This window comes from Cygnus atratus, chromosome 3 (genome assembly GCF_013377495.2).
Source record: "Cygnus atratus isolate AKBS03 ecotype Queensland, Australia chromosome 3, CAtr_DNAZoo_HiC_assembly, whole genome shotgun sequence".
Taxonomy (NCBI): Eukaryota; Metazoa; Chordata; class Aves; order Anseriformes; family Anatidae; genus Cygnus; species Cygnus atratus.
This window is the reverse complement of record NC_066364.1, coordinates 6,418,457-6,488,489: the sequence shown is the minus strand read 5'-3', so window position 1 is coordinate 6,488,489 and position 70,033 is coordinate 6,418,457. Positions and strand designations below refer to the sequence as shown.

At 51.0% G+C, this 70,033-nt stretch overlaps 1 protein-coding gene across 5 annotated transcripts; it reads left to right on the top strand.

Annotated features, from left to right (window-relative positions):
• The first annotated feature begins 20,448 nt into the window (after nt 1-20,448).
• On the top strand, nt 20,449-52,047 carry TNFRSF21 (TNF receptor superfamily member 21). Of its 5 annotated transcripts, none has more exons than XM_050709926.1 (7): nt 20,681-20,774; nt 24,887-25,541; nt 27,464-27,961; nt 40,827-41,092; nt 47,253-47,306; nt 49,490-49,709; nt 50,588-52,047. In XM_050709926.1, the coding sequence occupies exons 1-7, from the start codon at nt 20,715-20,717 to the stop codon at nt 50,815-50,817; spliced, it is 1,983 nt and encodes a 660-aa protein (XP_050565883.1). In that variant the 5' UTR covers nt 20,681-20,714; the 3' UTR covers nt 50,818-52,047. The 5 variants fall into 5 exon arrangements, with proteins under 5 accessions (XP_050565884.1, XP_050565883.1, XP_050565885.1 ...); XM_035560133.2 differs by lacking the exon at nt 20,681-20,774 and adding an exon at nt 20,778-21,355 and having other exon boundaries at nt 50,588-52,037; XM_050709927.1 differs by lacking the exon at nt 47,253-47,306 and having other exon boundaries at nt 20,449-20,774.
• Nucleotides 52,048-70,033: the final 17,986 nt, after the last annotated feature.

The following is a 70,033-nucleotide window of genomic DNA, read 5'->3' as shown; positions in this document are numbered from 1 at the left end:
GTACCAGCAGTGGCAGAGCAGTTGCGCTGTGGCTTGTAATCCTTCCAACAGCGTAGGATGAATGTCACTCGGAGCAGTGGGATACACAGGGGAATAAGGACCAGAGGCAGTGCCTATAGGATAGGAAGCGTGTCTAGAAAAGGATTTAGGGGATTTAAGGGGATCATCTGTACCAGATCACAGTGCAATGTTGCAGAAAAAAGGACTGAGAATGAAGAACAGATGGGAAATCTGTGCCGTAGTCAAACACAAGCTGCTGAACTCAACAGGAGGAGCTGGTTACACGTTATAACTCAGTGTCACGCAAGAAATCAAATGAGATGATCCAGCAGGATGTAGGTTTATGATTTGCCAAGGGTCACACAAGATGTTTATGGTAAAGAAGCAGCATGAAGACATGTATTTTGAGTCCCATGGCCAATATTTGATGGTTGGACTTGATGATCTTGAAGGTCCTTTGAACGACCTTGATGATTCTGTGATACTGTGATTCCGTGATTCCGTGATTCCGTGATTCCTCTGAATCTCCCTCCCCTGTATGAGAAATATAAGTTTTCATTCCCTTTCCCTTCCTTTCCCTACCCTCTGATAAAGAGTGGGCTGATTGGGAAAGCCCTCACTGCAGAAGGCTACACTGAGAGCTGTTAGTGGAAAGCTGCATATGAGGAGAAATTAAGGGCAGCTCTATCCTGACAAATTAAAATGTGGCAGAGAATGTGCCCATAGCTGTCCCTACTATCAAATTGGTTGAATAGTCACTGGCATGACTATCCCCAAAGAGTTCCTGGGCACAATTTGGGAATATCCCAGTCCAGTTTGGGGATGCAGCTGCCCTGTTTGGGTGCTCATATCGATGTGGTCAGACTGTCACACTTGGCTGCAGAGCCAGAGAACAGGACCCCGTACTGAACAGGTCCAAAGTTCAGTATTTTCCACCCAGTTGGAAGTGTCTCTCCAGACCAGAGCTTGAAGAATCATTAAAGAGCAATTCAGGCAATTTTTTTCCTATGTGTTTCAAACACAGTGATTTATGTGTTCCCTCTAGACTCCTGGATCATAGATGGGTCCTTACTATAAAGATCATCTGTAAGTGATGGGAACTTATCTGGATAGAGAACAGCTGAAATCCAACTGGTTTCTGTCCTTGTCTGTGACTATCTCCATCCCCAGAGATATTCAGGACTTGTCTGGTCAAAACCTTGAGCATCTTGACCTACATTGGCTCTGCTTTGAGCAGGGGTGGACCAGACAACCTCCAAAGTCCCTTCCAACACAGGCTACCATTCTCTGAAGACATCTCTTATTTGAAAAAGGCTGAATGTATCAGAGGACAACAAATACTTCTGACTGCAACCTTGTTGCCCTGCTGCACCTCATGCTCAGTCCTACATGGATCCAACAGAACCGACCTTCTGCAGACCCCACTGCTGTGGGCAGCCCTTGGGGTGTCAAATGTGAGTCCAAAGACTGGTTCCAGAAGTTTCCCTGTTCCCTGGTATGGTTGTCCTGTCTCTCAGACAGTTTGCTCCACCTCACTGCTCTACATTAATGGTGGGCCACCAATTCAAAGGGGCTCGGAGCTAGGATTCAGTCTGGAAAAACACCCAAAAGAGCGACTGCTCGTGGTGTGCTGGCAGCACTTTGTAATCTGATGTCAGAGCTGCTGCTCCAGAGACGTGGGAAGTGACATGCGGTTCATCTGGAGAGCCTGGCTGTGCTTTAACTGGGAGCTGCTCAGCTGTGCTCCTCGGGGACGGGGTGAGGAAGCGTCCTCATTTCCCTGGGAGTGTGATGCGCGGGGCACTTTCAGCACTTTTCAGTACATGAGAGCCACACTTTCACCTGGGTCCTGAGGGCAAAGGACAGCTTCCTTCCCTCTCATGAACCACACCACAAGGGAGATCCAGTCGGAACACACCAGAGATCAAAGACATTTTTTGCTAGAGGCCTGGGAGGACAAGGGTTAAAAGGTCCTTTCCCATCCAAGCCTTTGGGAATGCTGCTGGAGGTGCAGAGAGAGGCTCCGTGTCCCAGCTGGCCAAGAGCTGCGGGACAGGAGGAGCTCCACGGAGGGGTGCTCTGGACAGGGTTCACCTCCTGGGGCATGGCTGTGTGCAGGCTCTCAGCTGTAGGAAAGAGCCTCTTTCTACATATTTTCACATTTTTCACCAACATTTTTCCCGGGTTTACATCACCATGAGTGCAACGAAAGCCCAGAGTTCTGTGGCTCCCGGTGAGATCTCCTCAGTGGCCTGCCCTGGTAGCCAAGGAAGGTGCACCCCTCTGGTTTGGACCTTAGGAGAAATGGAAGGAGGAGCGTGGCAGGCTTCCTGGGGCTGTTCCTTGTACAGTACGTGCCAACTGCTCAGTGATTTTGGTACAGCCCTTGTATCTGCTTGATGAACCCATCAGAGGCTTGTAGACCTACCTCAAGCTAGCTGCTGTTGCTGTATGGTGGTTGCGCCTCAGTGTGGCCTCAGTCCCCCCCATCTTTGCTCCCAGACTGGAAGGACATCCTAACTGTTGCATTACTAAGCCCCAGCTGGGAAGACCCTCATTTTCCAAGACCTCCTCCACAGTGATTTTCCCAGACATTCAGATGCCTCAAACCTGCTGATTTCCTTGGGCTTCGCTGGCTATTGCTGTTCTGATGAGCCAGACAGTGGACACGTGTGGATGGTTGTATGGCTTCAACAGGCAGCCACTGAGAGGTCCAGGCTCATCCCATCCCCCTCTTTCCCCCAGCCCCATATCCATCCTCTTGCTTGTGTCTGCCCGTGGTCATCAGGCAGCTGGTCCATCAGTGAGATGAGGTCTCCTCTGCACTTGGAGAGCTGCTCCAGCCCAAGCGTGATGGCTTGAATAGCTCAAGTCTCGTGGAGTACTGGGATGGAAAACTCAGAGTGGAGGTTTAGCATGGTTTGAGGTTTCCCCTGGGCAGTGGAGGTGTTCCTCAGGCTGCATATATGGCTTATTTTAAGGCTTCAAGTGGTGTATTTTAAGAAAAATGATAAAGAAATGTCGTGTAGAGTGACAAAGCTGACTTTAGCCAGAGAGGAACCCAACACGGAGCCTGTGGGCAAGGAAAAGCAATGCTGTGGACAGGAGAAAAATACACATGCTCTTCAAGCCCACATAGAAACTGCTGTGGCCGTCTACCAACATGGACATCTTTGGGATCCTTCCCTTCTGATGCCAATGTAGAAAGAGCAAGTGATGGCTGCAGCTGAAACCATGCCCCCACATTGCCAAGTCAGGTTGACCACAAGTGAAAACCTGGCAGACCCTAAATAAACAAAAAAAATCTCAGCAATGACATATGGTGAGCAGTGTTTGACCAAACTGACAAACCAGCAAGACATGGCATGGGGTCAGAAAAGCTGCCTCAGGACAACCAGGAGGACAGGAGAGAGAGAAGAGGAGACCATGCAGGGCAGACTGTAAAGTTCCTGAGCATGAAACAGAAGAAAATGTCAGGAGAAGCTACTGATGGGCAGTGTTTGAGGGACAGCAGGTGGGGTTAGGTAGCCAGGGGTGATAAGGCACATCTCATGCTCTGCAAGTTCCCATCAGATGTTTCTAGGTACAAGGACAGTCGTCATCAAACAGGCGATGAGGTGCAGATCACCTCTTCCTGAGGGAAATCCAGTGCCATGGGGTGGGGGTGAGTCCTGGGGGGACCAGGTAATCTGGCAAAGGCTCCCTCACACTCATTCAGCCCCTTGAGGCTGTTATGGAGCCAAGGCCAAGCTCAGGTCCATGACAGTGGAGACACAAACGTCACCCAACTCTTTCTTCTACTTCGGCACCTCCCGTGCTTTGGCAGAGGCTCAGCCTCAGGACAGGAGCTCTGCAAGCCCAGAGGTACAAGGCTGGGCAGTGGTGAGGCTGGAAACATGAGATGCTTCCTGGATCCCTCATTTCTTGGGGTCTTCAGCCCAGTGAGTCGCAGGACTGGGACGAGTGGATGATGGAAGGACAGTGCTACTGGCAGAGCTCCTGCTTGCCCGTTCCCAGGAGGATGCTGAGAGATTGCCACTGCTCCATGTGCCAGGGCAAGGAGGAACAAGCTGGTCAGGCCACCGGTCCCCAGAAAACACTGGATGAGTGCCAAGACCATGGCCATGCTCTCCATCAAAGCTTTTGCTCTGTCTGGGCCAGCTCTTTGCTCCTGGGGCGTTTTGTCCTCCAGCATCGTCTTTCTCTTCTCTCCCTCTCCATCACACGCATTTTTGGCATTGCTGATGCTCATTCATTTTTCATGCTGAGTACCCTTTCCCTGCTCAAAGCCTTTCCTAAACACCTGCTAATGAAGCCTCGATGCTCCCCTCAGAGACTGGCATCAGGCACGGTTATCCCCGTGGCAGGGATTTGCCCAAGAGCACGAACCTGGGCAGCTCCAGGGCTGGACCTGAGCCCAGAGCCAGGGAGTCCCAGGGCTGTGCCCAGGCCAGATGTGGACCTCTGGAGCATCTCACCCCCATCCTCCTGGGAAGGACACGGGCACGCACATGTGCTGGGTAAGATCTCCAGCCAGGGTTAAGTAAAATGTGCTGCATATGGTTCTGGGCTGATTGCCTCTATGGTTTCACACCCAAGCCCACAGCCATGTACAACATTGTGGATGAGAAGTGTCGTTCTCTCTGTCTACAGACTTGTCAGCTACAATTGCAGGGATGTTTTGTTCCCTTCAGTCTCCCAGTTTAAGGGTACAAGCAGCAGTTGCTTGGTGAAGGATGTGTGATCTTAAATCCCCAGTGTCCGCAGGGTGGACGCATTCACCAGCCTGCAGACAATCCTGTCGATTTGGGTGCCTGGCCCAGAGGGCTTCCCAGAGCTGGGAGGTATCCACACCCCAGAACTATCCACCTCCAGCAATACTGCTAGCATTACGGCTTCCTTTATGTCTGCCTGCAATTTCCTAAAAAAGGCAAGTCATTAAAGCGTTGGAGCAGCAGTACACCGTGAGAGCAGAAGAGATGGTGGGGGAGCATCCCTGTGCAACAATGCTTGCTGCCTTCCAGGCATCGTCTTTGCTTGCAAGTTGCACGATGCAAACCCTAGGGGTGGGAGCTGCATCTCCCACTGGAGGACGCCTTTATGCCCAGCTATTTCTTAACGTGATTTCTTCCACGAGTGGCATTTCAGGGAATACGCAAATGTCACCGGTGTGTTAAAGGAAAGATAAATGAAATGCAGTGAAAGGCCCATAAAAATGAAATGTGCATATGCTTCACAATCTTTTTTATTTTTTTTTTTAGTAGCATTTTGCTTTCTTTGCATCCAAGAAGAAGAGCTATGGTAGGAGCAAAATGAGCAAAGAAGGAGCTGGGCAGAGAGCAGGCTGGGAGCAGGGCATGCCAACTCTTTTACACCAATCTAACCTAAGCCCAAAGATGCTGAGAGCGGCCAAAAGCTTATTTCAGTGCCAGCCTCCTCCAGGAGCAGGAAGGCTGCAGCTATCGTTCCCAGCGCTGCTCTTTTGCTTTCCAGGTCATCCAAGGCCATGGAGATGGATACCAGGGCTTGGACTACTGAAAAAAAACCTGAGTTACCCTGATGCTGGAGGGTAAAAGAAGCTTTGATGTGGATGCTCTTGATAAACAAGTGCCACCAGTACCTCGAGTCACACAATTTATTTGGTGTGTCAAGGAGGAGAAATAACACTCACAGGGCTTTCTTTAGTAAGGCTGTTTTGGGGATTAAAGCACATACAGGCACTGCGGTCCCAGGAGATGCTGGAATGGTGAAAAATACAGAAGTGAGAAGGTGCAGCAGGTATGTCGTGTTTGGGTGATGTGCAATGATGGAGAGGGAATGTATGCCTGGGAAAAATAGAGGGGGGTCTGCAGCATTGCTTCCCCAGACCATATGTTATCCATGATTTGCTAGAGAAATGTAGGAATGGACTGGTCTGGGCAAAAGCATCTATGCCCTGAGACCTCGTGTCACCCCACAGGATCAGGCCCAATAACCCCAGGGTGATAATGGCTGTGATTTTTTGCTTCCTCGTCTTTGCTTCAGCCCTGCTCGGGCAGGGAGGGGGTGGTTGTGTTACATCCTGGCCACGGCAAAGCAGCAATTCTTCTGCTCTCAGTCACAGCCATGGAAACATTTCTGCGGATTTTCATTTCATTTTCATCTCTTTGGCCTGAGATCATTCTTACTGCGATGAGTCACCGGGAGCACACGTGATTAGAGGTAGTGCATGGCTAAATACACAGGGAGCACAAAGGAACAGTGAAGTGTGCCAGAAAGCAGGAGATTTACACCAACATTCAGCCCTGCTGATATCAGCCTGTTCACCAAGCCCGAGTTGAGTTTTTCCTCTTTGTACACGAGCAACTACAAACCCAACACGTACAGCCTACATGCAAGTGTATGTGACATATCCCCGTGCCTCCACAATTTACCACCTTCCTCGAATTGCCCCTCTGTGAGCACAGAACGGATGTCTACATTACACTTCCAATAAATCCATATAGCATACCATTTTGCATGCAGACACGCTCGTAATATCTAAAAAATGGGGTAGAATACAAACCGAGGAAAAAATTAGCTATTAACAACATCCTTCAGGACGGGGGAAGGCATGAAGAGCCAGAATGCAAACTGGAGATGGGAATTTGTTGCCTTGGAAGGTCTGCAAGGGGTTTGATGTGCAAGTCATATTTTACAGTGTAGCCACTGTGACATGAATCTCTCCCAAATCTGCATGCAAAAAACGCTGCTACTGAATTATTAGCTATTAATTTATATGCTGGATTCAAATGGAAATTACCATAATGTGCCACAGCATCCATAAATAAGAGCTCCAACAGGGGCAGAATGGCCTTTTGTTTCCCTCTGCAGAATTATATGCATGACCCAGTTTTCCCTAATACTGCAGCGGCAGGAAAGACATAGTATTGTTTGTTCAACACAAAATGGGGAGGGAGGAAGGGCTCTGTTTTGCTACATACAGAAAATAAACTCTTGGATTGAAGAGTAAGACCCGAGAAAGGATGCTCAAATCTCTTGCTACAGATAGCATTATTTGCACCAGCACCTCACAACTGATTATAACATTTTCCTGAATTGTTCATGGCCAACATTTTACTCCAAGTCCATTTTAAATACTCTTCTCCTACATCCTGGATGTCTTGCTGGTGATGATGCAAGTTGGTTTGACCTGCAAGCTTGGGTGGCAAATGAAATCTCTGAGTCCCAGCCCCTCGTGCTCATGGGATTTGGAAGGGTCCAGACCCTCCCTGTGACAAAGGAAACCAAGAGGGCTCAATTCTTGGGCTTGGCTGCTCGTGAGACACCCTTTGGGTGATTTGCTCTTGTTATATCATCTATATCCTGGATTTATTGTGTCTCTGAAGCCCAGAGACTGGTGCTGGGATAGACTGAGGTGGATATGGGAGGAGAGAGGGAAAGCACTGGGTTCTCATAGGGTTGGTTCTCATTCTCTCATAGGGTTTCTGTGTTACAACAAATAACCTGGGTGGGGGAGAGAAGGGAAAAAGAGCATCTGCAAAGCTGGGAGGTGCGTGGTCCCCACCCTGAACAAAGCAAATACAGAACTCAGCCTGCACAGTCACAGGACGAGGTCCCAGAAAGATGACACATTGCCTAGCTCTGGCTGGCAAAGGAGAAAGGGCAGCACGGGGATTATCTGCTACGCCCATGCAACCCCCAGGAATCTAGGAAACAAATAAAAGTATAACATGATTTCTTAAGACACCACCACCACAGGGACACCGTGCATCACAACCTCAGCACACGAGCCCACTTCTGTCCTTGCAGAGGTAAGGAGGCAGCGCTGCGAGGGCATGCAGCCACGAGAGGAGACATGAGCATCCTTCAAAGGAGGAGGGAGAGGTTTTTGTGTCCAGTTATCAAGAAGAGCCACAGCACAGAGTGTTTTAACGAAGAGCTGTAATTACACACTGCTGGGCAGGTGACAGGCAGGGTCACAGTCCACCAGTTCCTCATGCTGCTGGTGACAAGGTTTCAGCTCAGGTGGAGATCTTCCAGATCCCAGATCGGACTGTGACCGTGATGAGCTGGCTGAGGACCAGGGGGGAGGCTGATTTCCAGCAGATGGTTCACAAAATGACAAAATTCCTTTTTCTTTTACTTTATTTTAAACGGGGAGATGTGGGATGCTGGGCTCAAGACGGCCGAGTTTGACACACACAGAAACGCTGTTGGTAGCTCCTGGGGCTGCACCAGTGGGTTTGTGCTGGCTGGAGGAAGGTGGGAAGCAGGGACCCCCACCCCAGCGGTCCTGGTGCAACCCTTGGGGCTGAAGGAGGTGGGGACCGTGGGAGCTGGTCACACATTTCCAGCCAAAACCACCCCGTTGCGAAACCACGAGGGAAGGATGAATGAGTTTCAGCTAAAGAGGGTGGGAAGGCAACAGGAGGATCTATAAATATGTCAGAGGGAAAAGAAAGAGGAAAGGGGTGAGTCAGTGCTGTGTTCACAAAAAAAAAGGTTCCTTGTGACCAGCTAATTCATTTTAATTACACATTCATCAAACCGCAGGGCAGAAAGAGCTCCGCTGAGGGTGGGTTAGGTGGGACAGAGGATGGTGCCACGGGGTGCAATCGCTGCCCTGCTCCAGTCACCCCACGAGTTCCTGGGGGTGAGGAGATGTCCCATGGGGCAGGAGGAATCTCTCTTTGAAAAGAAGGGTTTACACACTGGGAGACTGATGGCGAGCTTTGGAAAGGTCCTGGAGGAAATTATATTAAAAAAAAAAAAAAAGTTGATAAAAAGCCAGAGGGAAACGTGCTAATAAGGAAAGAAAATGAATTTGTTGAAAATAAATTGCCAAAACTAGAGTAATGTTCAGCTTGGGTTCCCTCTTTGTAGCGTGCCTTGGTGTAGGTGAGGCTGTTAAAGTGGTCCCATATGGCTGCCTCTCAAATTCTTGTTAGTTTAGGAAAAAAATATGGGTTAGGTGAAACCACCACAAAGGGAATTTATGAGCAATTGAATAAAAGACACTGCTGATGGTTTTCAGCCGGACGAGAGGGACACTTTGAGCAGCGTCCTCCCAGTTTGGGCTATTCAACATTTCCCTTTACTGACTCGAACAACGGCCCAGGGAGCTCACTTATAAAATACACGGGTAGTACCGGAGAATGAGCACCCCAGAGGCCAGGATGGGAATTCGAAATGACCTCGAAAAAAATGGAAAAAAAGTCTCAAATGAGCAAGACGAGATCCAAGGAGGAACAGGAGGAGAGAAATCAAACCCAGCGGGGAGCTCTCACCAGGGGATGGCAGGGCAGGAAAGGGGGAGGTAGGGCAAGTCGCAAAAGGATGGGAATGAGAAACTCGCTGTTGGGAAAACATCAACAAAAAGAGCAAATCTCTTTGCAGGCTGTAATAACGAGACTTTGTGTGTAAGCCAGAGGAGGCAATTATTCAGCTTTGCTCCGTGCTGATGAGGTCTCAGCCGGAGCAGGTCTCCTGTTTAGGGTACACTTTCAAAAGGATGTTACTTAATTAAAAAGATTAAGATACAGAAAAGTAGAAAGGTGGAAGGACTTATCTTTGTTTTGCCAGGAAAGAAAAGCCACGATAAAAGCCCTGTGATACAGCCAACTCTTCTGAAGAGCAGATATTCAACTGAGACAAGAGCAAATGGCATTAAATCGCAGCAGAGCAGCTGCCCCATCCCCACAACCATCAAAACAAACCCCAACAAAAAGTTGCCTTTCTCTGTCCCTTCTCCACCCCAGCACACCCATTTTGGGGTGCACAGATCACAGCAGTGCACTTGGCCCCACCGGAGCGGGGAACAAGGCAACGTCCCTGCAGCAAACCAGGGCAGGGGAGCTGGATGGTCCAGCTTAAGCAAAATCTCCTGGGACAGGAGATTGTGGCCACACATGGAGAGGGTCTCCTAGCCCTCTGTCCAGCCCTTTGGACTCTAGTCCGAGTGCAAGATGTTGGATATGCATCAGCTGAAAAGAAAACCAGCAGTAATTAAAACACTGTGCAATGCCTTTCCCTTTGGGGGGAAAAAAAATCTGTTTGTATTTTTGGCCTGGTTTTCCACATTTTTATTTTTTTTTGCCACAGAAAACAATTCCTAATGATGACTGTTCCGTGTTCCTGCTGATGTTGCTCTCGGTTGTTAATGTGAAGATTTAAATGCACCACTTACTGCTGGCATGGGCCGATGGCTGCGCTCACGCCCCAAGCCCGAGCGGAGAACACACGACTCTAGGACAGGCAATTAAAAACCCCATTACAGGAGTAGATGATACATTAAAACAAGGTGTGTGTTCGATTTACAAATCTGAGTTATTGCACGCTGTGAAGTGCTGTGGAGAGGAATGAATAAAGAAAGGTCTGTGCAGCGCTGCTCACCATTAAGCATTGCAAAAGCAATATATAGGTCTGGCTGTCAGAGCCTCCTGGTGGCTCTGCATCCCAGGCATGAAGAAAGCAGCCCTGGAAACTGCCTCCCCCCAGGGCATCTTGGTTCCTGGATTTCCAAACGCAATCAGAATTTCTGCTGTGCTAGACAAAAATAAATAAATAAATAAATAAATAAATAAATAAATAAATAAAAATAATAAAAACCTTCACCTCATCATTAGGGACTCTTTGATGCTTGCAACCTGGCCTTGGGGCCAGGATGTGAAGTGCAATTATACGGTTTCTCTATTACAATTCAACCCTGGTGATTAAAATTTAATGTTAAAGTCCAGCTCAGCAGGCAGATGCTGAAGGGATGAATCTCCCAAGCGTGCTCCCATCCCGTGTGTGCCCAGTGCAATGGCACAAGGCTGGGACAGGGTGGGCAGCATTTGGGTCTTTATTCCCCGTTTAATTTTTGGAGGGAAAGGGAGAGCTGCATCATGCCAAATACACAAATAACCGCATTTCTAGGCTTTGAGGCGGCTCTCCTGCTCCCCTGGGATGTGCATGAAGAGCCAGACAAAGGCAGAGAGCCTGGGAGAGGAGCCACACTCCAGACTTTCCAAGAAAATCTGCTGGCTCCCCAGCTCCATCACGGCCCCGATGGGTACAATTCGGATGCACCCCTGGGGTCAGCGCTTCCTGTTGGTTTTGGGGTGGCTCCACTCAACATAAGGGTATTTTTTGCATCCCTCTTTTGCGGTACATCACCCTTTCCACTGCAGCCCAGAGGCAACTAAAGCCTCCTGTGGGTCTGGTCCCTGGTGGGTGCAGCAGCACCTGCGCCATGTGTGAGTAGTGGTTATTGCTTTGGATAACAGCCTCCTTCCAAGAAGGATTTATTCGCTGTGGCACGGCCCCAGTGTAATGCCAGAAGGAGCAGACCTCCTTGAAGGAGAGCTGTTGGGCCAGGCTTGAACTTCCCTGAGGCCCAGAAGAGCCTGACCCCAGCTCTCAGTCTGGATGGGAACCACAGGACTGGGACCTCAGGGTCCATCGGGTCCAACCCCGCTGCCCCAGCAGGACCACCCCGAGCAGGGCGCCCAGCACCACGTCCAGGTGGCTTTGGGGGAGGTCTCCAAGGAGAAGACCCCACAACCTCTTTGGGCAACCCGAAAGGCCGAGGCTGTCCCAAGGGGCTGTGCTTTGTAGGGCTGTGTTGCAGCTGCCCCAATACATCGTCCTCCAAGGGCAGCTCTAGTGACAGAGGGACGCTGGAGGACCAGGGACAGAGCAGTAAGATCAGCAGGTCGTAGGAAATCCCAGAGAGGAGTCGGGGTGAGAGGGAACACGAGGGCAAAAGAGATGTCAGGGACAACTGGGAGGGGTGGGAGAGGAAATGGTCCATTAGCAGCTCCCTGTCTGGGGGAATCAAAGAGCCATTGTGCCTTGGCATTTGGGCCTCTGCCTCCGGCTTTCTCAGCGTGTTTCCACATCCCTGGGGACAATGCCTCAGCCTCTCACCTACTTCTTACGTCAATGCATTTCCCAGCAGATTTCCCCATCTGTTTATCATCTCTGGTGGTGAAGGATCTCATGGGGAGCTCTGCCTGCTCTGCATCTGCTCTTGTGACAGGCTCCATTCTGTCTGCCAGAGATGAATGAGCAGCCCTGGAGCGGGGAAGTCCTGGGAATGCTTCCTCCGTGTCAGCATCACAATAAATACTCTGGTCAGGGGAAGGGACCTTTCTGTCACAAGGGTGAGACCCTGAACCGCTGCTGTGGTGTGCTGGGGAAGAATGGGAGCTCCTTGTCAAAGGAGCCAAGGGGGTCTTTGTCTTCAGCCTCGTAAATGGGCTGGTGTCTTCTTACACGTCTGGCTTAATGTGACCTTAAAGATACGGAGACCGGAGCATGGCAGCTTGCCTCTGTGCACTGTCACTTCTCAGAGAAGAGTGTTATTCTGCCTTCCATCACCAAAGGTAATGACCGTCTTCAAACACCCTTGTTGGCCAAGGGATTGCACACACCAAAGAAAGATGACTTACAGCTCCTGGGCCAAACGTCCCCTGCTCCAAGCTGGCTCTGAGGGCTGGCTCAGCCCTGGGTGACCTGTGAAATGAGGGGAATTAACCAGCAAGAAAGGACACAGACGTCCAGGCCACCCAAAGCCTAGCTCCTTGCCACACACATGTTGCACGACTGCCCAAACTTCCAGCCCTCACAACATCCTAAATAAGCAGAGAAGCGTAACAAGACATTTTTCACTCCTAAGATGCAGGTAGGTCCTTGGAGGGAATTTCCAAACCATTCCAAAGCAAAAATCCATGTGAATAGGACAAGCCCAGAAGGCGCCTGTAGGCTGATCACATAGAACCATTCAGGTTGGGAAGACCTCTGGGATCATCTTGTCCAACCTTTAACCTAGCTTAACCCAACTGCCAAGTCCACCACTAAGCCCTGTCCCTAAGCTCTACACCTACACATTCCTTGAATACCTCCAGGGATGGTGACTCAGCCACCTCCCTGGGCAGCTTGCTCAATGTGTCACAACCCTTTCAGTGAAGAAATTTTTCCTAATATCCAACCTACACCTCCCCTGGTGCAACTTGAGGCCATTTCCTCTTGTCTTCTCACTTGGTGCTTGGGAGAAGAGATCTTTCTCTTTGACTAGACAGATCAGGGACACTTAATGAACTTCATTGAGGACAAATGCCAAGTCTTTGGGAAAGAACAACCCCCTGCTACAACACAGGCTGGTGCTGACCAGCCGGGGAGCAGCTCTGCAGAAAAGGAGCTGAGGGTCTCAGTGGACACCAGGTTGACCATGAGCCAGCGATGTGTTGTAACAGCAAACAAGGCCAACAGCATGCTGGGCTGCACCAAGCAGAGCCTTGCCGGCAGGTTGAGAGAGGGGGTCCCTTCCCTCTGCTCAGACCCAGTGAGACCCCCTCTAGAGACTATATCATCCTGTTTTGAGCCCCCAGTACAAGAGGATGAGTCCAGTGAAGGGCCTCCAAGGAGCTCAGGAGGGGAGGCTGAGGGTGCAGGGCTGGTTCAGTCTGGAAAAGGCTTAGGGGATGTTTGGTAGTATCCTGCAATACCTGCAAGGAGGGTGTTGAGATGATGAAGGCAGGCTCTACACAGTGGTGCATATGGCAGGAGGACAAGAGACACCGGTCCTAAGTAGAAGCAAGGGAGGTTTGAAATGGATATGAGGAAAAACTTGGAAAAGCCAAGGCAGGCTCAGCACTGATACGGAACACCCCGAGAGGTTGTGCCACCTCCATCCTTGGAGGATTTTAAGACCTAATTGGGTAAAGCCCTGAGCAACCTGGTTTGACCAGAGCTGGCCCTACTTGAGCAGGAGGTTGGGCTGGAGACCTCCCACAGTCCTTTCCCATATCAGTTACCCTCTGATCCTCACAGAATTATTTAGGTTCAAAATGCCCCCAGTGCCAGGTACAGAGGCACAATAACTTCCCTCCTGCACCTAAGGGCATCCTGTGCCTAAGTATCTGTGGCAGAGTCGGTGCCAAATGCCAGCCTTCCTGGCTGGGAACAGGGCTCTGGGGGCTGCTTATTCCCCCCTTGCTGCAGGACCACCATGAACCCCACAGCCACCAGGTGGCCCAAAGCTGCCTGCCCCCCCAGCACCAACAGAGAGGGGGAGCAGGAGCCTCTTAGCGCTCTCCCAGGCATCCCAGGCTTGTGACTCCGACCACAACACATTGTTCCGGGCATCACACAACAACCCCAGATGGAGCTTTTGGGCGTCATGGGGGGGCGGTGGGATGTCCGGGATGCTGCACACCAGCCCTACAACAAAGCCTTGCGGGAGAGGGGCTCACCACTAAGCACGGGGCGCAGGGGGACGGGAGTACAGACCTCCTTCCTCTGTCGCAATCAGCATGAGATGATCCAAAACAGTGATCGTAAAAGTCCCCTGCTCATCTGGTAGCAATAACAAGCAAGGAACAGCTCATCCCTTTCTTGGGATTCATCATTCATCAGACGATCTGGACAGAAATGCACGTCCCGTGCTCCTGTTCTGAGGCTCTCCCCTTCCTCTCCTGCTCAAACACAAGTCGAACCCATCGATGAAAAGCAGAGCTCCACGCGCACTGCTGTCCCAGAGTCAAATCCCTCTCGCTCTGTAACCTTGAGACCTCAACTCCACATGATCACTGTCAGAAATCATGCATAAAAAACAGGCTGCCTTTGGGATTTGTCATTATTCAGTAGGTCTTCTTCTGATAGAGGTCAATATAGGGTTCCTGCAATGGAAAAGAAATCAACAAACAGCTAATGATGAGCAGTGGATAAGGGGATGGATGGATGGATGGATGGATGGATGGATGGATGGATGGATGGGTGGGTGGATGGATGGATGGACGGATGGACGGACAGATGGATGGACAGATGGGTAGACAAATGGATGGGTGGACATCTGCCTGGGAGAAATGCATAGCCTGAGGCATGACTCCAGTGAACTGAGCACAGCGGGAGGCTGCGGGATGGAGGAAGTAGCCAGCTTTCCTAGGGGGCCCCGGAAAAGCAAAGAGAAAAGGAGAGCTGAACATTTCTCTGTGTACTTTGGATGGGGTGCTTGTTTATTGTTACATTATCTGCTTTCCTGTTTCCCTTGCCTCTCCTCCTTTCCGTGAAGGACCCTTGTGTTAAGTTTCTTTGTTCACAAATGGAGAAGGCCAGCTGGGATGGGAAGCAGGGCAAGGACAGCTGCGGGGTGGCAGTGGGGAAAGGCTCACAGGGCAGCACAGTCCCTGAGTACCCAGGCTGATTTAATTTTCCCCTGTGTCTGGCTGAAGATTAGTGATGTGGTTGTAAGGACCCTTGGAAATTAAGGGTTCCTTAATTGCCCTGTTGTTGCCAGGAAGGTTGCCTTTATTACAGCCTTACCCGCAGACAGCACAGCATCTTGGCTCTCTAGGACTGTGTCCTGGCTCGTTTTCACGGACAGCCTGTTCCATAGACACCTCACGGCCAGAACTGCACAACAGCCAAACCTGGGCGAGGTTTCTCAATACTCTGCACGTGTGCTGGAGTGCAGGAGCTCACTAAAGGCAAAGAGCACGATGCCCCCAGCTGCTTTGTCTGGTTCCCTGCGGTGACAAGGACAGCCAACACCAGGGTTTGACCCCTCCGTGCTGCTGCCACCTTGCAGCGCCCAACCCATGTGTCGGGGAGCACCTGGGACCAAGGGTGCACAACCCCTGGTGATTCAGGGAGCCGGCATGATCCCAGGCTCCCTCCCCACTGTTCGGTATGAATTACACATTACCAATTGCCTGCTCACTTTCTCTGTGTCACCCATGACTTTATGGCCTGCCCAGCCTCATTTCTCCCCACAGATGAGTCCTCCCCATCCAGGGGGTTCTCCCTGCCCAGCATTGTCTTCACTGAAGCAGCAGAGCCTTCATGAGTTACTCACACTGCAAAACTGCTGCCCGATTCCTCCCCTGTGCTGTCACAGACCAGTCACCCCTACCCGGTGACAGACCCATTCCCCTAATAGTCTTTTTAGAGTTATCACGTCAAAAAGTGATAGATATCACATCAAAAAGTGATCAAAAAGGAGATCTATCCCACTTATGTTGATCCCATTGCTGTAAGAACAAGGAGAATGACACTTTTCTTGAAGGTTGGTGACAAACCCTTGGGTGCATGATGGTTGTCGGTGGTGCCAAGACCCCAAATCTCTAACTAGTGATGCTTTTCCTGTGTTTGTGATAAAGCCTCTGTGGATATCTGATCCCCCACACTGGTAATAGAGCCATACCACAGACCTTCATCTGCAACTGAGATCATTTGTGATCCCTCTGCAATGAGGTCTGCCCCTCTGGGTGCAGCCAAGCAAGGTCACTCGGGAAGTGACATCCTCCTGGGGCTCCAAAAATAACCCCAGGGCTGTACATCTGGCTTTGAGCTCTCGCTCTAGACAAAATAAATAAATAAATAAATAAATAAGTGCTGAGCTGAGCTAAACGAACCCTGCTGGGTTCAAGGTGGTGAGGGTCATTTGCTGCTTCATCTCTGTACCAGGAGGGCTCATCTTTTTCTGATGCTGAACCAAGAAGCGCACGCAGCCCTCCCAGAAAAGCACTCGATTTCTCTAGTGTAAGCTCAGGGGTATAGCAAGATGTTTGTCTAAACATGTAATTTTTCATTTCTAACATCACAGCTGCCAGGATGCCCCAGCGAAGAGCATGGCTGGGCAGCCTCAGGCCCCTGAGCACCCAGGGCGCAGCAGGAGGGTGACCGAGGGCACTGGGTGATGCTCCCGGAGTCACAGCAGTTTGGGCGAGGGCGAGATGAGCCTCGCTCCTGGCCAGCAGGGACAAAGCAGGCACTGCAGGACCACCAGCAAAACAATATTCCGTACATATCAAAGGGCTGCAACACCCTGAATGAAGCATTAATTTTCACACCTTTGCTGTTCTCTCTCTGAAAGGCGCAGAGGCGGCTGCCGGGCTTGTTCCACCCGTGCCGATTTGGGCGTGCAGGCAGCCCGGTGAAAGAGAGACAAACCTCTCCGCTTCACAGCACTCGCATCGCCGTGCTGCTCTGGGGGCAGGAGGGAAGCTTCTTTACGGCTGCCCGCTGACCTGGGAAAGAGTGGATTTCCCTGCACCCTTCTCCCCAGGGGGGGAGCAGCAGCCCCAGCTGCGCTTCGTTTGCGGCAGCATCTCCCCACGGCGCCCGCTGGGTGTCTCACGGATGTTACCCCGGGTTAAATTCCCATTTATGCACTTGGTGCTGCTGCCCGCTGCCCAGCTTCTCCTTTCTTCGGGTCCCACGGGAAAACACGCTGCTTGGCCTACTGCAGAGGAAGAAGAGCTCGGAGGTGATGGCCTTGGTGGCCCACGTCGAAAAGCCTCGACCACCCCAAAGACTTTTCCTGCAGGTCATCCTATGTTTGCCACGGATCCTGCTAAAAATCCCTCCGTATACATATACACACACACGTGTGTTTTGTATATAAATGGTCCTGCTGGGAACAGCTGCTCTTGGTAGATGTTTCCCTTCCCCGTTCCCTGGAGATCCCAGGGAGGACCACAAGGGTGAGAACCCCCACCCAGAGGCTTCTTCCTCTCACCCAGGGTAAGTCCTCAGGCTGTGTCAGTTTAACTTCCTGATTTATGCTTGTGCAAGCAGTAGATGTGGTTTCCATATGAATTGGAGCCGATTTTTTTTCCCATGCAGGGGCTGTTTTCCTATAACAGCAACCAGAAATACAGAAATACATTTTGTACGGGAGATGTGAAAGCGATGGTCCATGAGAAGGTCTCTAAGTAAATAGTATCTGCCTCGTTAGCCTGGCTTCTTCTATTGCAAAATCACTGCCCACAAGCTTCTGGCTTCCTCAGGACGAAGCAAGTGGTGGCTGTGCAGTGCATCCTCTAACATTTCCCAAGAAAAAATTCCTCCCATTTCATGAAAGTTCGGGAAGGGCTTCAAACAGCATCCAATGACCAAGTATTGCTGGCTTTTCCTAGCATGAGGAGGCAGACTGCAGCTTCAGAAGATGGCTTTTGGTGGCAAAGCAGGTGGGTGGGCATCGCCCCGTCGCTCCTGCCACCACCTTAGTGAAGGCTCACGGGTCCGCGATGAATGTGAGCAGCGAGGTTCCCCAACTGCGACTCAAAATCCCCCCCTTTTTGTATTTTTTAAGAGTTACCAGGTCACTGCCCTGCTTGATCCCGCTGCCCGTGACCGGGAGCGTTTGCATGACTCACGGGGTGGCACAAGGGGGGAAAAGGAACCGAATGTAAGAGACGAGGAGGAATCCCCCGAGCTGCTGCCGCCGCCAGAAACCCTTCACACGAGGCTCCGACCTCGGCCGCCCGCTTCCCCATTTTCCTTCCAAAGACCCAGAAAAGCAGGGAGGCAGCAAGAAGAGCACCAGTAAGCAATTCCCGCAGCACTTCGTGACCCCGTGTAGGCAGCGTGACCGGCGTTTGTCACAAATCAGGCTGCGAGGGGCGTTGGGGGGAGATTTCCAGAGCGTTCTATGCGTTTTTGGATAATCTCTGGACTGCCTTTAGGTTCTCTATAAATACCAATAATTAAAAGCGGATATAACTAATTAGAATCCAGTCCACAGCAGTAACACGATCCGTCTTATTGCCAGTCCCCTAAGTCTCCCCATCCTCCTGATGATTATTTTTCTGCTTTTTCCTAACCCAATTTGAGGTCTTCCGTGCTGCCAGCGGACCCGGCGTGGTTTCAGAGCCACCACCAGCCCAGACGCACCCCAAATTTCACCAGAAAGCCGAACATTTTTAAACTTAAAACCCCCTTCCACGAGTCCAGCTGGGTTATGGCCAATTATTCGCCCTAAATATTTGGATTTACAAGCAGCCATGGGCATCCCAGGTTTCCTGCTGGGCAGCCCCAGTGGGCTTTGCATGGGGGCTCCTGGGCGGGGGGGCAGAGCTGGTTTCCCCTCCTGGGATGAGCACGTTGCTCCTGGCCCTGGTGGTCCCAGGGGATGGAGAAGCTCGAAGCGGGGCTCTGCAGCACGGCCAGCTGTGGAGGAAGGTCCTCTCCCTGCAGACGTGACTCGGTCTTCTCCTGGGAACGGCTGTCCTGCCGCTGCCACCCCGGCTGGGGAGAGAAGCTCTGCTCCGGGCTCGTTCCCAGGCTCCCTGAGGTCGTTGCTCCTTTCCAGAGTTGGGAATGGGGAAAGTGCAGGGAGAAAAGGTCTGCTTCGGCTGGGAGAGGAGCCTTTAGCTGCATTCAAACCTCCCTGAAGTTAGAAGGAGGCTTTGTGCAGACTTCAGAAGGGTTTTGGATGAAGCCCATGCTCCTGCAGAGCGAGAACATCTCTTTTTATCTCTTTTTTTGAGATTTTCTGTCATTCATGAGGGACATGTGCTGTTGGTTTTGGTGCGGCACCAAAACCCTGCCTTGTTTCATTTGCCTTCAGGATGCCCCCAGAAGGTGATGGCTGGCAGGATTTCTGCAGGCTCTGGAAATCAGGTGCGTGACGTTTTCCTCCATGGGCAACCAGCAACGTCGATAATCATGGAAGGCCTGGATCTGATGCACCCACGGGTGCCGAGTGCCCCGAGGGCACAAATAAACCCTACTGGCCCTGCCCAGCCCTGCCTGGGCCACCCCACCCCTGCTCTGGTGTGACCTTGGACCCATGGAGCCTCATCTCTGGCCCCATCTCCTGCTGCTCCTGACTCCTTGGGTAGATCCAGGCCTTTTCCCACCGCTTGCTGGGTCTGGAAGCTGTGCCCAGCACCCTGCCTGTCCTGTCCTGCTGCAGGATCGGGCCCCGGTCTGCGAGGGCACTGCCCGTGCTGCGGTCACCCCCCGCTTCCAGCTCACCCTCTTTCGGTGGGCAGCTCCGCTCTCGGGGTAGATTTAGATTAGATATTAGGAAGAATATTTTTTATTCAGAGAGCAGTGAGGCCCTGGCGCAGGCTGCCCCGAGGAGCTGTGGGTGCCCCATCCCCGGCAGTGCCCAAGGCCAGGCTGGGTGGGGCTGGGCTGGAACTGGGTGAGATTTGAGGCCCCTTCCAACCCAAACCATTCTGTGTCTCTGTATGATTCTCGCTGCTCCCTCTTACTCCTCTTACTCCTTACATGCTCCACCTCGGAGAACACGAGAAAAAAAAATAAATAAAATAAGATAAAATAAAATAAGATTAAAAAAAATAATAAAATAAAATATAAAATAAAATAAAATAAAATAATAAAAAATAAAATAAATAAAATAAAATAAAATAAAATAAAATAATAAAATAAAATAAAATAATAAAATAATAAAATAATAAAATAATAAAATAAAATAATAAAATAAAATAAAATAAAATAAAATAAAATAAAAACCCTACTGGACGCCCCCTGCTCCCCAAATTCCCACTCGTCCACCCGCCCCCCGCCCCGGCGCCGCGCTCCATTTCCCGCGCCGCGCGGGGAGGGGGCGCCCTTGGCGCGCCCTCTCCCCGCGCGCCCGGTGACGCCACAAAGGGCGGTGCCGCCCACCCTCCCCGGGCGCGCGCGCGCGCGCCTCTTTCTCCCGCCGGCGCGCCGCCCCCACGTGCGCGCCGCCCCGCGGCAGCGGCAGCCCCCGCAGGCAGGTGGGAGCGCGGCGGGCGGCAGCGCCCCCGCCCCGGCTCCCCCCCGGCCCCGGCCCCGGCTCCGGCCTCGGCCCCGGCCCCGCCACCATGGGCGCCCCCCGCCGCGGGCAGCAGCCGCCGCTGCCGGCCCCGCGCCGCCCCATGAAGCAGCGCCGTTAGCCGGGCAGCGCCCGTGCCCCCCCCCCCCCCCCCGCTCGCTGCGGCCACCCCCCTCCCCTTACCCCGGCCACTATGGGGGCGGCCGCCCCCCGCCCCGCCGCGGCGTGCTCAGTGCTCGCCGGTTTGCTCTCGGTGAGTTTTGGGGGGATACGGAGATCGGAAGGGGGTGGGGGGGTGGTAAGGTGAGGGGATGCCTGCGCCTCCCGGGGGTCGTGAGAGGTGCGGGGGGTGTTTATTGGGGTGTTTATCGTCCACCCCTCCTCCGTCAGCCCTTCATTTATTTTTTTTTTTTTATTGCCCCCTTGCTTTGGCAGAGAGGCCGAGCTCACCCGGCTGCCCCGTTTTGCCATCCCACGTAGGACCCTGGCAAAGCGGCGCTTTGGGGCGAAACGCTGTCATTTTGGGGAGAGAGAGAGAGACAGGGGGATTTTGGGGGCGGCGGGTCCGTGCTGCGGCTCGGTTGTGTAAGCAGCGCCGCGGCCGCTCCTGCTGGGCTCCAGGTGGGTCCTAGCGAGCTGCTGCGGGGACTGGGGAAACGCCAGGCAGCCGCAGCGGGGCGAGACTTGCCCAGGGAGCGGCATCGCCCCTTGGAACGCGAAGCTAAACTTTGGCGGTGTCGGGGCCCCCCCCAGGACTTGCTTTTTCCCTGGGGAAAAATCAAATTGGCCCAAGTACATGGGTAAATACAAGCAGAGTGTGCTCCCGGAATGAAGGTAAGGATCCAAGTATGCAGGCAAGTGTTGCTCGTGCACGCGCATCCTCAACCTGGACGTGTGTGGGTGTGCGACCAGATGAGCCGTGGGACGAAATTCCCGTTTGCTGGCAAGGTCGTGGGTGGGATGCTCCCGTGGCCGCCGCCCGGATCGGCGTTTGCTCGTGCATCGCGGGTGGTCAGGGGGCTGTGGGGGCTTCCTTTGACCATAGTGGGCTTGTGGCAGCTGGCGATGCTCGGCCGGTGTGTGCTGCGGGAGGAGCCACCGAGTTCCCCTTCGCAGGGACCGGGCGCCTGTGCTGCTGTTTTGGCATTTTCCCCTGTCACTGTTGCCCTCCTCAGCCGTGGCAATGGGACTGCTGAGTTGACCAAGTCCCGGGCTCTCGGTTTCGTTAAACCCCAAACCGGCTGAAAATAACTCAGCGCCCTTAAAGAAACGAAACTCGCTTCCTTCTTCCCCAAGACCCTGGTCCCAGGTGGCTTTTTTGGAGTCAGTAACTTGATCCTGCTCGCAGAGCGCAGGGCAGGAGACGGGTTGCTCATCTCTGTAAAGTTGCCATCAAACTTCTGGATCTGTTTACTGGCGTTTTGTGGGGTTGTTTGTTTGTTTTTCTTCCTTCAGTGTCACAAATGCCTTCCCGGAGGTGCTCCGCAGAGAGCGTAGCTGACCTTCGGGAAGGGGAGCTGTGCAGCCCGACCTGGGCTGAGGCATTGCCATGGAGAGTGTGGGCCAGCTGTGATTTCGACCAATTCAGGAAATTCTGTTATTTTCACTCGGAAACAGTTCCCAGGTTATCAGCTCGGTGCAGTCAGTCCCTGCTCACTTACAGCTCTGTGCCTCTGCTCTGGCTCCTCTCTACCAGTGTCACATACACTGCGTTTAGCTGCCTTTAGTTGATTTTTCTTTATTCTTTTTTAATTATTTTTTTTTCCAATTTTTTAAGTCACTTTTATTCTTTTCATTTTTTACTGAATGCATTGTATGTCTGTGAAGCTTACCGTTGCCCTGCTCCCCCCCCCCCACGGGGCTAGCGGCAGCGGGGGGTGGCACCATGTTCAACCCAAACTCACCCCGTTTCGGACCCAAACGCTCTTTTTCTCGCCAACTTTCTGTCTTTCTGCTGGCAGCTTCGCAGGGCTGAGGAGCAGATATTGCCCCTGCGCGAGCTGGCCTGTTCCCTGCCACGTCCCACGTACGTGCGCTTGGGAGGCGTGTAGCCCCCTACAAACTATTGTCCGTGCAAATTGCTCATCGAGTCCATCCAACGCGTGGCTGCAACTGAAGAGGGTGGTGATGGCGATGCTGCGTAGGTGCCGCCTGCATCACCGGGCTGCTGGCAGTAAGATGGGTCATGCCTGCGTCAGCTGCCAGCTCCAGGGCTTGGAGCTTGTAGCCAGGCTCTGGGGCTCCCTCATCTAAACCCGTTCCCCAGCTGAAGTCCTCCACGTGCTGGAAGGGGTTTGGGTAGCAGGGAAGGGATGTGGGCGCTGGGCTGGGGATGCTCTGTGGGCACAAGGAGCAGCACCAAACCCAGGTGCGCTGGTATCTGGTTGTACCAGGGTTGTCTTGCACCGACTCCTTTTTTCTGTGTGTTTTTTTTGTTGCCCTGTAAGCTCTGGTGCTGGAGGAAAGAACTAGAATCCAGTGGCTAAGGAGACCCTGCTCCATTCTTCTGTTGCTTGTGGTGGGTCCAAGCGGCAGCCATCCTTCCAGGCGGAGACATCCTCCCGCTCCCGGCTGGCGCTCGCGGTGCTGCGAGCGCTGCCAGCCGCACACTCCCAGCAGCGGGTTATTTTTAGGGACCAGAAGCACCAATCCTCACGATACCTGCATGGATGCTCGAGGCTGCTCAGCCTTCCCCCGCCGCAACTCGCTGCTGTCCGTAAGCGCCGAGCTGCGCATGCACCAGAGCCCCCTTGGTCCCGCACCTCCCGATGCCCCCCCCTGGGGTCCGGCACGGGCTCGTGTGCCCCGCGTAGGGCACCGGTGAGCCCCGGGGAGGCCGGATCCTGTTGCATCTGGTTTGCTAATTCGCGGTTGCGTCAGGGAGATTACGGGTGGCAGGTTTCTGTAGCGCGAGCCGAGCGCTTCGTGAAATCGTGTCTTGCGGGAGGGGGGTGGAACATGCATCGGGTGAGGCGTTAGAGCCTGCCAGAGCAGCCTCTCGCTTTTTTTTTGTTGTTGTTGTTGTTTTAATTTGACGTGCTGTAATTGGCCTGGCCACCACAGGATCCTTGTCAACTCCTGCAGGCTTGTCTGCTGCCGCCGCCTCTGTAATTGCCGCTTCAGGAGAGAGGGGAAAAAAAAAAAAAGGCTTGAAGTGTTTTGTACAAATCCTCGGCCATAAATTATTTAGCAGGTGGAACAGAAATGCGCTGCCAGAGCATGTGTTTTCCAGGAAGCAAGAGACTGCACCAAAAATGACGCGGCGCAGCTTGCAGCTCTGCTGCGATGTGTGTTCTGCGGAGTCATGTTGTTGGAGGCTTTTTTTTTTTTTTATATATATAATATATTCTTGCTGGCTGATAGCCCAGGATATGTAGCAGAGCAAGAGCAAGGTCCCGTATAGCCTAGCAAGGTGATTTATGTCCCCGGCCGCTCGGTTGAAAAGCGTTAGGGTTGGTGGTCTGCCCACCTTAGTGTAAGAAATCACCTTTGGAAACCCGCTGTAATTTTAGCTCGGTCCTCTTCCCTCTGAACTCAGCCTGCTGCTGTTTGGAGATGCGTTTCCAGCTGCTTTGCATGCTGGATGAGGTTGTGGCAGCTCTTCTTGAGCTGCCTTTTGTTCTCCGTGCATTATTCCTGCTGGCCTAACCGATGCTTCTCCGTGGTCCAGAGGTCTCCCAGGTGGAAGCAGAGGCCCTGCTGGAGAGAGGGCTTCTGCTAGGGAAGGAGCAGCCCCATGGGACTGACTCAAAGGACCGAAGGGAATAAAATCATGGGGCTAGAAATAGGTGGAGGTGAACAGATCCGTAGTCATCATCTAGCCAAACCCAGCTGGGTGCGTTCAGTGTGTGAAAACGTGAGACCTTTTACCTGTATCTGATGCAATGAGGAACTAAGTTACAGCAGAGCCCCTAAAAGAGCTGAGGAATAGTGTCTTTTTTCCCCTCTCCTGTTGCAAATAAATCTGGTTTCAAGTGGATTTGGATGTGGGAGGCTCGAAGCAGAACCCCTGAAGCAAACCTTACCCTTGCACAGGGGTGTGGGAGGGCGGAGGGGCTGAGAACACGCCCGGCACCGTGCACCAGCCCAGATTTCATCCTGTTTTGCCTTATTTTAAAAGGCAAATAACTGAGCAACCGCAGGTTAACGCAGAGGAAGGATGTCCCACAGGTCAGAGCCACCACCTGTGTGGTTTTTGTCTTCTTGGCGAGTGCCTGGGTGCTGCTGGGACCTCTCAGCCTCGAGAGGGCAAAACCTCCCTCATGCTCCTGGGATGTCCCTTGTGGTCCTGTCCCAGGCTGGCTCTCCAGAAGGAATTCGGCACCGGGGCCCCGGATGCACTAACGCTTTGCCTCTGTCTTTCAGTTGCTCGTGTTCCTCGGCAGCGCCGGCGCTCAGCCCCAGCTGACCTCCGAACAGAATGCCATCAGCCTCTCCGCCGGCAAGTACCGCCACCTCGACCGTGCCACCAACCAGGAGCTGATCTGCGACAAGTGTCCCGCGGGAACCTACGTGTCCAAGCACTGCACGAAGAGCACCTTAAGGGAGTGCAGCCCGTGTCCGGACGGGACTTTTACGAAGCACGAGAACGGCATAGAGCGATGCCACCCTTGCAGAAAACCCTGCGAACTGCCAATGATTGAGAGAACCCATTGTACTGCCTTGACCGACCGCGAGTGCACTTGCCTGTCGGGTACGTTTCAGACGAACGATACCTGCGTCCCTTACACGGTGTGCCCGGTCGGCTGGGGCGTCCGCAAGAAAGGAACCGAGACGGAAGACGTGAGGTGCAAGCCGTGCCCTCGTGGTACTTTTTCTGATGTGCCTTCTAGCGTGATGAAGTGCAAAACCTACACGGACTGCTTCGGGAAGAACATGGTGGTGGTCAAGCCAGGGACGAAGGAAAGTGACAACGTCTGCGGTTCTCCGGCGTCTCTGCCGAGCACGTCTTTGGCTTCGTCGGACGCAGAAGCAGGTGGAGAGACCTACGAGGCTCCACCGACCGCTCATCTTCCCAAAGGTAATGCACACCACTGAAGCACGGCTGTGTTTTCGGCCATGTGATCGCATTCCTGCCTCGGTCACGGTTGTTTTTAGGCTGTTGGAGGGCAACCTGGTCTCAAGTGCAGATGGTGCTTTTGCTTTTTTGGCCAGGATGCGGCTCTGGAGTACATCAGGTTGCCATTACTTGTGGTTTATTAAGCATGGTTTAACACACTTAATAATGTTTTCCCTGAGACTTTACTCCTGATTGGACTTCTGGCTGTCCTGCTGTTTGGATTAAGAGGACATCGTGTTCCCCAGCCGTTTCTCTAATCCACGTGTTGTGCTGGCACAAGTCTTGGTGTGTTTGTGGCAAACCTGAGCAGGGAGTGGGTGCAGCAGCAAAGCCCCGAGGGGAGAGGGGAGCTTCTCTCCACCACACTGATGGGTTTGTTGGGTCTCCTGATGGGTTTGCTTGGTCTCCTGATGGGTTTGCTGCTTCTCTGCCTGTGCTTTCCCTGCTACGTTTTGCCCTGAATTGTATCACTCTACTGGCTTGAATGGGGACCATTGCTAACACTGCACCTAGGCTGTGCTATTATTTTTTTTCTTTAACCTCGAAGGCTTCCATTAATTATCACTGGTGGGGAAAGCTAGCTTGAATTCCCCATTCTCTCACTTAATTGTAAATGACATATCATGCTCTTTGTTGGGAGACTGTACTGGGGTAGGAGACCAGGCAGAGAACCCATGGGCAGGGTGCCGCTGTGTTTAGCAAAGATGCTTCAGCCATGGCTGGGTGCTATGGGGCTCTGTGTGAGCTGCTGCTCAGCACTCCTTGGTAGTGTCTAAAATGGGGCATTTTAACAACAAAAGGCAACTTTTGATGCCCTTTACACCTGAGCCAGTAAATGCAGTTGCAGGGAGGTGCTGACAGTTGTAGGCTGCAGGGCTCTGGGACCTAAGAAATGAGAAGTTCAGCGTGACGTTGGTGGGAGAGGAAAGGAGGGTGTTCCCTAAACTTTGATATCGACCATAGACAAGCGGATAAAAGTTAGTGTTTTCCCTGTTTGTATCCTCGTCGGAGCGGTTTGGCTTCTCGCATCGCAGATGGTTACACCCGTGCTCTGGCTCGGCTGGGATGAGGCACGATCTTCACATCCAAGTTTCCAGAGCAGGCTCTAATTCGTGCTACAGCGCCCTTCCTCTTCTCACCAGGCGCTGCTTGTTGATAAGAAAACTCAATAAAAGTGGAAAGTGGCTCTTAGGAGGAAGTTGGGTCATCTCAGTCACTTCAGGAACCTGGTTTGGAGTTGATGCATTCACGCCTGATTGCAGTGCAGATAAAATGTTTGTGCTCCTTTGACAAGACTTGGTTGAGAGATACTAAGCCTCTGAATTTGTGTGTTTCTAGCCCAAATACCAAGTTTTCCATGATGGATGTAAAGCTAGTACTATTTGGGCTAGAAACACATATGAAAAAGTTTTACATTGTCGGTGTAAAGCTAATGTTCGTGTGTGTTCCTAGCCCATATACCAAGTTTTCCATTATCAGTTTGAAGCTAATAATATAATGAAAATATAATATAATAAAAATATAATAAAAAATAATATCAGTGTGAAGATAGGAGAAGAAAGCCAACTGCCTCAAAGTTGTGGGTTTTCTAAGAAATGCTGAATTTGGATCAAACGCAGACTGCCAATGTGCTTTTAATCGCTCCTTTCTGTTGAGGAGCTGCCACTAGGTATTAAGCAGGTCAGTTTTATCTCGAACCTAACTCAGTAGCAGGAGCTATCTGATACAGAGGTGAAATTAAGGTCTGGCTTTCCCTCTCTCACTGCCTGGTGCTGGGCTTAGGCCTGCAGGCTGTGCGGACACTCAGAGGGGTTTCAGGCCGTGCTGTGACACCATGTCACCTCCCCAGCACCGTGACACTGAGCTCTCCTCTCCTCCTGCAGGTCTGAACTCTTCAGTTCCTGACCTGGCTCCCTCTCCTTCCCCACCCGTGGCTGACGGCGCGACGGGGCTGACGAGCGACTACAACCAGACCTCGGCCAACGAGACCGGGGGTGCCCGAGGGAGCCTGGTGGGCACCGGCACCGCTGGCCAGGCGCAGAGCTACCGGCACAAGCACACCAGCCAAGCTCTGGAGAAGCAGCCGGCCTTGGAGATGGCAGGGGGCGAGAAGTCCAGCATGCCCTACAGGCCGCCCCGGAGAGGGCCGCAGAACGTCCACCAGCACTTCGATATCAACGAACACTTGCCCTGGATGATCGTCCTCTTCCTGCTGCTGGTCCTGGTGGTTATCGTGGTCTGCAGCGTCAGGAAGAGCTCACGGACTCTGAAGAAGGGGCCGAGGCAAGATCCCAGTGCCATTGTGGAGAAAGCTATTATGAAGAAGTCCACGACCCCCACACAGAACAGGGAGAAGTGGATCTATTACTGCAATGGGCACGGTGAGCAGTACGGGCCGGGGGCTGGAGCAGCTGGTTCGGGGAGTGGTGTCTTCTCCCCTTTCCGATCTTGTGGTGCTTTGGATGGGCCACCCCGTGCCTGGGTCGCTTTCCTGGCACGTTGGGCCCAGTGGTAAAAGGGCAAGCACACGTCCCAGCTCTCAGCTGATCCTTGGCTTCTCCCCATCCCCATTCCCTTGGCACGTTCTCCATTCCTGACTCAGTGATTGATGGAGGGAGCATCACCTGCTCTCCTCAACTCCTCTCCTTCTGCTTCCCACCTACCCCTTGCTAGGAAAATCTCAAAAGAAGACTTTTTTAATCTCTGCCCTTCCACCTCTTTTCTGTTTCTCTCCCTCCTTATCTTCCCAGTGACTCAGGCGTGTGTCTGATTATCTTTCGTTCTGTCCTTTTTTCCCTCACCCCTTCTGTTTCTGCAAGGCTGAGTCATCCCCCGCCCGTTGGCAGCACCTCAATTTCAGGTTCTTGGCCTGAAATCCTGACCACTGGCTTCCTTCCCCAGCCCTTTTCCTTTGCTGGAGCGAGGAAGGTTATCCTTAGCGGCTGTGTCACAGATGGGCGCAGCTCCCTGTGCTGGGGGATACTGGGGAATCTTTTGCTTCTTGGTGTTTTCTGTTCTTTTGGTGGAAAACTTGCTATCTGCTTTTCAATGAGAGTTAAAGATGAACTGTTAGGGCCTTAAATGGGGACTCATAAAAGTCAATGATAAATGAATGGTGGCATGAACGTGAGCATCGAGTGGCTGTGGTCTCCCCAGCAGGTTCTACCTCCGCACAGCCACCATGGCAGAACCGACCCCCTTATGCTGAAGACAGGACTAAGGAGTAACTAAACATCCCTTCACGGGTTAACCTTTAGAAAAGCACTTTTAACAAGGGGACCCAAGCGAAGAGCAGATTGGAAAGAAAAGATTTGAGGGTTTTAAGAGAGATCAGTCCTTGATGACAGTCATCCTTGGGAGCTTAAGTACAAAGCAGGGAAGGCTTTGAGCAGGGCGTCCTGTTATGTACTCTGCTCTCCTTCCTGCTGATTAACAGGCCTACATTTTGTTTGCTTTCATTAATGCATTTACAGAACCAATAAGGCCGTGATGGAATTAGCTTTGTGCCTTCTCTTCTGTTTGTGCTTTTTATCAGTTTCCTTTTAACTCTTTTGAATTCCCAGGGTGCCATTTCTTGCGATTTTTTTCCCCTTTGCAATAAGTTCCAACATCTTTTTTCCAGTAAGGCCCGCACTTCTTTGTCCGTAAAATCGATGGTACCAAAAGCGTGGACCCTGGGCTATGGTTAATGATCTGCAGCAGGGTTGCAGAACCTATTAAATATCTTAATTTGTGCATGCTTCAGGGAATACCAAGGTTCAGCGTTTCAGCTGTGGTTCATTGGCCAAAAGGGGCTGGTTGCTACTAACCCATAGTCTGTTTTTTTTTTCCTTTTTTTTTTTTTTTCCCCTCTCAAGATCTTAATTACCAGTTCCCTTGGGTTGGTTGAATTTCTCATTGTTTCTTTCCTTTTCTTGGAGTGATGAATGCTGTCATCCCAGAGCAGGGGTTGAGTTTGTACAGCTCGGGAAGAGATCCAATGCAGGAGCAAACCAGCTGCTTTGGGCAGAACCAGCTGTGGCTCCTGACCTGGTGGTTCAGAAGCTTCCTGCAATGCCTGCACTACATCTGCTCCCTTTGGGCAGGGCTCTGTGTTTGTTCACCCAGGATGAGTCAGGTTAAAGAAGCCATGCAGATAAGATAAGGTGATACGTGGTGAGCAATGAGGCTGTGTGAGACCATTCAGGTGTAACCCCACCTTTGCAGATCCTGTCATCCTTTTGGGGGACGGTGTAATTCCTGGGTCACCCTTTGCTTCCCAGGACACGTCTCCTCTGTCATCCTTGAACAGCTGAATTCAGCTAGTGCATCAAATTTGTAACGTGTTTGCTAAGTTCGCTCCCCGTCTTGGGAAACGAGGTGATGTAACTGCAGAAACAGCACTTGGTTAATGATCTGGCCTGGTATCTGATCGGCCCCTCCAATCTGGAGGTGAATTCCCCATTTCTCAGGGCTCCTGGTGGGGTTTTGCACAACCCTCCCAGCGGTCACGCTGGTGCCTGCTTGTCCAGGTGGCCTCGTGGCTTGCTCCTGCCATCACATGTCCTCAGCTGAACTTTTTGTTGCAAAGGCAGAACGAGCACAAACCAATTAATGCTTTGTCTTGCTTTAAGGGCAGCTTGGACGTTGCCTAAATCGCGTTGTGTTTAGCTGGATCTGCCCTGCTCGTTAGTTCCTCTTTGGTGGTGCTCCACTGTGCCAGATATGTAACTCTTTTTTCTCCACGGCGGTGTAGAAATCCCTTTTTTTTTTTGGTGTTGAAAGATCTAGCTCTTAAGACTTCATTTACTTGAAATGAGAGGAATCATAGTAAAACAGAATTGACCTTTTATTTTATTTTTTTTAAACAGCTGGCCGTGCAGCCAAGGTACACTGCAGAGCTGAAGCACCATGGCTTAGCTTTCTGCTGCTCAAGCAGTCCTTGTACCCAAACCATGCTTTGCAGGCTGCCTCCTTAAGCAAAATTTCAGACAAGGGTCAACATAGCCTAAAATGAGCTTAAGACCATAGCAGAGAGGAAATCCCTGTGACCTCCGCACCTGTACAGGAGCGGGGTTGCTCCAGCAGGGTGTCGGGGCATTTATTGCCTACGTAAGAGTTGCGCACGGACTCCCCCCTGCTTCCTCCTAGTTTTCCAGCTCCTCCCTCGTAATCCCTTCAGTAAACAGCTTTAACCTTTGAAAGGGAAGACGTGCTCGGATGTTGGTGCCCCAGCCCTGGCACGGAGGAGCCGTGCCTGGGCAGGTGCAGCCCGGTGGTGCTGGAGGGATCAGGATGACCAACCTCGAGGGTTTTGCCCTTTTTTTTTTTTTTTTTTTTTTTTTTGGAAGATTTTAGTGTTGATCCCTTTCAGCTTGGTGTAGCATGGTCAGGGCAGCACTAGCAGTGCTCAGTGGTGGAACAGAGGCATCTCGCTTGGGCTGGGCTTCTTCCCGAGCGAAGAGGATTTGGGGGTGGGAGTGTGATTTTTATCTTTATTAATATTTTTTTGCAAGAGTCTTTTTGTAATAATATTGTAACTAACTCATCCGCACGCAGGATCTGCAGTGTTAAATTATTTCTGCCCATGTCGTTGCTGCTTTGACAGACCTCAGTGGAGCAGTGGCTTAAATCCCATTCCTGATGGCACTCAGTACCGACTTGCTGAAATATTTGCGATGCGCTTGCGATCCTCGACAGCGGTTGTTATTGGGGGCATTTCGCTTGTCTTTATCCTCCCATGAGCAGGTGTCTACTGCCCAAGCTCCCCCTGGTCATAATATGTGCCTTAAATAACAGCATACACCTAAAATTAGAGGTGGCTTGGGAGGCTGGTGTTAAAACAAGAGCCGTGCCCTCAGCATGGACACGTTCCAGCTAAGGCGGCAAATGCCAGCGATTCTCACCGGGTGAAATGGCTCAGAGGTCTGGGAAGAGCTTGCAGTGCCTACTGGCCTGAGCTAGCACCGCCAGCATGTCCCCACGTCTGTCTCCACCGTGGGGGCTTTTTTGGCTCTCCCCAGAGCCCCCAGGTCTCACTTCATGGGATCTAAATGAGGACCAGTACCGATGGTGCAGTTGGATCTCCGGCTGCTTCACCTGGCTCATTTCTTCTGCCCCGCAGGTGGGAAGGGGAAGGGCATTTTGCCCACCAATTCCAAAGAAAGTGGTGGTTAATTGTTAGCGTGGGTACAGGGAAGTGGTTTTAACCTGGTGTGACTTTCTTTTGGAAGACCGAGAGCAGCCCTGCCCTGCCTACTGGAAACCTTTTCTTCCAGACAGTCCCTTTGTTTTAGCACATCCCCGTTCCCTTTCTTCGGCTGCTTCCGAAGGTGAGGAACTGAATGAGCAGAGCCCTTCTAGTAAAAACAGAGAATTGAATTTTTGTAAAAAATAGAGAATTGAAGCCTGGCTCTTGCAATCTCTGGGGTTTCCAAGAATTACATCAGTCTGCACTGAACATGAGGATGGGTTTGAAATAATCTTTCAGAAATTCATGGTAGTGTTGCCTTTGACTTCCACCTCTTGAGTAGCAGCGGGTGAAAGGCAAGGAGTGAAATGAGCTGCGTAAAAAGTGGTCTTTTGGGGTAAAACCTCCTGTGTATAGCAGAAGCTGCCTGAAATGCTGTGCTGAGAGGCAAGGAGGGGATTTGGTGGTTTTTTTTTTTTTTTTTTTTTTTGGAGCTGAAAGACTGAAGAGCAGATCTTGGCAGCGCTGGCCTGGCAGGAGATGCCACTTGCCTTTTTTTTTTTTTTTCTTTCTTCTTCAAGTCTGGTAATTGCACATTATTGCAGTGGGTGGCGAGACCAAAGCCAGGAAGCCTCTGGTTAAATAATCAAGAGAAATAAGCCGTGCTGCAGAGCTGTTTGCAGCAGGGCTGGGGCTGGGGCTTGGCTGCAGGTAGAAGAGCCCTTACTGGAAACGGCTCTGGGTCGAGGCCCCGTCTGAAAGCAGAGCGGGGAGCAGAGAGGTGATGCTGGGGAGGCGAGGAGCACTGGGATTTGGGGTCTTGGCTTTCGGGATGCTCTGCTGCCAGCAGACCGGGGACCCCATCGCTTCTCCTTTTGCACACCTGCAGAGCCTGGGGAGAGGTGGAAGAATTCAATCAGTCTCACGCTGTGGCGACCTCAAGGGCCACAGCAAGGGGCGGGATGACCAGCAGCATCTCCCAGGGGCAGATGTGCCTGTTGCTGCCAACAATTTATTGATCGAGGAGCAGCTCTGTGCCTGGGTGCAAACCCTAACGTGCCTCTGGCAGGGCTGAGGGATTAATGTCTGTCTGCCTGCCAAAACAAACAGGCAGGAGGGTTTTTTTTTTGTTTTTTAAAGCTGTCCTTCCTCTGGTATCTGCAGGTATCTGGCCCTTGAATGTTATCCTGTCCTCCTCGAAATGAGACCCAGAGAAAGGGAGCTTGAGAAATGGGTAGGGCAGGGATGAGCCAGGCACCCGGAGGGTGTTGTGGGTACTGCTGAGCTGTAAAACGTTGGAAATGGTTGCCCAGGGAGGTGGTGGAGTCACCCTGGGGGTGTTCAAAAGTTGGACGTGGTGCTTAGGGACATGGTTTAGTGGGTGACATTGGTGGTAGGGGGATGGTTGGAGCAGATGATCTTGGAGGGCTTTTCCAACCTGAATGATTCTATGAAATACAAATGAAATGAAATGAAAACACCGTGGGGATGCTCGCTCGTTGGGGTGCTCAGAGCCCTGCACGTCCTGCCCCCATGAAGGCTGGATGCGCTGTGTCAGGGTGGGATAAAGCAGCCCTTTAACTCCATCAACACAGCTCTGCCATGGGAGCTTCGCGGTGATATCCCATGAGTTAGAATCACCATGTTCCTCAAACCGCTCAGCTTTTCGACTTCGCTCAGGTTTGCCCCCAAACTGACCTTTTTGGGGCTGACCACAGCTTGGTGGTGAAAGGGAGCCGACGAAAACACAAATGAGAGAGAGCGACCACTGTTCTGCTTAGAGGGAAACCTAATCAGGGGCGGGTTTATTATGTCTTGCTCCTGAGTCTTATTGCATTAGCAGGCCAGGAGACTGGTGCTCGGTCACTTCTAATGCGTGCTGCTACACCAGGCATCTGTCCGCCGTGTGCGCAGGGCTGCCCCGGAAGATGGTCCATTTGCTTCAAAATCTGCTGAAAAAAAGTCATCAAAAAAACCAGCAACAAAAAAAGGTCAAAATTCCTGGACAGTTTAATAAGGAGTATGAGGAATTAAGATTTGTGCCTGCCCATTAAGGCATGGCTGAGTGTTAATGGCACAGAAATTCAGCTTTTCTTGCAGAAAAACCACACTTGAGACTTTTTTTTTTTTTTTTTTTTTTTTTCAGAAAACCTTGCACCAGCTTCTGTGTGGGGAGAGCTGTGATTTCTCACCTCCATAAGGCCATAGCGCATAACTTGTTGAGTAATGAGGCAGACTTTCCCTGCTTGCCAGGGCTTCATCCGAGGGGGAAAAAAAAATAAAAAAAAATCAGCAGGTGAATTTAATCCTCAGGCTGGCATCTGCGTGTCTGGGTATTTATGACTCTGGCTGCAGCAGTGTGCTTGCTCAGGGTTACCCGCCTCTCCGAGGGAGTTATAATGACTAATTCTGCAAAAGCTGTTTAAAATGTAATAATTACGTGGAATGCTTACACTGACCATTCCCTTTTTAACTAAAGGAAGAGCAGCTCTGCCTGGCCGGGTTTCTCTGCAGCATCCCAAGCAGATGGAGGTCGAGAGGGGACATTCAGGGAGACCTTGCCATGGAGGTGGGCAGGTTGTGCAGGTCCCAGGGGCTCAGGACCAAGGCTAGTGCTGGTTCCAGAGGCGTGATAGAGAGCCGTAATGCTCCTGCCCAGCGCTGACCGTCAGGTCCCAGGTCTGAACATGTCCATAACCTCCCACAGATGATCACAAGCCTTCCTCGACCGTCTTGGTGGAGTTATTTTCCAGAGAGGGTGTGGGAAGTGTTTGTCGGGAGTCCGTTTCCTGCCCTGCAAGATTTTTGGTTTGGGGAAAAAAAAATAAAAAAGAAAAAATAGAATACGGTTAGTGGTTTGTTGTCCAAACGGTGCTCGCTGAGGATGTGAATCACTGGCTCCTGGGAGGATCTGATACCAGCACCGACCATGGGAAAAACCAGCACATTGCTCAGAAGTCCTCATAAGAGTCCTTTCCTCCTGTCTTGGTCACATGCACATTTTCCAAAACTTATTTATGATTGGGATTTGTGGTGGGAGGATTGATCTTCCAGTAACTCCCCCTGTTTCGGGGAGGGTGGTGAAATTTCCTCATTTTGGGAAGATCTTCGCATCAATCCGGGTTCGGGGATTTCAAAGCCTGAGCTGCGGACAGCTGGGATTTGGATGTGCTGTCTCCTGGCTGAGTTGTAGGCTCTCGGCGTATTTTTGGAGGTAAAAATAGGCTGCTGGGGCTGTGTTCCGCATGAGTCAGGAAGATATTTGGAGGAGGTAGGTGGGATGAGCTCAGGAGCAGAGCTGGGCTAGCAGCGATGCGAAGCTTTTATCTGAGCATTGGGCTGCATCACCGCCGTTCTCCTGCCTGGTTTGCGCACGTTTTGGCTCTGCTGCCTGCCCGTGATGCTCCTCCATCCTCAAGATTTGTGCAAATGTCAAAATCTGTTGGCCTGATACAGGGTTCATCGCTCCACGTGCCGCCGTGTGCTCAAAAAACCAGCGGGTGGAGGAGAAGGTGGTGCAAGGGCAGTCCTTGCCATGTGGGGCTTTCTTTGTCTTGCCACCGTCACCTTTCTGGTAGAGAAGAGATGAATTTTTCAAGGGCTTCCTTACAGAAGGGCTGAGTTATGTTGATGATCAAGCTGTTAGCCTGCTTGTTGGGTAGGTAGAGCCGTTAATATTGCCCACAGAGCTGCGTCAGTAGACAGGTGCTGGGGACCCCAGCTCAGGTTGGTACAGGGATGCTACAGGGGTTGGGGAGGACTGGTGGGCTCCGTCCCTGCAGGTGGTGGAGGATCTCCTTACCTTCCCTCCCATGCCGTGTAAGAACACAGCTGATGCGTTAACCCCTTCTCCTTCATTACTAGAGGGACATCAGAAGGGCTTGGGAGGGCTCTGTAGACCTGAGCATGAGATTTCCCCTTACAGGCAGCAGCTTCTCAGCCAACACTCTTCCGAAGGATACCAAATCACACTTGCCTTGAGCTCCGAAAATGAAAATGATGGCAGCTTTTTGTTCATGAGAGGGTGGGGAGGGGAAGGAACAGAAGTTTCGCTGTGGTTAGCTTGTGGTTAGGCTTCTCCGTGTGCTGTTGGGCGGATGGGTGCAGCCTTCTGGCACGGTAGCCCTTCAACTCCACTGGAATTTGTTGGCAGATGTCAGCCAGCGATGGCAGGAACGTGGTCTCTTGAAGGCTTCTTGCATGCTCTGAGGTTGAACAGTCGTGGAAGAACTCGGTTTGTTCCCAACCTGGAAACAGCTGGGCCACAGGAGATGAGTGATATGTGTCCAAAAGAAGCTCAAGATTGCTACGAAAGCATGTGAAAGTCCCGTGTGCTTTTTTGGCCATCTTGGTGGCTTTCATGAACGGCGGCAGCCGAACTGTAAACCACAGAGAGGCATGAGATGTGCAGAGGAGATGGAAACGCAGGGGGAAAAACGTTGAATCTGATTCAAAATAAGCAACTGAAAGTCAGGTCATGTGGGCGAAACAGCATTTATCATAGAATCACAGAATGGTTTGGGTTGGAAGGGACCTTAAAGGCCATCTAGTTCCAACCCTCTGTCATAGGCAGGGATGCCACCCACTGGATCAGGTTGCCCAGGGCCCCGTCCAACCTGGCCTTGAACACCTCCAGGGATGGGGCACCCACAGCTTCTCTGGGCAACCTGTTTTTTTTTTAATGGTTTATTTTATTTTATGGTTTATTTTTTTTGTTTTTGTTTTTTTTTCATTTCTGTGAAAGACTGGGTAGAGGTGAGCTGGAGACAGGATGCGGAGCTGCTACAGCAGTTCCTGCACACGTATGCACACCCTCGGGCATGGTGTTTACCTGTACACTTGTTGACCTCAGTCGTGGGCCATATCCTGCTGGGCTGGAGCTGCACAGCCAGACCTGGCAGAGGACGAGTGAGCCCCTGGACAGGTCTGAGCTGTCTTGGAGGCTTCCTCCAGGCTGTCATGCTGGGTGCCTGGTGGCTGTGATCAAGCCACCACCATTCTACCCACACCCCAACATTTCCTTTGGGCTCATGGAGGTGCCATCCTGTGCCAACACACTTGTGGCAATCCCAAAGGGACTTCAGATGAGCCATCCCTTTGCCAGGATCCTTTACTTTTGCACTGCAGCTCTCTTCTAGGGTGCGATACCCTTGTAGTTTCCTGGCAGACAGATTAAACACCGTGTTTAAATGGTGTTAATTGATTTCTACAGCAAATCTGCTTTTGTCTTAACACTAAAAAATAACTAATAAGATCGACTATCTTTGAAAAGCTTTGCCTTAGGTAGCAAGTCGGGGTGGTTGTGACCTTAAAATATTGGGTGTTTCTATGGAGAGGCCCACCATGATGTTTGGATGGGTCAACAGGACGTGTCTGGATGTCCTGGCCCCAAGCTTCCTGAGATGTGACCACAGGGCCTCCTGCAGGAGGGAGGGCTCCTCAGGCTGTTCTCCGTTATCCACAAGCTCAGAACAGCTCTAGTATGGTGTCCATGTGGTTGTGACCATAGGGAGCATGAAACGGGTGGGTTAAAGCTCTGTCCTTTCCAAGCTCAACCGTTTTACTTGGGATTACTCAGCCTCCAGCCTCAGCACGTGGATGAGCGTGGTGGGAGAAGGTCCACGTGGTCAGCAGGTGGGGAAGACCTGAGGTTTCTTGGGCCATGCTCCTGGTAGGACAGGAGAGAACAGATTTCATGCAGGTGAAATGAGAATCATGTGCTGCACCCTGGTGGGCACCATCCCATCCCACCCCACCAGGAAACGCCGGCCCTATTAGTGCTCCACGGAATGACTCTGTAAGGGTCCTGGAAATATGGAAATAGTAGGACTGTAAGCTTATTAGAAGCATTAACTTTTTATTTTAGTTTTGAACAACTGAATTAAGTTACTGTAAATGGCTGGAACAGTAATAGTTGGCAGCGTGCGGCAGCAACTTGTCATGTACTGGATTTAATCTTATTTTTCATAACAGAGGGAGTAAATGGTTTTCTAACTGACTCAAGCCAAATCTGTGCTCAAGTCTGTCTCTTCCATATCTCTTCGGGGTTTTGTTTGCACAATATTGTAGTGGATGTAGCGAGCATATGGGGCTTAAATTCATTTAATAGTTGCAAGAAAATGAGTTTAAGGTTCTTACAGTATTAAGGTAGAAATTTCCAAATTCATTTTTAATGGAACATTTGTTCTCTAAAGGTTATTACACGCCATTAAGTTCGCCGCCGCACGATGCGTTCTGGTGCCCTGGGATATCACTGCCAGGAGATATAAACATGTTTGTGGGGCCACTTTATTGAACTGGGAGATTAAATACACCAAACTGGAAAATGTCAGGAGGCACGTTTCTGCTTGGTGCTGTAAATCTCGTTCGGGAACATCCGGACAAGATGCCGCGTAAAACCGGTGCAAATCAAGTTTCGGCCGGCTGAAAACTTTTCTCCCCGCCGCAGCTGCCATAAAGGCTGGGATTTATCAGTGCAGAGTGCGTAGGCGGGAGCAGGTGATACAGGGTTCTTTCCTTTCCTGGGAAGTCTCGGTGCACTGCACGGGTTGTAAAACAGCAATTGCATTTTAATGCTACCTACCGTCGGGCAGCGTGCGGCAGGGACCCTACACGAGCAGCACCAGCCCTGCTCGTCCCTTTTTGCATTCCCACCTGTATCCTGGTGCACAAGTTTTGCAGAGCTTTCCCTACCCTCATATTCCAGCTAAACTCTTCTTTTTTCCCCTGGGTTCACTGACGAAATTGAGTTGCCTTGCTGCTTTTATCCCAGAAGCTGTTGCATTCGCTGATTTAAAGGATCCAACCCCAAACCCCACTTTGCTTTCATGCTGCTTCCCAGCCCCGCTCCGTAACGCCCGAAGGCACAGGGCTTGGTTGCTGGCACCGTTTGGGGTGCGTGCGGCTGTTGTGCCATACAGATGGCTTGCAGGCATGCACAGGCACCGAGGGCAAGGAATTTGGGATTTTCCGGGAAGCACGCAGGTGACCTGTGTCGACTTGAACGGAGGGCGGCCGGCTCCTTGCCTCCCGCAGCCGCTCACGCAACAAGACCAGACCAAAAGCCTGCTACTGCTGCTGGCGGCCGCGTGCTGAGATTTTATGGGTAATAACATTTTTTTATGTGCCTCGGATAATTAGCCCCATCATAAAACACAATAGCACGTTGGCAGCCCTTTTTTTGTTCTTTAATGCTGGGGAACATTGCTTTTGTCTTGGGTTTATTTTGAATAACGACAAAGGCTTTCTCCCCTTTCCCCTCTATTTTTTTTTTTCTATTATTTTTTCCTTCCCTCTCCCCCAAACCTACCCCAGCTGGGCTGGTGGGCTGAGGTTTTGTGTGAGGAGAAAGCCCAGCAGTCACACAGCTACAATGAAAAAATTACACGTGTATTTTGGAAACCACCTTCCAGCAGCACGTTGGGGCAAACCCTGCCAGGGGCAGGAAGAGGAAAAGCAGAGCCAGGGCTGCAGCCCCTGTCCCATCACCAGGTCTCGCTCATAAATCTGGGGAAGGAAGGGATTGGGATTGTGGTGGGAGGAGGGCAGAGATTTGTAAAAGTCTGGCTTTTGGGGTTTTTGCTGCAGAGGGGGTTGAATGCCGGTTTCAGATACTCTGCGCGCAGCAGGGAGGTGGCTGCTGGAAAATGCCACATGCTCATCTAGCTTGAAAGTAACAACTGGTATCTTGATATGGCAGGTGTTGATAAGCCTGCTTTAACAGAGAGAAGAGGGAGTTTGGTCAAAAATATCTATATCAGGCTATATAATGTATATTTAGCTATATAATATATATTTAGCTATATCAGGGCTGAGACCTGAGGGTGAGCTTTGGAGGTTTGGGGCTAAACTGCTTTAAAAATTGCTAATTTTTACTCCAGCAGGAAAGACCCTGGCTCTAGCTTCCCCCTAGAAGTTCTAGCTTCTAGTATTCCCCTAGGCAGCTGTTTCTGCTGACGGAGATGTTGTGTCTGTAGCTGGAAGGGGAAGTGGTGTGCGTAGCCGTGGAGGAGCGCTGGCTCGTGGGGGTTCCTGAGGTGTGGTAACTTTGTGGAAAAAGTGAGCTGCTTCTTGCAGATCTTCGAAGCCGCCCCCCTGCGGGGCTGTTCTGAACAGGGTGGTGTTCAGCTGGGTGAAAGCAGACCGCACGAGCTCTTAGGGCAGAGGAAGGGCTTTATTTGAAGGTTTAATGCCTGACTGCTGAGGCAAGGAGTGCCGTTTGCATTGCTCCCGAAGCTAAAGGGAGGAAATTCTCCCAGTCTTGAACTGATGTGTCTCAGGAGCTTTTCTGGGGAAAATCCTAATCTTCTTGCTGTTTAAAGGGACTAGAAAAACAAGAGTTATGAGGAGCGACTGAGGGTATTGGGGTTTAGTCTGGGGAAGAGGCTGAGAGGAGACCTCGTGGCTCTCTACAGCTACCTGAGGAGGCTGCAGCAAGGAGGGTGTCGGTCTCCTTTCTCAGGTGACAAGTGATAGGATGTGAGGAAACAGCCTCAGGTTGTGCCAGGGGAGGTTTAGATTGGATGTTAGGAAGAATTTCTTCATGGAGAGGGTGCTCAGGCCTTGGAAAAGGCTGCCCAGGGAGGTGGTGTAGTCACCATCCCTGGGGGTGTTCAAAGAGAGGTTGGATGTGGTGCTTAGGGACATGGTTTAGTGGGTGACATTGGTGGTGGTGGGGTGGTTGGACCAGGTGATCTTGGAGGGCTTTTCCAACCTTCATGATTCTGTGATTTGATGATTCTATGATTTGATGATTCTGTGAAATGTGTTTGAACATGTTATGGGTGCTGCTTGTCTGCAAAGCTCCATGCACCCCAGGCTCATAAGCCTTTAAGAGCCTTCCCTCTTGCTAAGGTCTTAAAATAATACTATTTAAAAAAAAAAAATTATTAATTATTAATTATTAATTTATTGTTTAAAGTGAGGATTTTTTTTAATTATTATTAAACAAAAAGGAAAGTGTGCCTGTTTAGGGTAGGGACGGGAAAACCTTTGACAGAGCTTCGGTGTGCAACATTTTAAGTCTCTGAGCCTCCCAGCCCCCACCATGCCTCACCTGTGGCTCTTGTACCCCGCAGGCATTGACATCCTGAAGCTGGTGGCAGCCCAGGTGGGGAGCCAGTGGAAGGACATCTACCAGTTCCTGTGCAACGCCAGCGAGCGCGAGGTGGCCGCCTTCTCCAACGGCTACGCGGCTGACCATGAGCGCGCCTACGCCGCCTTGCAGCACTGGACCATTCGCGGGCCCGAGGCCAGCCTGGCCCAGCTCATCAGCGCCCTCCGCCAGCACCGCCGCAACGACGTGGTGGAGAAGATCAGAGGCCTGATGGAGGACACCACGCCGGTAATGCCAGGCTGGGCTTTGCACTGGCTTCTCCTATGCGTTGTGTGCCTTGGTTTGCTGTGGTGGGTGCTTGGGACTCAGCTGTGGTCTCTAGCTTAGCTGAAAGCCAAGTAGCTGGGCTTCTGTTTCTCCTTGGGGCTCCTCAAGGGCTTATGTTTAAGCCCTGTGTTGCTTTTGAGCAGAGCTTTGTCAAGCTTTTGAGCAAGCTTTCTCTAAGTTTTGACCAGCTTTCGAGTCGCGAGTGTTGTGGTTTGCATGTGTCTTTGAAGGTCATCAGGAGTTGGTTTGTGTGTATCTTTGAAGGCCACCTGGAGGACCTGGTACTTGAGTCCTTATGCTGGGGAGGCAGCATCCCCCTTTAGGCTCACTCATAAAGGCCATTACTGAATCCCCAGGACTTTGTGAGAAGAGCCAGGCATCCTCTAGCTCTAAATGTTGCCGCTGTGGAGCACAGGGTTGCTTCCTCCATGGCGGTGACTGGTGGCATGGAGACAGCCATGTCCCCTGTAGGGTTGAAGGGTCCACATGTGCTGTCCTCCAGAACTGTTGCCTTTCTGCAGCAGCTCTGGCATTAAAACAGCCTTTCCCATAATTTTGGAGAATAAATAATGGCTGTAGAATATCCTGTAGCAGGGTCCTGGCTGGGTGTGTGGTTTTGGGAGCGCAGATCAGCCACCAATCTAGGTGTCCTTTTCAGGTTGCTTTGGCTACCTCCTGCCCTAGCTCTTGGTGTGCCTTTTGTTTTGTTTTGTTTTGGCTGTAATTCAGTGGTCTTTTGGAGGAGTTCCTGGAGGTGGTAGATGGGACTTCTCAACGTGGAAGCCAATGGGACAGTACATAGATGGAGGTGGGGAGGTCAATGCAGGGCTCTTTACCCCAAACCAGTTCGTGAAACACCTCCCACTGGTCTTGGAAGTGATTTCTACCCAAAAGGAAGCGGGTGGCTTCCTACAAACCTCTGCATGCAGCTTGTAGGGATCAGGCAAGGGACTTTCGTGGTTGTACATAGCGAAGGTTGTGGGGCAGGGGGTTCCTAAATCTCCTTGCTGGGTGGGGTAGGGCCATCCCCAGGTTCCGCCTCTGAGTGGTACTCTGGTCCCTTTGTGCACCCTGCATGACTTCGTGTAGCACAGCTATGTTCTGAATGTCTTGGCCTCTCAGAACCACAGCATGAAACCAGTTTCTATGCATTAGTGGAAGTCCTTGGTTTGCGTTGAGTTCATCAGCAAAGTGCTTCATAATTTGTCTTATTCCTTCTTACTCCAGTATGTTGCACTCTCCGTTTGCTACCATGCTCCAAGTTTTTTGGTGGGCTTTTTTGCTTGTTTTTTACATAAAAGTGAAAGCTTGAGACAAAATTGTAGGTAGGAAATCAGGCAGAGGAAAAAAAAAAAACACAACTTGTTGTCTTAGAAGTCTCTGGTACATGTGGATAAAGTTTCCAGCCTGTGCAATGTGCCAGGAGGACACGTTGTCCTTTTGGTCTCCTCGGGCAGGTAGTAAACTCTGTTCTCCTGGTTACTGTTTTGAGTGTTACAGTAAAGTGCTGGGCTAGGACATCAGATAAAACCTGGGGTTGGTTTGTCAGCACAATATCTAATTAACAGACCTAGATTGTGCAGCGTTCAATGCTCTTGAACATTGCTCTGTTTTGGCCAGGATTATCAGGTACTTGTTCTCAAACAACAAAAAAGAAATTAAAAAAGAGGGTGTTAACTTTGGGAACTGGCTTTATAGGGTGACCCACTGAGACCCTGGACTTCTGATGACTGAGGAACTTGCTAAGACGTGTGCCCATTTATCTGAAAATCCAGCGAGCGGATGTTTCGGAGAATAAGCAAACCCTGATCTTGTAGATACTTGCACACAGGCTTTCTGGATCTTGTGCCTGTCAGGCAAGGTGCTTGGAAACTTGGGCTGAAAAAATAATCAGCCTCCCAGGAGGAAACCCTACAGAATCGCTGTTGTGGCTGAGCAGGTAGAAGGCACTGGGGAGTTGATGCTCACCACGTGGAGATGCTGCAGGGCCACTCGGGGGTGTTTTGGTGAGCAGCTGAAAGCTTTGTCTATTAGTGTATGACTGTGTATGAGATACTTTAAGTGCTCGATTTCCTTTTTTAAAGAATCTCAGTAGACACAAAACCTTCAGCTTCTTGCTGAGAGGAAAACACGCATGTTTTCTGCTTTGCCTGTAGTGCCTATAAGGAAAGTGAGATTTTTTTTTCTGCCTATTTTAACAAATTCACCCAAGCTGGCACTTTCTCTTCTCCCATCTATCCTTTGGTGTTTGTTTTTTTTTGGATGAGTCTGTAATGATCAACCGTACCCGTGGCTGTTCCTGAAGGCTGGTGGTTGTGCTGCAGCAGGGCGTGGGATGCTGAAGCCTAGCAGCGCCCTGGGGCATGGATCCTGCAAGGTATTACCTGCTGTAACCCGTTTCCTTGAGTCAGATTCTGCAGGCTGGGCATGCTGAAAGCCCCAGGGGCTGCTCCATCCCCGTGGGACACAGGGAGAGAGGCAGAAAGCTGTGGGAAGCGTCTTGTGCAAGGGAGCCCCCAAGGCCTGGAGCCTCAAGCCCACAGCTGAGCTGCATTGTGGCAGTCCTGGCCGGGGCAGCCTGTTGCTAAACGCTGGGAGCAGACACTGAGGTTTTGTTTGGGTTTGTTTTTAATTGCTCTGGTATGAAAGCCTTTAATTAGCACTAATCTGTTTGGCTCTCAACGAGTTGTCTGTCCAAACGCAGCCCGGGTCGAGGCGGTTTCTCTCTGCACCCAACTGGTTTGATCCGAAGGAGTTGTGGCAGAAGTCAGTTCTGCGTTATATCCCTCCAGCAACAAGCCATGCAGGAGCAGTCTTGCCAAAAAAAAGAAAATAAAAATAAAATAAAAAGAGCTTTTTATGTTGTGGAGGGAGTGAGGGCTCCCATAAGCAATGCAATAATGCACATGGCAGCTAATGGGGCGATGCGGTGCCAGCAGTGTGCACGCAGAAGTGAACAGCAAATATGTGCCGATATGGGGAAATGCTTGGAAATCCCCCTTTCCTGCAGAAAAAGTGGGAGATTTTTTTTAAATGACATAGCTCTCAGACAGCAAATCAGTACCCTAAATCCAGCCTTCCTTCGCAATCCCATTCTCTGTTGCATCCTTGTCCCAGATCCTGTATCCAGCCTCCATCTTCAGCCTGTGCAACCTACAGAAGCAGAGCTGCTCTCTTGTAGTGCCCCATACCCACAGGAGCCTCTGGGGCTCCAAAATATAAATATTTCCAACTGCTGATAACGTAGGAAAAGGGAATTAATGCAAGCCTCTGGAGCATTGTGGGATGTGGCATGAAGACTTTCCTTTGCGTAAAGAGCTCCGCTGAACACTTGGCGGCTTTTTTAGCAACAAAAGATTATACTGGTTTTACACTACACTGCGTGAATTTAGGTTAAAACTGGATTAGCCCCCTGAATCACTTTACAAGTTTTTGCAGCAGTCGCTGATCCAGAAAATAAGGAAGAGCACGGTGGCTGTGAGAAGGTGTTTGGGGCATGTTGAGCTCGTACGGCTCCTGTTTAGTACGAGCGATGAATGCTTTCTTTTTCCAGCTCATAGGGAAGGCTTTGCAAAATCTCTGCCCTTCCAGGCATGCTTGCTGGGGCAGATGGGTGGCTGCAAGGGCAGCGTGCGAGCCCAGGCACACCCCAGGTTAGCGATGCTGATGGAGCAGAAAAAGGGAGGCGAAGGGCAGGGAAGAGGATGAATTCACTGCAGCCCCTGCAGATTGCAGTTTGGGGGTTAGAAGTGGAAAAGTTGAATGTGGCATGGACGCTGAGCGGGATTTTGGGGGATAAGAGCATTTTCGGGTGGCTGCTGAGTGGCGACCGTAAGCCATGCTGTGTTTGCTACCGTGAGCATGGCTCCAAGCTCTTTGCATTTATGGCTTTGCTGGCTCCCCAGATCTTTTGGGGAGCTGATAGAGGGAAGCAGGCAGCCTTGCATGGGGCATTCAGCAGCAAAGAAATAAGGTAATAAGGAAGACATGGAGGGGCTTGAAAACAGAGAGGAGGACTGTAGCCCTGAGCCCAGTGAAATTTAGGTCCATTACTAATTTGCCATTGCAGATAATCCTGTGAATCAGCACATATGGCAGAGGAAAAGCCGGGTGTTGGCACTGTGCGACATTAAGCCGTGCATTTTTGGGGGTCGCAGGGCAGAAGGATGTGAAAGCCCTGGGTGAGGCAGTGGCAGCACTTTTGGGGGCCTTTTCTTCCTCTTTTGCAGGCCAAAACCTCGGGGTCAGGAGGCTGGCGCAACAATGTTTGCATCCAGCCCCGGCTTCGGGTGGTTTCAGGCTCCTGTGGATTTGCTTCGTTTCCTCTTTTGTCAAAGCAGAACTGGGCTGGGGCCAGTAATTTGACTGTGTTGGCACAAAGCTGCAGTATGAAGTGGCCAGAAGCCAGGGGGAGTAGGGCTGGTTGGGTTTGCAGTGGTGGCAGGACTGGGCATCGCCGGTTTTTGGCGGGTTTGCTCTAAACCCTGGGTCAGTTCTCAGTGAACCGAGGCTGGGTTTGAACCAGGCTGGAGAACTCGAGATAAGCACAAGTATAACTTCGTAGCAGATGCAGCTGTATTTGAGGTTTCGTGGCTTTTGTAGCCCCATCTCCTTTTGGTTTGCAGTGTATTGGGCTCAGGAGCATGAGGAGAAACTGGAAGATGGTGGGGTCAGAGAAAGAAAACAAAGGAGACAGTGACTTCTTCGGCCCATAGTTGAGTTTATAAGCTCTTTATCCAGCTCTTTATCCAGATGGTGGTCTTGTGAGGGTGTCCTGTAGTGTTTAGGTTTAAGGGCTTCTGCAAACTGGTATTTCTCCTCCTGTTTCCTCCACGGTGAGGCCTACAGCCCGGGCCTGGTGTCTGCCCGGTGTCATCTGTCGGCTGGCAAGCCGGGAAGCCGTGACCTCAACTCTAAATTTATCCCCTCCGGGATGACACGTGGCCACCTGACCCGATCACCCCACCGTCTCCCTCTGCGGAGGTTTCCCCTCCTTGGGAGTTGTGCTTGTTTTCTAAAAGCAGCGGCTGTTTCATCTTTGTTTGTGTCAGGCAGGAAAAACCCGACCTGACCCCAGCACGGGCAGCAGCTGCTGCGGGCTCTGTGCCCAGAGCCGGGCCGACCCAACCCCAAACGCGGCTTTTTGGGGCTTGGGGTTTGGCCGAGAAGGAGCAGTTCCTGGCTCCCGGCAGCGTTTGAGGCTTGGTCCTCCCACGGTTGAGGCTGCCGAGCTCCTGAGGCCGGTGGCACTCGGAGGTGGCGATGGCGAGCCCTAGAGGAGCCGCCTGGAGCGAGCAAACACAAACGCGTTCCTCCTCCTCAGCATTTCTTCTACAGATCGGATCAGCAGCTTGATAACCAGCTTGCAAGGGTTGTTTTGAGCTGATGCAGTCCCAGCTTGAGACCTGCCGGTGCTCAGGCTGGGTGGTTTGGGGTCTGGGCTGCTTTTTGTGTCCCCAGGGCTTTCATAACCGGGTGGTTGCCTACTCGCTAGGAGGTATTACCTCAGGGGGATTTTGATTTGATTTGATTTTTAAAATAAAAATAGCAGAGTGGTTGCAGTTCATTTTTCCTAGCTGATCTTTTATTGCGGTGCAGTAAAATGAAGGCAAACATTTTTTAGCCAGAAAATGGGACCAAGCAGTTCAAGCAGAGCCACCAGGAACAGCGGGATCACTGTGCCAGCGCCGGGCAGTTCCATAAATGTTACATAAAATGAATGCAAGGCCAGGCTTACGCCTTCCTTCTGCTTCTATCCTCCTCCTCCCTCCCCAAAAGGCATTCGGGAACAGCCTGCAGAAATCCTCCCCTGCATAGAGCATCCTCCCAGCCAGTTCGAGATCCAAGGGGATGCTGCAGCGTGTTTGAGCCGCATCCTAAAGAGCTCTGAGCATACAGGAGCCTTCAGGATTTTTTTTTTTGGCATTGCAAACTTTTTGCTGCAGTGCTAAAAAAAAAAAAAATTGACTCAGCATCCCGGCAGGATGGACCCGCGCTTGGTTGCAGGAGGTTGCTGATGCGTCAAAGCCACGCTTGGTTTTTTGCTAAAAGCCATCAGCTTCTCGCCACGCCTCGCGGGCCCGCGCATCTAACGGCTTTGTCTGTCTGTCTGTTTGTGCAGGTGCAAATGCAGCCTCAGTGGCAAATGCAGGACTGCTCTAACGGGGATGGAAAGGTGAGAAATACAGTCGCTCTGGAAGGGCAAAAGTACTGCAGAGGGTTTTTTAATTTTTTCTTTTTTCCAGCCCGAGCAGGGGCACGGCTGCTGTGGTTTCGCTTGAAATAGGAATTGCGGCGCTGGTTTCAAGCAGATGAGTCACAGGCTATGAATGTTTTTTTTTACACCTATTCCACAGGCTTCACCTCAGAGCAACCTTTTACTTTCCCTGCCCTTTCAAAGCCCTCATTCCCACTTGCTTTCCTCCCGCGGTTTAAATATTAACGCTCATCTGAGCATCCTGTTTGCTTTGCCTAATAAGCTGACGAACGCTCAGCTATTCGCAAGGGTTCAGGCTCCGAGGACGCCTACAGTCAAATAACCCCGTGTGATTTTTTTTTTTTTTCTAGCGTGCTTTAGCAGCTGTTTAATTAAACTCCAAATAACTCGCACGCTTCTGGGAAGTGTTCTCCCCTCTGCTGGGAAGGCAGGGCTGGGGCGGGCGGTTTCTCCGTGCCTTCCATTTCAGGGGTCCTGGGCAACCGGGTCCGGTTTGGAAATCAGGGCTCAGGTTCGCAGCCGGATGCTAAATGGGGTTGCATGGGGGAGAAACAAACCCTGTTTGGTTTTATAGGGGAAACAGGAGCGCACCACAGCTTGGAGGGCAGCCAGGCGCTGCTTCTCCCCCGCTGGTGGCAGCGGGCTGCAGCTCGTTGGCGCGCTGCTTCGGGGAGGGAGTCTGAGAGCAGAATGCAGGCTCTTTTAATTAAAAATTAAAGCTGACTTTTATTTATAATGCGCCTATTGCGTAACGCGCTGAGCCAGAACAATTCCTCCCTGTTTATTTTCAATGGGGGGAAAAGGGGAAAGAAAGGAAAAAAAAGAAAACAACCACACAACCCTTTTTACTCCTCCACAAACAGGCTGAAATGTTAATTTGATGTGAGCTAACGGGCGTCTTGGTGGACATGTGATTTGTGGGCGGCGAATTCCTTGACACAGATGAGGAACGTGCGGGCACATCCGTGCCTCTGCTGCTGGATCTGTCCCTCCCCAGCACGGAGGTTGCTCCGCAATGCCCTGCCTCTTGTCCAAATTTTGCTTTTTTGAAATCTCTGGGCAGCAGGTGAAGGGATGCAGGGAGGAATGGCCAGCTCTGGCCTCTGCAGGAGGAGAATTCTGGTCTTTGGCAGGTCAAGCAAGGAAATGGGGTCTGGGATGATGTTAAATAATCCGGGGTCCTCAGAGCAGCAGGGGCAGAGCTGCTGGCCAGGGACGTGAGGACACAGCCCCGAGCCTCTCCTGCTTGCAGTGATTGGAAACCAAAAATGGTGTGCTTGAGGCTCCCCACCCCAAGGGGATGCTGAGATGCTGAGACCATCAAATGTTGGCTGCTGAAGCACGGGAAGAGGGATGTGAGGTGCAGGCTGAGTTGGAGGGTTCACACCTCTGCGGGTCCTTGTGGCGCTTTGGGCTCTCCGTGCCTTTGCGGTCGTGGAGCCAAACGCAGGCTGCTGGCTTGCTTCAGGGTCACGGGGCAAAAGTGAAGGTGTTGAGGTGATGGCATGGTCAACACGAGGCCCCGCGTGTCCTTTGTGACCCTGAGTCAGGTGGAGATGGATTTCTCCATAACACGTTAATGGGGTGCTCACGGGAGCAGGGGCCAGACGGGGCATACAAATGATTAACTTGGAATGTGGCTCAGCATCCCCACTGGAAGGCAGGGTGGATGTAAATCGGGAACATTGTGTCCCCAAAAGCTGAAATCCCAGCGATGCGTGAGGAACTGGTGTCTGAGGCCACCAGAAGTGGTTCAGCGTTGCTACCCTGGTCAAGCGTGCGTGGTTCATGGACCTCACCGAAGGGTGTAGCAGCTCTTGGTTGGAAGTGCGGAGCCAGGCTATGCCTCGTTCTTAGGAAGTGAGAGCTGTGGAGTAGGTTTTTTGGGATGGGGTGGATTACCTGCTTGGGCATCATGGCACTTAGCCCCCAAGAGCTGTACCTTGGGCGTTAGTAACCCTTTCCTTGAGTGTGCAAAGGCAAAGCAAGTTACAGCAAGTAAATTCCTGGGCAGGCTTTTTGCATGTGCCACCCCGGTGCTGTGGTTGTTTGGCCCACAAGCTCGTCACCTAGCATCCTCACGGCTCAATTTGTTTTTTGTTTTGTTTTGTTTTGTGTTCCTCCTTCCCTTTCCCTCGAAGCTGGAAGGTGACAAGCTGGCGCTGCCGGTGAACCCCAGCCCGCTCAGCCCTGCACCCAGCCCCAGCCCGAAACCCCCGGACGCCACCGTCCTCACCGTGGAGCCCTCTCCTTCGGAGAAGAAATGCTTCTTTGTGGACGAGTCGGAGCCCCTCCTGCGGTGTGACTCCACCTCCAGCGGCTCCTCTGCGCTCAGCCGGACGGGCTCTTTTATTACCAAAGGTACCAAAGTCCTCCTGGGGATGCGGGAGGGCAGCAGGAGGAGGACCAAAGTGCCATGTGTGGTACCCAAAGGGTGACCAGGCATGTCCCCCACCATCGGCATGGGGATGTGTTGTCATTAAAGTAATCAACTGGGGAAAGCTGGCTTTCCAGGATATTTTCATCACATGCCAATTCAAGACCAGGAATATCCTGTTAGCAAAGATTTGGGAGGGAAAATGCCTTTAAAAGTTTTCAACTCCTTTGTAGTGCTGTCAGAGGCATAGCATCCTTGGCTGTCTGGGGGGGCTTTTGGTCCTAGGGGTGGATTATTGCATGAGATGAAAAAAAATATAGATTTTTTTTTTCCTGTTCTTCTTTCACCTTTGGTCCCGCTTGCTGCAGCGTGTGACTTGAGAAGTAAATCACCATTCGTCACCCACCGCTTTTTGAGGGGGTTTAATTTGCTGCATTTAATTTGCTGCGTTTAGTCGTCTTTAACTTCTCACGGAGGTGAAGCACTGAGCTCAGGCAATCTCACAAATTTATACTCGGGTGCAGAAATGAAGCTGACCCAGTGAAAACAACTCAAAATAGCAGAATTCAGCTTCTCTGGCTCCCTTCCCACCTTCGCTTCTCAGTGCTGGCCATTCAGCATTTATAACTGCTGTGTTTGATCTAGCAGGATCCTGCCTTAGGTGCCTCTGCAGCGTTTCTGCAGCTCCAATTTCCTCTGTCTTCTCCTTTCATCCATGCGTAATGCCACCTTCTTCATCCCTTTTTTTCCCTGAGGGGGCAGCAGGGGATGGGCCGGGTCTGCAAGGAGCTTTCCTCCTTGGAGGAACCCGAGTGGAGGCTTCTTGGGGGGTTTCTTAACCACCTGCTCCTTCCTCCTGCAGAAAAGAAGGACACAGTCTTGCGCCAGGTGCGCTTGGACCCTTGCGACCTGCAGCCCATCTTCGACGACATGCTGCACATCCTCAACCCCGAGGAGCTCCACGTGATAGAGGAGATCCCGCAGGCGGAGGACAAGCTGGACAGGCTATTCGAGATCGCCGGCGTCAAGAGCCAGGAAGCCAGCCAAACCCTCCTGGACTCCGTCTATAGCCACCTTCCCGATTTACTGTAGGCACTGGTCACCGCGCACTCTCCGAATATCTGCTAGAACTAGCTTGGCACTTGTTAAGATGACCGACGATGCGCAGGCGGGTTTTGCTGTAGAATACATGGCCAGTATTTCCTTGAGGTGTCCTTGGTTTCTGGAGGGGGGCAGCTTGCCAGCGTCGCGCCTCTCCACCTTAACTCTGTCGCTCAGTTAAGTCTCTGCACCCTCTGCCCCCTTCGGAGTCTCTTTTTTTTTTTTTTTTCCTTGTTCTCATTCCAATCAAATCAGTCGATGCACTTTAAAATGCAGTTAATGAACTAAAAGACCACGAAGCTGGTGTCGCTTAGGCGTTGAGCCTGGGGTTGCTCTGTAGCCTGGTTCAATTCTCTCAAAGCTGTTCCTCTGAATGACGTCTCCTGCTACCTCCCTTCCGCCTTGGAGTGGTGAACGGTGAAACACGCAAAGCTGATTGTTGCTGGTTACCTTCTCTTAATGCATCTTAAGCTTCTCCCCCAGCTGACTTTTTTCATGTACTATCGTATAGCTCACGCCCATCGCTGCGGTTTTACTAGCACGGTTATTTATTGTATGGTTTTCACCTGGACAATAATGCATTGTGCTCCTATAAGCTAAAGTAGAAGCGGTTGAATGGAAAGGTTTGGTTCCACCAACTTTACTGATAAAAAAAAAAAAAACACAAAAAAAAACAGTCCTAAACCAGTCCTTCCAGCCTGCGGTGGCAGGGAACCCAAGCGAGGAGCATCCTGCCTGGCCGCTGAAGAGGACAGCAGGTCACGGCGGCGCCGGTGCTGGAGCCGGGGAGGCGAAGGCTGCTGGTTCTGCTCTCCTTGCGGTGTAAGACTTACCGAGCTACGCTTTTACACTTGTGTCTCTTGTTTTTTATACAGACATGGCCGATAAGGGGAGGTTCTCCCGAGATCCTACCCGGCCTTAAAATAGTCTCTTCAAATCACACTTCACTTTTTATCAATAAGAAAAAGGGGGGAGGGGATGGGGGGGGGAGGAAAAAAAAACAAGCTGCATCGTTATAAGAAGTCTGTCTGATTATATTTGCAACTATTATGCTCCCGTAATGAACAGTCTGTAATATGCTCAGTTTGAAGAAATTACGATACTAGGGTGGCATGTGCTGCCTTGTGGGAAGGGGTGGGAGTGGGGGAAGAGGGGAATGAATTGAAAAAATTGCCTTCCAGTGTACTAATTTATTAATAAATACTAGGTGTTTGTTACTTGATCTGCCTCTGTGTTAACTTCCTTGACACCCTGCTCGGGGGCACCTTGCTTGGAGCAGGGGCTGCAGGGTGCGATGGGGGGTGAAGAGAGAGATTTGGGGGTTCGGGGGGGCTTCTTCAGGCAGTGCAAAGCCTTGAGGCCAAAATGCACTCGGCTTTCCGCTGCAAATGCTGCCTTAGGGCAGCTGGGGGTGTGCAAAGTATCAGTTTCCCGGGATGCAGCTGCTGAGCTGATGCCCTGCGAAGCGGAGGGCCTGTAGCTGCGGCATTTCTGTTGCCCTGTTGTGTTAGCAACATCCTTCCCATCCCCAAATAACACGGCCCTCGTTCTGCTCTACAAATGGAAACCTTAGTGGGACGCAAGCTTCTGTTTTATAATACTGTCATTTTGTATACTTAGCCACACGGGGTGTTGTCTGCTCTGTGCTCCCTCTGCCTGGCATCAGAAATTGCTGTTAAGGGTGAAAGGATGAACCTTTGACCACAAAGCTGGGTGAAATACCTCCGATGGAAAGAAATACAGTGCAGAATAGCAAGAGCCTTTAATGGGAGTGTTGGGATAGGATTCCCCATTGCCGGGAAGGAGGCACTGAGCTCTCTCGGTGGCTGCGGTGTGTGCTCAGGGCATTGCAAAGAAATATTGAGCATGGCTTGCGTGCCTGGCTATGCTGGATCGCTAAAAGTGGTATTCTGAGGTGGAGCCAAGTGCCACCCTGTTGGCAAGCATGTGTTTATTTTGTTTTTATCTCTGTGTTGGGAGCGGTTTTGGGTTGCCTGGGCAAGAATCGACAAGGGAGGAGCAGCCAGGCATATGGAAAGGCACGCACTAGTGTGCTCAATCGATAGCTTTATGTAAGCACGAACCACCTGCTGTAGGTAATCCTTAGCAGGTTCCTGGAGTGAGGGCCTGGTCCAGCTGGGAAAGTGGGGATTTGTCCCTTTTGTGATAGTCCCATGGGTTGTAAATGCCAGAATCAGGGCACTGTGCGGCAAAAACAGGCTTTGGGCAACCCTTGGCTCCATCTGTGCACACTTCCAGCATAGCTCCCTTCTTTGCTTGCACCTGGCCCTTGCTCTTGTCCCTGGCTCCATCCCTTCCCATTTCCTAGCTGCGACTTCCTCTGCTGTGTGCATAAGCATTTATCTGCAATATATAAGCAGACACACGCATGAGAAATACTTTACATATCTGGGGGTGTGCGGGGGAAATGTCTGAGAGCAGCTGAGCCCTGGTGCACGCAGGGTATTTCCTGGCGCTTCGGGTGTGGGAGGTGCGAGGAGCCACAAGCCCGGTGCCCGCACCCTTCCTCCGTGCCGGCTCTCATGCCTTAAGAAAATATCCCCTGGGTGGGATGGATGGGTTTGTGACCCAGAGAAATAATGTCCTTGTGGGCTTGTGACCCAGAGAAATAATGTCCTCATCCTTGTGCATGGCTTGGGGCACCAAGGGCAATGCTCAGACCTGCGCACGGTGCAGCTGGAAAGGGTGAAGCTCTTGAGAGCAAGGGCTTAGCAAGGTGAAGCTGTGACTATAAAAACATATAAAAATAATATGCATAAACCCCATTTTGCATTTTTTTTCTCAGAATGTACATTCAGAGCACACTCTTGAGACTGCATCAGTAGGCGAGGGGTGCAGGTTTGAGATGTTTGGACAGGGTTGGCGCGGGTTTGAAAAGGTTTGGACCTCAGTCGTGGTTGCAGTGTCTGTGTCCCTGCACGCCATCCTGAACGTGGGGACAGCCGGGAGGGGGAATTTGGGTGCTGGAGCAGCAGTCATGGACAGAGGGGACTGAAAACAAGGGTCAAAACCCACCGGATGTGCCCCCAGCATCCTCGAGAATGGAGGGCTCTGCTTTTCCCAGCGTACTCGACGCCTCCATTGCTAGTGAAGTCTGGAGATTTTTTTAAATTACCTTTTTCTTTGTGATTCGCAGGAGGTCCCCACAGAATATCAAGGCACCTGGTGCAGCTTCCTCCTATCCCAGCCCGCCTCCAGCTCGGCCTGACAGGGAATTAATTGCGACACGGACAAATTGGCGCAGCTGGGGTCTGGCGCGAGGTTATTCCGCCCCGCGGCTCCCTCTGCGTCAGCTAATTGCCAGGGGCTTGCAGCACAGCCTGCGTGTAGGAGGAGGGCTCTGTGCAGCCTTTGTGTGCGCAGCCGAGGTGGGCGATGCCACCCCAAGGACACTGCCACAAGGGTGGGCAGGGGGCGAGGGGGCACAGGGACGGGTGCCACTGGGTGGCCCCGGCACCCCGAGCCCTTACGGCAGGGTTTTATTTCTGATGGACTTTGCTCCCCTGAATAGCACGAGGAGGAAGTTTCCAGGGCAACTGGAAACGGGAAAACGAAGGAGAAATAAGTCACCGTGTGTGTTTTCATCCGGGGTGGGTGGCGGTGGCGACATCCTGGCTCTTTTATCAGGCCAGCCTTTAGGATGAGGTTTCCCGTTCTCTGCGAGATCATTTAAGGTTTGCAGTTTCCTTCTGACTGCTGTAATTTAATTTTGCCTGCCCGGCCTCCTGCCTTTCCTTAATCTATAAAATCCAGGAGAAAGAAGGAGAAAAAAAAAAGAAACCAAAAGCCTCCAGCTTAGCTAATGATAAAGATGCTGGCCAGCAGCTGGGGCAGGGACTTGGTGGGGTTTCCCAACAGGGTTGCCCAAAGCTTTCTGCAGCTTTAGGTGCCTGGCACGGTTCTTGCTGCCTGCCTTTCACTGAATCCCAGAAGATCTGAGGTGGGAAGGAACCTCTGGGTCCGTCAGGTACCGCCAGCATCCCACACCTACGGCAGGTTGCAGCCAGGTTGGATTTGAAGCTCTCCAAGGGGGAGACTCCACCACCTCTCTGGGCAACCCGTGGCAGGGCTCAGGAGGTGCCTAAAAATATTCTTCGAGTGTCTGGCACCAAAGTCACTTCAGCAATCTCCCTCTCTGCGCTTTTTGGATTGGCTTTTGCCACACAATGAACCCCTAACAAGGATCTAACTCCAAATCAGGAGCCAGTCCTTCCTGTGGGGCGCTTACTGCAGGGGGCAGAGCCCCAGCCAGAAGGGCACATGCTGTTCTCCCCACCAGAAATGATTTCCCAAGCACTTTCAGTCACGTTGAGGGGGTAAAAGTATGGTTTTTATCACTATTTCCTTCACTGATTCACAGTGTGGACGAGCAGTGGGGGGCAAGGTTATCTGAGCAGGAAAAAAATAAACTCAGGAAACTGCTTCTGGAGATGTTTGTGTGCCCTGCAAGGCAACTGATTTTCTTATTTATTTATTTATTTATTTATTTTTAATCAGCTCTAAATAAACTGCTCTGCAAGGTTTGTTCCAGAGAAATCAGCCCTTTGCTCAACCCTTTCACCACCCTGCTGAGGTTGCACGTGTTTGCCCAAAGAACTATGACGGAGCAGCTTTGCATCAGACCCCACCAAGATGCTTCCCGGGGCTTGGGAAACACTGAGCTGAGAGGTCTGTGGCAATGCAGCCGGGGCTGAGTCACCCCAAGCCGGGTTTCCTCCTGGTCACGGGAGCCCACACCAAGGGCAGTGGCCCTTTTCAAGCAAAAATGCTGGAAAAAGCTTGCAGAAGCGAAGCCCTACATGCAAGCCTGCAGCGGGTCTATGCCCAGGTGTATCTGGTGGGGAGAAGAGGTGTGAGGTTTTTTTGGGGGCACAGGATCATGTTGACTTTGTGTTTTGCTCGCAGTTAGCATCAGATCTGCCCCTTTCTCTGCTGTGCCTTGTCCTGGTGTCCCCTGCATGAAAACGCCCTGTGTCCGCACCTCCTCAGGATGCACATGCGAAAACACAAGCGTGGGCCAGCAAATATTCACCTGGTATTTGTGAGTGTCCTACGAGGAGCCAGAGCCTGCTGTAAAAGCAACCACAGCTGCTGCTGGCTTATTTTCCCAAAATTCAGCCCTTATTCACAGTTACTGTTTGAGCTTTTGGGAACATCTACTCCTCATTAATTTCATTCAATTAAGACCCATGGGTCATTCAGCAGGAGATGATTTTGCATCTGGTGGCTCTGGATTCCCCTTGGTTTGTGTTTCTCATGGGTGAAGGAGGCTTTGTAAGGCTCAGCCCTCAGCGTCTGACCTTGTTTTGTCATCCCAGCTCCTGTGTTGGCATTTCGGGAGGCTTTTAAATACCACCAGGTTTCAGTGCACAGGATGGCTGGATGGGGAGTGACTCCCGGTGGCCTTCAGCCAGGGCTCATCTCTTGGGAATGCCAAGCCAAAATCCCCTGCCGTGGATGCCATACCTCCAATATCACTGCTCCTGGGATTCCCCTCCTCCAGCTGATCATCCCAACCCACAGCAGCTTTTTTTGGGCCCCGGATGCTCATCAGTCCCCACCCAGGGAGGAGCAGCTGAACCACCCCAACATGCCTTGGCTTCTTCCAGCCTGAGCAGCAGCCACAGGGATGATATATCCACAGGGATGGATATGTCCATGGGGATATGTTTTTGACGTTGCTTTACTATTTGTGGGGCTTCAGCCTCCTGGAGCACCAGGCTGAGACTGAGCCTGTGACAAGCTCTGTATTCACCAACTGGTTGGATGTGGGTTTTGGCAACCCGCAGAGAAATTTCATTGCCTCTTGGCCAGTTTCTCAATCAGCATCACAAAAAAATGGGCAACTGGAAGGGAATTGCAGCTGCAGGAGCCAGGCCAGCGTGTCCCAGGAGCTGTCTGAAGGTGAAGCCAACCTGGGCTGACTCCGTCCCATGCTCTTGCCCTGCAAAAATGTCCTCTGCAGTGACGGATGCAACTAAATTTGGATCCTCCTCCATGCAGCAGATTTGCCGGGACTGTTATCACATAATCTAAAAACATTCTCAGCAGCCCTCTTCCCAAATCTTCTCCAAAATAGAAAAGCGCAAGGCTGCCAAGCATCCCTAATGGGGTCTTGTTGTAAAAGGAACAAAATGCATCCAGGCAGAGGCAAAACGGTGGTGGTAGAGGTGGAGATAGGGCTGGGGTGAAGAATAACACTATCCCCGTTAGAGCTCAACCTCTGAGTTAGTAAAATTGTGTGACCCTGCAAGTTTTAATTTTTCTTTTCATTTATATCTCTCCTAAAGTTGGGAATAAATTGCCCTGCAGGAGCTCCTCGATTGGTAGCAGCAAGTCCTGGTGGGGAGCTGAGCTGAGCTCCTGCCCAATTTTTGCCTGGTAAGCGGTTATTAGACCACGCTGGAGGAAGTGGGAAGTGTACATTTAGGTCCTCCTTAGCCCGAGGGGGATGACTCGACAGGAGCCAGCCTGTTTCTTGTTCTGCTCTGGAAATCTTCCACCCTTGCAAGTCCGCAGACCTGGTTGCAGTGCCAGGAGGGGAAAATTCCCTTTTTATTGTTGGAAAGATCATCATTCCTCAGCTCACCTCATCCCTAAACTCAAAACACCTTGCATCCAAGATTCTATTTTGCTCTAAAAATCAGCCATGTCCTCTTGTTTTTTTTTTTTTTTTTTTTCCTTTTCTCTTCAGTATTGTAGGTGTCAAAGTTGTCCTTTGGGATTTCGAAGCCTTTATTCAATTGTACGGAGGTGGTAAGTTGGAACAAGAGTTGTCCCTGGTGGGTATGAGGAAAAATGTTTCCACCCTGAGTACAACAGAGCAGGTTGCCCAGAGAGCTTGGACCATCTCCATCCTTGGAAGATTTCAAGATGCAACCAGATAAAGACTTCATCTGAGCCACCTTGACTGATCCCTTAACTTTCCTGTCCCTGCAATCTATGGTCCTGTAAATTTCAATGCAAACTGGTGAAGCTTTATTACTTCATATTTTATTTTATTTTATTTATTTTATTTTATTTTATTTTATTTTATTTTAATTTTATTTTTTAATTTAAGATTGTTTGACTCTTACCTATTACCACAAGGCAGCAGAAAGCATTTGCACCTTCTTTCAAGAACTTACTGTGGACGCCTGTCAGCTTGGAAATCAGCAGTGGGCTTGTGTTTCTTTCGGAGGGCTTCATGGTACGATGGATTGTCATCCAGAGTGCTCCGCTAAAAATTTGGAATGTATTTTTCTGGGAACCCAGCAGTGCGAAAGGTGCAGCCCTTTGGATTTCCCCAGCACTGTCTGGGGCCTCTGGGCTGCAAAAGGGTTGTGCACCTTGGGCAGAGTATGGGTACAAATCTCATGTAAAATAAAACCAGTACAATTTAGGAATTTGGGACTTAGGAAGAGATGAGCGGCTGTGTCTGAGAGGTGTTTCTGGAAGGCAATTTCTTAAGCAATAGTTTCACAACTTGATGTGGGTGGCAAAACCATCCTGCTCCTGGGTGCACCTCTCCACCCCCATGGCGTGGTTCACCTCCACGGTGTGGGACAAGCCAGGTGGGTCCCCTGGGACAACCTGGGCTAGTCCACGGGGCTGTGGGAGGAATGGGCACCAGGGATGGAGCTAGTTTAAATCCATAAAACAGCTCCACCTCTGAGGCGAAGGTATGGTGAACCAGCACAAATAACCAGGAGAATAACTCCGTAGGATCTCGGGATACTTCCAGAAATTTCCCTGTATTTTAGGATCATCGGGTAATTCAGAACCATCAAATTAACTTAACTGGAAGAGACCTTTTAAAATTACCAGATCCAGTCCCCTTTTTGATGCAAGAAGAGTTTCAAAACTAAATCTGCTCTCAGATCAGGCTGCTCAGGGCTGTGTTGGGTTGAATTTTGACTATCTCTGGGGATGAAGAGCCCACATCAGCCCTGGGCATCCATCCACAGGAAGGGCAGCATATTATCTTTCCTGTTTTTTACTACGAGAGAACCGAGCTTATGTATCACAGCACATTAAATGGTCTCAAGAAAGGGTCCTCTGCATGAAACTTGGTGTTGGAACGGTCCCAGCCACGGTGCTGGAGTTCGCTCTTGCCAGAGACCATTCCCGACAGCAGCTGGGGTGACAGAAAGGATCAAAGGGCAGAGAGCGCCAGTCGGCCTCAAAGTCGGGGACAGATCCTGGCCCTATTTTGGGTTTTCTTTGGACCCCTCAGTGCACCAGCACATCTCTGTGCTCTGCTCCAAGGTTACAGAGCCCCCCTGTTGGAACAGCAGCTTCAGCTCTGCCACACAAGCTCAACCTGCCTTTAACCCAGCTCAAAGGGGAAGGAGTCACTCCACAAGCATCCTCCCTCGTCTCAAAATAAATCTCAGGGCACAGGTGCTTTTGCCAGGAGGTGTCAGACTCCACAGCAAAGCAGGAACATGCGGTCAGGGCATTAATCTGCCCGTGTTCGGTTCTGGCAGCTCGGGTCTCTCCGGGCTAGTGCTTCGCAAGGAGGAGATTGATTAAATCACTGATCTCCCAGCGTGCTTCCATGGGATGAGGAGAGCTTTTTGTAGCAACCGATTACTCTTTTACAACTCTTTTACAACTCTTTTACTACTAATATTAATATGTTGTGATAATTACTGGTTTGTTCTGGTGAGTGGGCCTCCTGTATGGCAGAGGCGGCTGATAGCACTATCGCCATTTCGCAGCTGGAGGAACTGAAGCAAGATGAGGATGCTCCACAGCCGCAGCAGAGAACCGCAGGGTGACATTTGGAGAAATGTCTCAGCCTGTCGGAGCAGTGAACAGTGAGGCGCTGCCCAGCCACCCTGGAGCAGCCTCTAGGTGAGATCTGGGCTCTGAATTGCTGAGCCCGGCCAGTGGTGTTCCCAAATCTTGCTTTCCCTTAATTAATTTGCTCATTAAACCAGGTGTGGAGCTGGCAATAACCTTATCTCCCAAGGAGCAGCCCTGGTGGGACCCTTCGCCATGCTCTCACCCATCTCACCCAGGAGGAAAACCCAGCTCCGCCACTGCCACAGGGCCCCCAACACCTTTGTTATCACGAGAGGTTTTGCCACTTTTCCCTCCTTTTGTGTCCCCTTTGCTTGCTTCTGCTTTAATAGCCAGGAAGTTTCCTCTAATTAAATGCATCCATGAACGTATAACAACCCTGTTTTGCTCTTGTGTCAGTGCAGTCCTTCAGCTAAATCAAATATTTTCCCTGCCTGACATTTATTCTTATGTCTGACCCTCAGCATCCTCCTGCAGGTGTTTAAAGGCCTTCATCCCATTCCTTCCAATTTTTCTTTCTATTGCTGGGCTCAGGAATCTAAGTTTTCCCAGTGCTTTGACTCACAAGCTGTGGCCATTTACAGTTTCCCACCCCCAAGCACCTGCTTTCCCCTCCAGAAGAGGAGATATTCCTCCTTGTAGCATTTTTGCTCTCCATTTCAATGAAGTTGAATTCTGGCTGCTCCCCTTTCCCTTCCCATTGTGGAGAAGGGAGAATTACTTCAATGCTTTGCAGACTTGTTTATTCCTAAAATCCTCGAGCTGATGAGCCATCTCATGCATCATCACGCCTTCCCTGCAAGATGTTAGCTGTTGGCAGATTCCTGATCCTTTCAACGCATTCGACTTGAAAAGCTTTCAGGCTTCCTCTAGCAACTCACTCCAGCAAATTCACTCATTTCTGGTGGCAATGGATAAAATCAGAGCATAATAAACTCAACAGAGCCAGGACCAGTGGGTATGGTGTGACCTCCATCCAAAATATTAACGCTCGTCCTTTTGCACCAGGCGGCCCCATCCAAATTCCCCCAGGGAAGACATGATGGCAGGTGAAGCTCACTTGGTGAGGTTTGTCCTTGTGCTTTCAGGAGCCTCCATCGCTGTGCTATGCTTGCCTATGCTTTTATTTCACTTGCGTGGCCCTCCTTCTCTGGGCTAATTCAGCCTTTAGCTCCTCTGGCTCCCAATGACTGCAATAAATAATTTATGTAACAGGCTGAGTCAGGATTTGCTGCCTGGGATAAAGCATGCAGGCTTCTGCAAAACACCTCTTGGTCTTACCGCTATGCTAGAAATAGGGCCACTAATCTAATAAACACGTAATCGTCCTGGCCCTTCTCCCTCCTACAGTGACATAAATTGGGGGTGACGTGCCCGTGGTACGGACCCGTATGGGAGCAGTCCTTGAAGTGCTGCTGCCTGTGGGCAGCCCCCACAGGCTCGGTTTGGGAAGGACGGCATCCCATGGGAGGGACCCCACGGGGAGGGTTTTAGTTTGCTTTCAGTTCTCACTGCTCTACTCTGTTATTAGCAATAGGCAATAAATCACATTAATCTCCCTGTGCTGAGTCTGTTTTGGCCATGACGGTAATGGTTGAGTGATCTCCCTGTCCTTATCTCAACCCTTGAGATTTTTTTTTCATTTTATTTTCTCCCCCTGTTCCTCTGAGGAGGGTGATTCAGAGAGCGGTGTGGTGGAGCTGAGCTGCCCATCACTGAAACCACCCCACCATTTCGCCCTGCTTTCCCCTGCTCCGTGTCCCATAGCTGCATCCCCAGAGAACCTCTGTGCGTGAGGATGTGGGGTGTTTTCCTTATTCCACCCCAAAGGCAGTGCATGCCCATATACCATCCCAGTGAAGGAATAACGCCAACATGGCTTTGCTGCCACATGCAGGTCTCAGCCCGAGCCTGACACCTGGCCCAGAGCAGCTCTGGTCCGCCTGAGACCTTTCCCATCACAAACCCCAGGTTTTCAATGAATGCACCTCTATCAGTGGAAGAGGCAGTAACACAGCAAGTGGCTTGCATCCCAAAATAGCATGCAGCTTGAGTGCTCCAGATGCACCAGGTTCCTCTTCAGGAGCTGGAAAAGCCTCTTTCTTCCCCATCACATTCAGTCATTTGCTCTCTTTTTCCAAGTTTCTTTGTGCCGACCGCTCCAATGCCACCCCAGTACTCAGATCTGGGTCCCCTTCTGGGCTCAGCCACTCCAGGTGCCCACTCCCTTCCCGAGGGACACCCACCACAGTCTGCACACAACACACACCCCATGGTTTACACCCTATGAGGCCAGTCTGAGCCTTCCCCAATCAGACTAATCGGTTGTTCCTTGAAAAAATCCATCACTGCCATTACACGGAGGGGAAACCCTCATCCCTGGCACGCAGATGGATGGACGTGGGGAAACCACAGGTGTGGGGCCAAGGAAGGACTCCTGGGGTCTTGGTGTCCCACCCGGTGCCAAGTCCTCCCAGCCCCGCTCCCCGCAGCTGTGGGGCCATCAAGGAAGTCTCATTCAAGTGGCAAAGGGGACTCTGCGCGATGGCCGAGTCACCCGAAATAACCCCTCCGAGCAGCTCCTGGAAAACAAGTTGCACAATTAGCGCTGCGGCAGGAACGCTCGCTGACACAGCACTGCTAATTATAGAGCCGGGGCTCAAGGAAGCGCCGCACTGTTAGCATTTCTTAGGCAAGGCTCTCAGATGTGTGTGCTGCTCTGCGCTGGGGGGCTTAAACCGGGTCTAAGGGATGCGCAGGGATGTCCCAGATGTCCTCCAGGCTGAAAATGCCCACCTGGACCTGCCCTGTGATGGCAGGGGAATGCAGTCCTGCACGGATTTACGTCCTGGTGCTTCGGGGATGCTGCTTGGGTGCAGAGTCCAGCCTGTAGTTTTGGAGCACATGGTTTTGGGAGGAAGGTGAGGAGCTTCCCGCTGGCTGCAGTGGAATTGTCCCTGAGAGCTGCAGCTCCGCCAGGAGGGAAGAAAACTGCCTGAGTGTGACCCTGAGGCTTGCATCTATTACAGGAACACCAGGTGTGATTTCCATCCCTGAGGTGCCAGCGTCTTACTATCACCTGTCCCAAAACGTGCAGGTATCTCCTTCCAGAGGAGAAATTTGCTGAAGGTAAAAAGAAATATACATTTGGGCAAGAGTAACCATTGATTTTCCTGTGCTTCTGGAGTGTTAGGCAAGCTCTTCCCATTTAACGTAACCCTCACTGCAATGCCCCAAAGACCTATGGTCCTCACACTCCAAGTTCTGGGCACCCTCCACGACCAGCACCACTAAAGCACTGGAAATTCCCCAATAAAGTTCAGGACCAGTCCCCATGCCCCAACACAGCAGCCTCTCAGGTGATTTTTTTCCATCAAATGGTCACTGAATGAAACATCCAAACAACCCTGGACGGGCTCAGCAGGACTTTCAGCATCTCTTCTCTGGATGAAGATGCTCAAGTCCCCCACACTGCTGTTTGTTTTCAGCATGGGAGAAACACCTTCAGGCCCCACAAGGCTCTCCTTGGTCATCACTGGAGGTTGTCCATCCCCGCAGTGAGCTCCCAGCCATCCCCTGGCTTGCAGACTCAGGCCCCCCAGATTTTGGCTGAGCCTGATGCCTGGTATGTCTCCGTGTCACATCCCATAGCTGTGCATTGCCCACTGCTCCCACCCCAATATTTGGGCTGGTTAATCAGTTGGGCCGAAGAGTTTGATGTTTAACTCATTTCCACTGCCAGGAAGAGGTAGGAGAGGTGACCTAGTAAGATCTCACCCTATTTCAACCCGGAAAAACATATCCTGTTCTTTCAGGTGGAAAGAACTTGGCCACAAACGTTGTGCACTGCAGGCATCTCACCTGGACTGGTGTTGCTGCCTCTCATCCCTACAATGACAGGCTAAAAACCGGCACTAACCTGCTGGCACAGCATCATAGGTTGGAAATGAGGAGACATTTCTTCTCAGAAAGGGCAATCAGGCATTGGGATGGGTTGCCCAGGGAGGTGGTGGAGTCACCGTCCCTGGAGGTGTTCAAGGAAAGGTTGGACGTGGTGCTTAGGGATGTGGTTTAGTGGGTGATGTTGGTGGTAGGGGGACGGTTGGAACAGATGATCTTGGAGGGCTTTTCCAACCTTAATGGTTCTGTGATCCTATATTAATGCACGTAACTGCCCAGGCTGCTGGCTATTTTAAAGGGAGGATCAAGTGGTGTTTGTGACTTAAAACCCTGCATCTGGGCTTGCTCCATCTCAGCTCAGCCATGGCTTGGCTTTGTGGGGAGTTTGTGCCTGCCCGCATGTGTAATTGCACATCCCCATCACCACGGGGTTAATGAACCTGAGCAAACGAGCACAAGCCATGGAGACTACTCATCATATGTTCCTTGGGTACTGGGAGTCAGGGAGGCACAATACATCTGCTTTTGTAGATGTCAGTGAGCTTTAAAGTTCAAGACAAAATAATTGCATCTGTATTGTTTGATCGGTACAGGCAATTTCACGAAGCTTTTGTTAAAGATGCCACCTAAGGAAGAATTTCCTAACGGCAGAAGTTAATAACTTTAAAACTGCTACTCAGGCTCCCTGCAACTGTGGCTTTATGCGGCAAATCTCTTTGAAACTCATAATTCAATCCTATTTAGAAACAAGTTTCTTAGATTTAGAGCAATGAATATTTAAATGCTAGCAGTTGAAACATTTTCAATTTGGAGATCATTTCAAAGCCAGGGGAGTTTACAGTGTTTGGCTACTCTGCAACGCTTTAGCATCTGAATTGATCCGAAATGTAGCTGAACCTTAAGCAGCTTACACGGCTATAAAGGGTTAGAGCAGTTTAAGCAGAATATCATGTTTTCAGGGCTCTGGTCAAGGAAATTTGAGTTTGCAGGCTGTCAAGCCAAGCAGTTCCAGATGAAGGACCTGACAAGCCTCACGAGCAAAACTCTCTGAAGCACTCATCATGTTCTCTGTTTTCAAACCTTGTCTGCTGTACTTTTCCTGTGAAAGAGGAGAGAGAGAGGAAAAAAAAAAAAGGTAACAAAACGAGCAAGTTGAATGTTCACATGAAACGAAGAAAAAGCCAAAGCTTTTGGGAAATGCTGTGAAGGTGAGTTTGCTCTGACAAGGCTCTTGTTGCTTCTCTCTGATATTTGTCACTCGTTTTTCTTCAGTACAAACCACTTCAAAGCACAGAAATAAGCTGAAAAGTGGCTGTGAAAAACAGACAGAAACTCTTGTGGTGCTCGTGCTTAGCTGTTTCCATGTCAGATGCAGACAAATCGAAAGACAGAGCTTTTAAAAACCCTTTGGCAAGCCCAAGCCAGACCTGCACGAGCGTTTGGCCAGGATGGTTATTTGGGATGGGAAAGAAGACAGGACAGAAGGAGGTCTTTTTTGTAAGATATATTTCTGCCTATCCTAGCCCTAGGAGAAAGCATCTGTGAACCGATGTAATTTATTCCTTGACTAAAAGCCATGCATATTCCAGTAAAGTTGCTCCATCTGTGCTGTTAATGCTGGACTGTGCAGAAAACAGGTCAGGATTTATCGGATGCCAGAGGCAGCTGAGGCAGAAGAAAGGCTTCTTAGCCGGGCACGAGGTACACGGATGGACGCAAGGGCTCTAATTCTGTGCGTTTCTCAAACTGAATCAGCATAAAGACATCGTCTGCGCTGGCACAAGCCACCCACGCGTGCGGTCACCTGTGTGTCCCTGCCACCTGCTGCCCTGCTTGGCACTCAGCAGGAGCAGATGCCCTGGGAAAAGGTATGAGAAAAGGTAGTGCCATCTCCTCCAAAACCTCCCTGCCTCCAACCCCAGTGTCCTGAGGACCGCCCGACCCATCCGGGGTTCCTGCCTGGTGAGACCATCTGTGGGTATCTCTCCCATGCCTGCTCTGGCTCCTGCAGGGAGAGCAGGGCCAGCCCGTGCCACCCAAACCTTTCCCGGCAAGCAGTTTGGCAGCCAAACCAGCCCTCACACCAAACACCGGCTTGTTTGTTCATTCTGGGCTTGGCACCTTCACTACATGCCCTTATTTATTTGCATTGTTCTGCCCGTGGTGAGCTGTGATGCCGGGCGAGGCAGCCCCGCATCCCGACTGGGAGAAAGTGCCACCACCAAACGTCCCCTCTGAGGCTACAGCCAGGGACTTCACCTGGGACGGGACACTTGGCATCGTTTTGGCAGAATCCAGGCAATCACTCAAACCGGGATCACTCAACCATATTTTTCCATCTGGGAGACAGAAGTCCCCTTTCTGTCTATGGTCTGACCTTCCCACCACCTCTCACTTCCCCAGTTCATCTGCAGACTTGCGCAAAGGACCTGTTTTTCAGAGCAGACAGTCAGCATTTCCTAGGAAATGGAGCTTCTCAAAACGTTTTGCAAGGAAAATGCTCACATATCATACTGAAAAAGGAGTATAAAGTCCACATAGGTGGGATTTCGGAATTTTCAGCATCGCACCCAAGGTTTCTACCTTGTGAACCGGCTCCTGGGGCAGCCTGGTGGAAAACTTCCACCTGAGGTAAGGCACCAGCTGATTTCATCATCCCAGAAGCTTTCCAGGAAACCCTGAGTCAGGAGCTCATTTTCCCCTTCTCTTCCCAAACCCATTGCCCCCAGCTCCGAAGCGGCGCCCAAGCCTGGGGGCCGCGGACGTCATCACAGAAATGAGCCGGAAAACGCAGGATTGAGGGGAATTCTTCATTGCGGGTCTTTCTGCTGCGGTTTTGTAAGCAGATCACCGCCAGCTTCCCTAGAGCTCTCTCCGGCGTCTTTTGAAGGGTTTTCGCCCTCTGGAGGCTAAAACTATGATAGCAGATACAAGGTAAAGCGAGAAAAACAAGAGCTGAGGGGCAGAGGCAGAGGCCCTTTGACTAGCTCAGACTTCACATTTACACAAATGCAGCCCCCAAGAGAAAAAGCCTGCAAAGAATCATCGAATCATAAAATCATTCAGGTTGGAAAAGCCCTCCAAGATCACCTGGTCCAACCACCCCCCTACCACCAATGTCACCCACTAAACCATGTCCCTAAGCACCACGTCCAACCTTTCCTTGAACACCCCCAGGGACGGTGACTCCACCACCTCCCTGGGCAACCCATCCCAGTGCCTAAGAGCTGATGGGCTTGAAAATGTTCCTCCCAAAAATGAACAAGGAAAACCCTCCCATGGTGCAGAAAGCCTTGGTGAGATGCAAAAGCACTGCGCTCAGCCTCAGCCTTCCCATTGCTGCTGCAACAGCACCAAAAAAAGTCAACAAAATATTGAATCATCTCACCTTGGTAGTTCCAAATAAGACCTTCTCATTTGGTTCACAATAATTTTATCTCCTCCCTCCCCCCCCCCTTTTTTTTTCTTCTCCATCTTTGCTTTATGTTGTGCATTCTAAAGGCATGCACAGAGTATTAAATGGACAAGACATTTCTAAATTTTCAGGATGAAATGTTTGGAAATCGCTTGAAGTCCCCATAGTTTGTCCTCATCAGATGCAGGATCTTTCACTTGCTTGGAACTAGAATCAGGGGCAAAAAAACAGTACTTTTTTTTTTCCTTGATGGAAAATACTGAAGGGAAAATAATGATCCCACACTGAAAACGTTGGATCAGGCTCGGAGTGCACTGGGCTTGATCTAGTACCATCTCCATACCCCTCTGATTTTACTTCCCTGTGTCTTTCTGCTGTGATTCGGTGCCAGCTCCCTGGAGACTCCAGGAGCCTGCAGGGTCCTCCCATCCCTCTGGAATTTTCTTGCCAGTCCCTAGTACATCCTCTGTCTCTCTAACATCCAGCCCTGCCTCATGAGCCTCAGCAAGAACACAAAAAGTGCTGTGCAGGGAGGCACAATGCCAAGAACATGTCCGATGAAGGCCATTTTCCAGGCGTGGGTGATGTGACTCAGTGAGCTGGAGGCAGAGATGCAGAACGTCCGCTGCTGCCCGCCGCTCCCCCGCAGGACTCCCCAGGTTTTGTGCTTGCTCTCTTCCAGCCAGGCCAGGTCCCTGCACGCCTGCCAGGACGAAAATGCTGACAGAGTTAGGAGCCTATATACAAACAATGCACCTAAATACCTTTAAGGATTTGGAACTTGTTTGCAGAACCCAAAGCCCAGATGTGAGGGCCACCAAGGATGATTAGATTTCCATATCCTCAGAAACCTCCCCCACTGCTTTTTACACCCACCTACCCGCTCATCCGTAAAAGGGAGTTGCCCAACTGTGACCTGTACACTTCAAGAGCTCAAAAAACTCCTGTATTGCCCCACCTGGTGGTCTACACCACCACTTGTGGTTGGACGAGGAGATACGTAACACCATGCAGCAGCCAACTGCCCCGCTCTCCCCTTGTCCAGCTTCGTGCCCAGTCACAATGAGGTGCCCACCTTCACCTCCATGGCATTCAGTGCTTCTGCATGGGGTCAGCTCCATCCCACAGGGCTGCCGGAGGGAAAGGCACACACCTTTTCCAAGGGGAAAACCAGAGATTCTGGAGTCAAAGTTCAGATGATAAGGGAAACCTAGATGAGGTTGGCCATGATCTTAGTCCTTGGCCCAAAGAAATGACAAAGGTTTGCCCAGTGCCACCTGTCCAGTCCTACAGGCTAGTGCTGAGTTGGCTTTTAGCTTCTCTGTAGGGCTGATTTGACCTCCCATCCCTGAGCTTGTTGAGGTCCCACTCTGCTACCAGTGCAGGGCCCACAGGTTGCACTCAGTTGTCCACTGCTCCAGGCCAATAGCTCAGCAGCTGTCCAGGGCCACCACCACCCACCATGGCTCTGCAGTGCCAACACCAGAAAGTCTGTGAAGACCTCAGCTCAACAAGGTTTGATGTTTCTTGGCTCCTGAACCCATAGTTGTGAGTTCAGCACCCTGAACCACCACACAGGACCTGAGGAGATGCAGCCACCTTTGAGCAAGTCTCTGTGACCAGTGTCTCTGAGCTGGGTGACCCTCAGAGCTGTCAAGACAGATGTTGAAGACCTGACCTGTTGAACGTGACATTCAGAGTTCCTCCTTAAGCAGACACAAATATGGCCTCTCTCCTTCTCCATGACTTTACGTATCCATTACTTAGCTTGATCTGTGGTGCAAATCTGGAGCCACAGAGCCAGGCTGCTGCTCTAGGACAAGGAGCAGCTGGGCTGCTGGGCTCCTTGGGATGGGCAGGACCTTTCCCCTCAGGGCAGTCACTCACCAACGCACAGACAAAGAAGTGAGCAAGGAGCAGCTCCTGAGCCAGATGGGAAGCAATCCTGGTTTGTAGTATTGAATGGTGTACTGCCTTTTTGTTAAACAACAGTGCGATGGTGACAGTGCACAGTTGGATCTGAGGAGCTCTGCGACTCCAATCTAAATGTCATTATGAACCCTCTCTTGTGTCATTAACTCACTAGGAGACAAAAACTAGCAGGATCACTCTGCCTTCCTTTCCTAAAAAGCTCCCAGGCATTTGCTTTTGCATCACACACTTGGTCTTTTTTAACCTCCTCATCACTCCTCTTTCCATTTACCTTCAGTGACTCTTCCCACACTTGGATAGGTTTGAACTTAGGAAAGAGCCTTTTACAAAGCTAACCAGAAATAAAAAAATAAAATAAATAAATAAATAAATAAATATTAAAAATAATTAAAAACATAAAAAAATAAATGTGCAATTCCCTTGTGGCTCCATCTATCCCAATTAAAAACAATAATAACAACAACAATAATAATAATAAATATCCAGACCATTTCCACTACTGGGGAACGATGTGTGCATGAGACTTTAGGGAAGCTCACAGAAATCGTAGCCAGATGGTGGTTGCAGGTGGCTCCTCCAGGGACCTCCTTCGGTGTGTGGGCAACCATTTGGTGTGAGGAAAACATGTTGCTTAGCTGGGTTTGCTCTCAGCAATTCTTGATCTAAAGGGCTGTGGGAAGGCACATGTGTGGTGGCAATCTGAAGGTGGGAGCAGGTTGCTCTGCCCTGATCCCCATTTGGGGCTTTGGGGGTGGCGATTTTGGCAGGACAGCTCCCTGCATGGCACTAGTTGAGTGTGAGGGCTGGGAAAAGAGATTTACCTCCTTTTTCAGTCTTATTAGAGAGCATCAGGGGCCACAGGCACAGGGTAGGTGAGCATTACTGCATATTTGGGGTCAGTGTTTTCAAGTGCTTTGCAGAGGGCCAGGAAAACTGGCAATTTTTAAATTCAGTCATGTGTGGATGGGGCTAGGATTTGTACAGCTGACCGGGTTTTAATGTGAGGTTTTCTGAGGCAATAGATGTGGGAGCCCAAAGTGTCCTGTTACAAAAACCCAGTCCAAGCAGAGCCACATTTTAAATAAGCAATAAAGATGCAAGAGCAAATCAGTACTGAACAGCAATTCCACTGAAAGATTGCAAAGGTATGAC

Coding starts and splice junctions, on each gene's coding strand:
- TNFRSF21 (XM_050709926.1), top strand. CDS start 20,715: ATGGGGGCGGCCGCCCCCCGCCCCGCCGCGGCGTGCTCAGTGCTCGCC. Junction 27,962..40,826: donor CTATTACTGCAATGGGCACG/GTGAGCAGTACG, acceptor TGTACCCCGCAG/GCATTGACATCCTGAAGCTG. Junction 49,710..50,587: donor GGGCTCTTTTATTACCAAAG/GTACCAAAGTCC, acceptor TTCCTCCTGCAG/AAAAGAAGGACACAGTCTTG.